This window comes from Haliotis rubra, unplaced genomic scaffold (assembly GCF_003918875.1).
Source record: "Haliotis rubra isolate DU_JTF1 unplaced genomic scaffold, ASM391887v1 Scf1454, whole genome shotgun sequence".
NCBI lineage: Eukaryota > Metazoa > Mollusca > Gastropoda > Lepetellida > Haliotidae > Haliotis > Haliotis rubra.
Genome location: NW_025765397.1, coordinates 1 through 53,459, shown reverse-complemented (window position 1 = coordinate 53,459; position 53,459 = coordinate 1). Strand labels below are relative to the sequence as shown.

At 40.1% G+C, this 53,459-nt stretch overlaps 1 protein-coding gene across 1 annotated transcript; it reads left to right on the top strand.

Moving 5' to 3' along the window:
- Positions 1–1,026: 1,026 nt before the first annotated feature.
- On the top strand, positions 1,027–21,905 carry LOC124269546. The gene is made up of 19 exons (XM_046704577.1): positions 1,027–1,153; positions 1,459–1,661; positions 2,607–2,819; positions 4,586–4,755; positions 5,315–5,606; positions 6,278–6,439; positions 6,896–7,057; positions 7,604–7,811; positions 8,636–8,799; positions 9,710–9,886; positions 10,577–10,807; positions 11,307–11,477; positions 11,960–12,163; positions 13,058–13,318; positions 13,820–13,999; positions 16,237–16,392; positions 18,909–18,929; positions 19,759–19,846; positions 20,616–21,905. Exons 1-19 carry the CDS (start codon positions 1,128–1,130, stop codon positions 21,151–21,153), a joined length of 3,627 nt encoding a protein of 1,208 aa, XP_046560533.1. The 5' UTR covers positions 1,027–1,127; the 3' UTR covers positions 21,154–21,905.
- Positions 21,906–53,459: the final 31,554 nt, after the last annotated feature.

Below are 53,459 nucleotides of genomic sequence, written 5' to 3'. Positions count from 1 at the left end.
AGTCAGTCAACCCGAAGTGTGAACCAAATATTTTGCTACCCTTGTACCCATATTTCAGCTGTCACGTGTCCACCGCAATCCATTGCACCTGACGCCACGTTTATGTGCACTGATAGCACTAACTTCAAGAGCGCATGTTCCTACACGTGCAAAACCGGATATGACGTAAAACCTGGAAAGTCACGTGTCAGAGTCTGCGCATACGATGGTCAATGGCGAGGTGCCGTTCCGGAATGTGTAGGTGAGTGGGTACGATGACATTCGGTCCGGCAGTTCACCGTTGCTTCTTCCATCGGCTGTGATGTCCTATTGTAACCCATTCTCTTCCCACAGAGGCAACTTGTCATATCTTCCTACGAACCTCTGTTCTAATACGGCCCTTTCATGGTGCGAGTGTTCAGGGTTCGTCATTAGTTGCAATCATATTTAGTTATGCAATCAGCGACGTTGTTTCAAAAGTGATCATTCGCAAGGCCTTGTTAATTTCGGGAAAACTAGAACCTCTTCCCCTGCAAACGTTTCTTCAAGACAGAACTCAGTCATGTAATGGCGGATCAATGGCATCTCCATCGCCCTCGTTGACAACGGACCAGCTAGCCATTAAATGTCTTGTGGGTCACATCAACACTATTCCCTGCTGATGGGGGACATTTGTGGCCCCACATTTGTTTGTATTAGTCAAGCTGGATCTAAGTCGACGTAACACCTGTTCTGATTGGATAAAAAGAAGGGAGATAATTCGTGTTGCGACTTTTTGCCGCTAGGGGATTTTACGAGAGCCGGGAAATATGGCCCTATTAGAACAGAGGTTCGTAGGAAGATATGACAAGTAACCTCTGTGGGAAGAGAATGATTGTAACCACGAGTCACCACAAGGGAATTTGTGCGCATGCTTCAGATTCAGAACCTCCAAAGTTCACCAGCTGCCCTAGCGTTGAGACTTATTACACAGAAAGGAGCTCATCTCTGGCTTTAGTTGACTGGGATGTTCCAACCGCCACAGACAACAGTCAGGAGTCCATCACGCCTATACAGACCTCTGGTATATCTAACACAGACTACCATCCGGTGGGGGTGTATGAAATCATTTACACAGCAAAGGACAGCGCCAGAAACGAGGCCAGGGAATGCAAGTTCAAGGTCGTGGTCAAAGGTAGAGCCAGAACGAGGGCCATGATCAGTTTAAAGGTCTATCTAGAACTTGGAAACTTATGTGACTGGGATATGGGGTGCATGTATTTATGCCATGAGCTTTTGTCATGGATAAGAGCTTAAGTTCATCAATAAAACCAGTTTTGATATTTACTGAAAGAGTTTCTGTCCTTGCTGACGAGATTGTAACTCTGAAAACAGACCTTGTGACCATTAATGTTTGTAAGCAAATCGTTGTTTGTCAGTAATTTTTGTAGTTATTTCATTACACACGTACAAAATTCAAAAGAATGTCCGTATTTTCAGAACTGAAATGTTTCGCCCAGTACCCGCTCCCTACATGAGGGTGGACTGTCCCGACGGCTACCGGCACGGGTCTACCTGCAACTTCAGCTGCACCAGTAACTACATCTTAGAAGGTGCAAAGGAGACTACGTGTGAAGTAGCCAACTCTGTCAGTGGAGTATCCTACCCGTACTGGGACATGTCCTCACAACCCTCATGCAGTGGTAAGTAAACGTCTGTATTTTGGAGATAGCCATCGAACGTATTGAGAGATTTATCATCCCCAAACTGGCATGCGTTATATTGTTATTAACATTGCTGGACTTTCTATACAAGTATGTACTTGTGTTTTGGTTTTCCATTATGACAAAAATGAGGTCACATGTTCCTTAAAGTCGTCCAGCTTTGGGTTGTCGTTTGATGGCTACCTTTAGCATCAGGTTTATGGATGATGTCATCATCATTTGATATATAATGCCTATACATTTTGCAGAAATGTTTTATATTTTACAAACGCTCTGGCAATATTTTATGATTGCTACTGATTTACCAGCATCAAATAAAACGTGGAAATGTACTGTAATGTGGATTATGGCCTCATATATGGAAATAAAACTGTCTGTGTGAATTTCTGCCACGGGCATTGTATTCTTTTCCACGGGAATCGTTACAATTCTAAATTTGAATCATGTCTTTAACTACAGGGCTACCTCACCGCCCCTACACGTCGTTGACTACCCTGTACACAACAATATCGTAATATCAAACAGCAGATGTTGTTTGGTACAGGGTATTCATTGTCGCGAGACCCGTGAAGATCCGGGTTAGAATTGGCCTTCAGTAACCTATGCTTGTCGTAAGAGGCGACTAACGGGATCGCGTGGTTAGGCTTGCTGACTTGGTTGACACATGTCATTGGTTCCCAACTGCGCAGATCGATGCTCATGCTGTTGATCACTGGATTGTCTGGTCCAGACTCGATTATTTGCAGGCCGCCACCATATAGCTGGAATATTGCTGAGCGCGGCGTAAAACTAAACTCACTGACTCACTCAAATTGTCGCGAACATTATTGATATTAATGAACTGTTCCTGATATTGAGTTATTTTGCTATTCATCATTGTCACTTTGTGACAAACGAGATGTTGGAATAATAAATTGTTTGCAGTGTTTAACACGTGTCGAGACTTAACGCCACCTCACAACGGAGCTTTGGCATGTGACCTATGGGAAGATGGCCATTTCTGTCAGATGCAGTGCTCGCGTGGAACCGACCTGACAAGGTCAACAGCATTCTACGGGAACCTAATGGTATGTGCGAAGTCGGGGGACTGGAAGATTAATAAGCGTACTATTGATGACCCACTACCAGCTTGTACAAGTAAGTTTGCCATCAATATTTCATTTATGTAATACATATGTCTCCATTGCAGCATACATATATCTTCATAATATACTCTCCAAAAAATGAAACGCATATAGGAATTTCAACTGCATTTATATGTTTATTTTGAAACATCTTGTAGGCTTTATGAGTCAATTAAAAATATAGCGAAATTGCACACTGGGAATGCAGACTTATCCGTCTTTGGCACCAACTCGAGGAAAGTCAGTTTGAGTATCACATGGAGACGTGTGGTGGCGCTGAAGTCAATACCTCGTGTGACCAACGTGAGCATCTAGAACTGCACGGCATTGCCTCGGCATCGAACGAATAAATCTCAGTCTCGTGTTATCCAATCGCAGCCCACTCTGCCTGTAGTGCCTGTGCGAGTTGCTGAAGTGTCTGGGGCTGAGGGTAACGGCGTCGAACCCGTCTGTCCAGGGCATCCCACAGACGTTCGATCGGGTTTAAGTCCGGTGATCTTGAGGGCCAGGGGAGCACATTGATGTTGTAGTTCTGGAGGAAGTGTCTAGTGTGACGTTCTGTGTGGGGCCTGGCATTGTCCTGTTGAAACAACTTCTTCTGGCGATGAATGATTGGAAAGAGGTGTGGGCGTTCGATTTCGTCACAGTACCGTTGAGCTGTCAGGTTGCCCTGGGTCATCACCAAATCACTTCTCCTACGGCCGGTGATCGCTCCCCACATCATAACACTTCCCCGGCGGAATCTGTCCACCTGGGGAATGCGAAACGTTCACGTCGACGTCTGTACATCCGCATTCTTCCATCGCGGGTGATACATCATTGAACCAGATTCTACGCTAATTCGGTAGGTTCCAAGCCTGAACGTTGGTGCACCATTGAACTCGATGTCGACGATGTTGTTGTCGAAGCACAGGGCCAAAATAAGGTCTTCTGGCACGTAAACCAGCCTCTCTCAACCTGTTCCTGATGGTCTGTGCAGAAAGCCTCCTCAATCCGGGTATTTGTCCAGCGGAACTGGTCGCCGTAGCTGTTCGATGACGCAGGTGATGTACCCGGATGTAGCGATCCTGCGCCGCAGTGGTCGCTCGAGGTGGGCATCTGCTACCGCATTCTGCCGGCGATATCTCTCCCAGAGCCGTGAAATGGTGCTTTGGTGAACATTCATGCGTCGGGCAACTGCACGTTGAGACTGGCCAGCTTCAAGCAAACCAATGGCGATATGACGGTTGGCTTCACTTAGACGTGGCATTTTGCATATTCCAAATACAGTGAATAATCGACAGACCGCGATCAACCTTTTATACCCACCTTTGAGACTATCTGATCGTCAACTTTCACGTGCATTACATGTGAATTGTGTATTCTATGACACTACACGCCGAAATTGAAAATCATGCTGTTAAAAACGGGTATTTTTACGGATGGTGCGTTTTGTCGTGATGTTGCAAAACATAAACACCATAGGACTCATAAACAGAGCAAAACTTTTTGTAAAATGAATCACGTTTTACTTCTTTGCTACATGAAATTGCTATTTTTATGATGCGATTCCTTTTTAGGAGAGAATATTTTGATACAAACAGTTTTATTTGCAAATGGATATTTTAATTGTTTCAGAAAAAATAACATTTTAGGAAATAAAATAGCTAAAAGAACTTTTCAAATAGACAAACGTTTATTATTGGAGTTATCCGTGATTCGATAAAATATAAACTGACCAAATTTCGCGTGAAATTGCAAGACTAAATTGTTGATGTCTTCGTGAACATCTGCTCACAGAATCTAGAAGACCAACGGACGCAATAATGCCAGTACATTTCTATTACGATGGTCAATGCACGAAGGAAGATGCCCAGGAGCAAATAAAAACAAACTTCCAGAAGGCTTTCAATCTGAGTCCTTTCCTAAAAACTATCGGACAGACAGGGAGGACGACTGCCAATGTCAAGGTAAGCAACGTCTCAATTTCGTACAGTAATCTCATATATATGAATATATACATTAAGAAATCCCCCAAATCTCTGAAGGTAAAGTTGAAACGCGCGGAAATTCGAGTTGTGTCAATATTTTATAGATTTATTTACATATGTACAACTGTATAGTGCTGAACGTCACCCTTTTATACATGTATTACAGTCAGTCAATTATAACATTGTGTCACTTTAACTCATTGAGCTCATGAAGATGGCTAACGCCTTCTACAATCTGTCATGCCGTGATATGACTGAAATATGGATAAAAGGGGGGTCACGCCAGTTCGTCTCCGAATTCCCGACCCACACTTAGGCTCCGGGTAAGAAAGCGCCGGGTTTGTTTTCAGGAATGTTACATTGCAACCAGTGGTTGTGGTATTAGGCGACTTCGTGGATCAGGTGGTCAGGTTCGGAGACTTGTTCGATAGCGTGTCATCGTCTCAGATATCCTGATATCTCATTTGTTTCTTGTTTTTGTTTGATATTTTAATTTCTTATATTACGTTCACGGTTGACCTTTTGACCTCAATGAAAGGTGTCCTGCGGCTCTTCTGATCATGGGAAGCGAAAGCGAGAAACTCGTGTGACAGTGCAAGTTGACATCCTTCTGGCCCTCAATGGCGACGCGTCCAGAGAGACCTTTAAGGAGGCAGAGACGACTCTTCTGAATCTGTACAGTCACATTACTGATGACATAAAGGGCGACAACTCTAAACTGTTTCCTCAGCTCAGTCAGGAAGTCCGAGCTGTGATGGCTATAGGAAGGCCAACGGTTGACCTGGAGTGCCCTCCTCAAACCTTCCCATCGTATAATACATATAGCTGCGGTAGGTACATGATAATACATAACATATCTTTAACTTAAAGGTAGCAAACTTGGAATGATCGGGTCTTCAGGAATAACCCATCAACAAGGGTTTATTGTTTATTTTATTGATACAAAAACATTTACCTATGTTTTTTGACTCGTAACCCTGGCGAGACATTGAACATCGAGTATGGCCACTATTTGATCGTGAGTCATGCTAATGATATAGTTGGCATTTACAGTAAACATATATTGGACAAAATAAGTAAAGGATATTGGTATTTTTATGATTGATATTTTATCAGTGTGTCAACGAATAAATAGATCATTATTCATAATTTCAAACTTTACATATATCCCTAACTATTTTTGTCCAGTATATTACAGAGGATTACGTATGGCTTTTTCTTTCCTAGACTCGCTGTGCGAAACCCCACGGCCTTTCCGGTAACTGTATATGCCCAAAAATGCGAACTTGGCAATAAATCATTCTAAAAAGGACCCTGATCCCAATGCATCATCTCATGTATACCGTATGATTGAGGTCTTGGTATACTCAATGGTGTCTCCCAATTTACATGTACCTATTCTTTAGTACGTGTCAGTTACAGAGCTTGATGTCTGACACCGATGAATGCGACATTAACGCATCTGTATATCATATCATATGTTTCTCTCGTCTTATTGCAGTTGGCTGCGGTGAGGGTCTATACTACTCCGAGGACGACAACGGCTGTGAGGAATGTCCTACTGGAACCTACCAACCCGAGGCTGAAGGTCGTGGGTGTGTCCAGTGTCCAGACGGAATGACAACCTTACAAAATAAGACTACAACCGTTGATCGATGTCTTCGTAAGCCTCTCTAGACTTCCGAATATAAAATTAAAGCCGTTAAAGAGTATATAAGTATTGTTTCATGATACTTTAAACAAAATTCCCGACATATGGGAGGCCAAGATTGGCTCACACATGGCATCAAGGACGAAAAACCCAAAGAGATGTGGGTCTTATACTTGACAACTTTGGTCAACTCCAGATACATAGGGTCGAACCAGGGTTCTAAGCCATGATTATGCATAGGTTTCTGACCTGTCCAAGGGAATGCATGTCTGCACAGCTAACTGTCATGGCTGGGATGACTGAATCATCTATCGAATGTTCTGGCACTCACAAAGGAGACAACTGTTCTCTCGTTTTACTTTGTACAAAATGTTTTACCTGACATACAATGACGCTTAACATACAATGAACTTTATAGAAGTATCAATAAAAAGTAGAAGGATGTTAATTATTGCTTTTGTGTTTCAGCAATGTGTGGACTTGGTCATTTCTCAGCAAATGGTGTTGAGCCTTGCTCACCGTGTGGTCCAGGCCAGTACACTGACCGCCTTGGTTCTACAGAATGCACAGCCTGCTCGGGTAGCATGACCACGGTATCCCAAGGCTCAGAAAGTGTCACCTCCTGTCGACGTAGGTTGTGCACATCGCTATATGTTAAAACTCGAGGCACACAATTTGGTTTTAGTGTAACTGGCAATGATATATATGTTTACGTTTATCCTGACCGGCAAGAGGACTGGGCAGGATGAGCGTTTAGAGCAACGGTATATGGTGTTGAGTCCGTTGACAAACATTGACACATGATGACCGCAAACTGTATTACGAACCCACAATCAGAAGTTCTGGCTGTACAGAACTGCGAATCAAATGACGAATTATACATGACCGGGCTAGCCGTCCACACCCCACACCCCCACCCCCTCAAATCTGTGAAGTCTTGAGAAACCTGCCTTGCAAGCAGAAGTTTGGAATATTTATATCAAAAAGAGAGGGGTCAGAAGGAATCAGGCATATATTTCATAAAAGCTGTGTCCATTAGGTGAAGCCGAATATCTTATCGCTTCACATAACCATTTGCCTAAATTGCAGTCGGACCCCTTTCACAGAAAATATATAAGGTGTTTTAAAGCCGTGTGTAAAATTCCTTTTGGTAACTTGACATCCTTATGTTAACAGCGTTTGACGTGGTTATGTCTCCTTCTCAAACCGCCAATGCTCAGCTCAGAGTCGACACAGAAGATTTTGAAATTCAAAACGGATTTGAACTTCGCTTTTGGCTGACGTATCAGTCAGCAGGGGACGTCATCTCTCTGACACATGGAGATAAGGGTATCTTGTCTGTCTCCATCAGCACTACATACGGAATGCAACTAGAGGTTAACGGGTAAGTTTCTCAATAAGTGGTTACGACAAAACAAAATTGGCAGGAAAGAATGTTGTATTTGAGGATTGGGGGACACAAAAAGTGGAGCTCTTATGTTGAGAAATCTGGGAAACTGAACCGAGGATTTAGGCGTGCTAACATTTAACCTACGGGCTACCCCGACGTCTCGAAAAGTAAATGAACTTCGTCCTGTTTTCAAATGCAAATGTTTAATTGTGTTGAGCGATTGAATTCTTCCAGAGACCCCACCTAACCTGATCACTCTCGGGACTTGTGTCTCTGTATACTTGTACATGTAATTAAACGGTCATAATTACATTCTCTTGATTGGTTAATTCGGAAACTTATTATCAGGGCGATTTTACATTATATCAAATTATATGTACTGACTGACTGAGTTTGGTTTTACGCCGCTTTTAGCAATATTCCAGCAACATCACGGCGGGGGACACCAGAAATGGGTTTCACACATTGTACCAATGTGGGGATTCGAACCCGGGTCTTCGGCGTGACGAGCCAACGCTTTAACCATTAGGCTACCCCACCGCCCCAAAATTATATGGAAGAAATATTTAATTTTGTGTTTTAAATATATATTATTTTAAATCTACACACCGTAAAGGGACATGATTAAAAAAAGAAGAAGAATGTTGGGTATCTATCCCAATTTACTTTCAAAATAGCGAAAGTTACTGTTTCTAAAACAGCGCAGGTGACACGTAATCTATATGTGCAAGTTATGTGAATCACGCAGAAGGATCGCCGTTATTTTCGGGGTATCGTTGCCTAATATGGATGAAGTATGAACCTTATTTGTTGAACAGGACAGTGCTGCATGTGCCAGGCCTTGACGCCAGCCAGTGGTATCAGACAGATGTTAGCTACATCAACCATCAACTCTCCGTCAGTGTGGATGGGGTTCACAGTCTCTCACATTCTGTATCTTTTGACGCTAACGATGCTCAAAACATTTTAGTTTCCATGGGTGGTAAGTCTTTTTTTCGTCATTTGTTCCTAATGTTTTACATTAAAAGATAAAAGATATTCATATATAAAGAAAGAAAATAACCAACATCTGAAATGTCTGGAATCAGTCGGCCATGATGTTGACGCATACTTTCTGTGAGACGCTTAACTCAGGATGCAAACAGAGATAGATAGATTACCATATATATGTTAGTTAATCACTAGCATAGTTGTGTCAGTTGATTGTACCACAGATATGTAAGCTGATCACTATCATAGTTATGTCAGTTGATTGTACCACATATATGTAAGCTGATATCTATCATAGATATGTAAGTTGATCACTATCATAGATATGTAAGTTGATCACTATCATAGATATGTAAGTTGATCACTATCACAGATATACGTTGATCACTTTCATAGATATGTGAGTTGATCACTATCATAGATATCTAAATTGATCACTATCATAGATATGTAAGTTGATCATTATCATAGATATGTAAGTTGATAACTATCACAGATATACGTTGATCACTTTCATAGATATGTAAGTTGATCACTTTCATAGATATGTAAGTTGATCACTATCATAGATATCTAAATTGATCACAATCATAGATATTTAAGTTGATCACTATCATAGATATGTAAGTTGATCACTCTCATAGATATGTAAGTTGATTACTTTCATAGATATGTGAGTTGATCACTATCATAGATATCTAAATTGATCACTATCATAGATATGTGAGTTGATTACTGTCACAGATATACGTTGATCACTTTCATAGATATGTGAGTTGATCACTATCATAGATATACCTTGATCACTATCATAGATATGTGAGTTGATTACTGTCATAGATATGCCAGTTGATCACTATCACACTTAATGGTGACTCCTGAGATCGTGGTCTTGTCAACAGGTGCTGGTTTTGAAGGGGGTGTCTCCCAGCTGAACATGTGGCGGTCCCCCCAGAGTGTCGTTTCACCACCGTCACACACGTGCTTCCTGGGAGACGTCGGAGACGTCATCAACTGGGACGTCTTCACATCCGCAAACCAGTCTGAATCGTTTATACAGATCCCCAGTGAATGTGACGGTATGGGTTTCAGATTAATGCTTTGCAGAGAAAATGAACATACCTCTGAAATGAGTTATCTTCGTTTTAGAACTGTGAGATAATCAGAGTTGTCGAACACTGGCATCAGGAGTCAATGTTGTAACCACTATGGTAACAATCCTTACTACAGGTTAACACAGGTAGGCTTGGCACGGGGCGACGGTGAGCTCATGAGCTGCAATTCGTTGTGTAGAGTTGTGTCCTGGTTTCTCATGTAATGGATTCCAATCAGAGGTTCACTCCATTGTGACCCTTGTCTGCACGCTGCACTTCCAACCACATTAACGTCAAAAAGCATTTCATATACTTTTTCAAAAGCGTCTTTAAACGTAAACGGCATTTGGTGTTTTCCAACAGCAGTGTTAAACTCGCTCACCATCTCACTGGCAGCGTATGATCCCGCATGAGAACATAAAAACGACGAGACCTACCACATTCAGGTAGTAGGCTACTAAAGACGATGTGCAGCATAGGGAGTTGTCTATCGGTTATAGGATTGTATTTTTCAATGGAAATAGTGTAATATTGATTGGAATGGCTATTTTTCGCTTACGTAGCTATTTTGGCGAATGTGTCCATGATATTTCTTATAAAACAATGGAGATATAGAACACTAAATAATATGGAGTCAGATTGACCTTAAAGTGAACTAACGGTTCTGTATTTCAGACACAGATGAATGCCTATCCTCACCTTGTATCCATGGAGATTGTAACGATGAGCTGAATAGCTACACGTGTACCTGTCATACTGGTTACCAAGGCGACAACTGTGACGTCAATATAGATGACTGTGTGGAGAACGAGTGCACTAATGGGGGCACGTGTGTCGACGGTGTGGTGGAATACACGTGCAGGTGTACGCCTGAGTACACAGGGCAGTACTGCGATGCTAATTTAGGTAATTCTGTGGGGCGTTACATGAAGGTGGGAATTAGCATTCCACCTTCGCAACTAATGTTTGCGGTAAGACTGAATGTCACCGCATTCCTAATACATGTACTTGGAATGGTGACTCCAATGACAGGTTGACTTGGTCCAAACTATATAGATAACATATTGTCTCTTTACTGAATATTGCTAAGTGCAATGCCAACCTGCAAACGAACTAGCAAATATACTGGAAAGACAACTTTAGAGATGAGTTATTTTCTCAAGCGTGCCCCACTCATTTTATTCCGGGACATGCCGATATTCCTTGAGGTTATGGAAAGGGACGAGTGGGGACGAATGGCTATTTTCTATATTACAATTTATCCAAAGAGTTATCTCCCTTGCTCAACCAAACCAACACAAATGCACAACCTGAGCTTCTTCTGATAATAATCATGTTAGCATGGTTATCATAACTTGTTGCGTACCTTTGTGTTGAAACATATACCCAAAACAATACTTTGTAGTTCACGGACAATGGACCGGATGGGGAAACTGGACAGAGTGTACCACGTCATGTGGACCAGGGGAGAGAACTCGCGCCAGACGTTGTGATAACCCACAACCACAAAATGGCGGAGACGACTGCGAGGGTTCAGAAACAGAGGTCGGGCTCTGCAATACAGGAGAATGTCCAGGTACCATAATCATCCACTTCATATCCTTGCCTCGATTATTTACAGTCGGCTCTCATAGAACTGATGGCTTGCTTTTCGGCAATTTATCCTCCTCAAAGATCTGAAAATTGTCAGCAATAAAATAAAATGGTGCGTAAAGATAAAATCACCACAAAATGCTTTCAAATTTCTAAGGAATCAGTGTCCATATTATTATCGTATTCCAAAGCTAATATGTGATTATTTCACTGAGTCATCTGCTGATTCTGAAAGACGTCCCTAACCAGTTTATCGTTATCCCTCGTTTTGTTTTGTCATCGCGGGGCGGTGGGGTAGCCTAGTGGTTAAAGCGTTCGCTCGTCACGCCGAAGGCCCGGGTTCGATTGCCCACATTGGTACAATTTGTGAAGCCCATTGATGGTGTACCCGCCGTGATATTGCTAGAATATTGCTGAAAATAGCGTAAAACCATACTCAGTCTGTCAGTGTTTTGTCATCTACAGTCTGTGCAGAAGTAAGTGCCCCTGATCACGGTGATCTGGAATGCAGGGATGTCAACAGTACAAGACTGTGTGAGCTGAAATGTGACGACGGCTATGACTTCGACCGACCTCCGTTGTCTGTCTATAAGTGTGGGCAGGAGACGGGATACGAATGGAGTTATGTTACTGAGGACAACCCAGATGGACGATTCCCCAACTGTGTCGGTAGGTTTGGTGGCTGACATGAGTGAGTGTTTGTTTATTTTTCCTTATCCTGACTCATACGTTGTAACTTATCTCCCTTTTCTTTCCGAATCCAAGTGGAAACCTCTGTCCTATTGTTCCTTAATGAACAGTAAAAAATAGCTCAGCCCAGTCGGGCCTCTCCCAGGCTGAGCGCCAACTACCCACGTGACCGCTAGCTGCTTGTCACTCTGCTTTTTCGCCCTCCCAACATCGATCTTCGCAATTGTGATGCGATGACATGTGTCAACCAAGTCAGCCAGCCTGACATCCCGATCCCGTTGGTCGCCTAACAAGCCTGGGTTTTTGAAGACCAATTCTAACCCGGATCTTCACGGGTTTTTGAGTTTGATGGGTTTGCGCAGCCTTTAAAAAATGTGCAACAGTGGCACACATCTTGTTTTCTTTTTCGTTATTACTGTAAGCGGAGATGTTTGGATATCTGAAGAATATCATCTTTTTTTAATCAGAACGTATGAGCCATTGTCTTCACCCCTACACAAGTTCAGAACATCCGGCATACCCAGGGAACGTCGGGTGTAAAACGGAATGTTATTCCAAACAGTAGAAAATACTCTGTATTGTCATGAAGCTGGTATATTTCTGAATAGTTCCTACCCAACCAACATGCGAAAACACAGCTATGACAAGGAGAATGTGGACTATTTTAATGGATATACAACTTCTTTATTCTATATAGGCTTTCGACATAGATTCTAATGTCGAAAACGGCATTAGAATCTATGTCGAAACGTCGCCTATATAGAATTATAAAGAAGTTGTATATCCATAAAAATAGTCCTCATTCTTCATCTACCCAACTTCTAGAATGCCAATCAAAGAAGACATCTATGACAGTTTAGTGTTCTTTTTCAGCAATAGAGAATGCTGATGAATTAGAGGTAGAATTCCAGGAGGAGTATGAAGACCTGGAGTGCGTAGATGGCAACGAGGCTGACCGGAAGTCTAAGGTTTTACTGCGCGCCAGAGAAGAAACCAACTTGTTGCCTTGCATCAACGATAACACGTGTTATATCAAAGACATACGTGTACCTGATTGTGATGCCCAACGACGGCGGAAGAGGGAGATCACTTTCATGGGATTCATCATAACCCTTGGTGCTCATCCGTCTGAAAGTAAGTGCGTAATTTGATTAAATGTTACGTCACCCAAGAGAGTGATTTGGGTGTAGGACTGCTTTGGGCAGAGTTTCAGTTATAGCGTGGCGTGTCACACTGGTGGGTTAGGAACGCCCGAAATGACGAATATTTGAGACGTTAACCACTTCATTGATAACGACAAGTCTGGTGCTGACAAACATAGTGAAGTAACCACGTTGAATCTGGGCATGTCTGTGAATTGTGGCACCCCAGAAGACTGTTCAATATCCATCGGACGATGGATAATGAACAGTCTTCTGGGGCGCCACATGCAGAGTAAAACAATGTACATGTATATATATAGTACAGTAGACTACGGTTATAACGAACTCAAAGGGACCTCTAATTTTTAGTTCGTTTTCGCATTTTAACTACAGTGTTCAGTAAGTGGTCGGAACACAGAAAATCTGTTCCATATAAGCGTGTTCGCTATAACCATAGCTGACTGTAACATGTCGAGATCTCTGTACACAACAGAAGGCCTACAAACGTCTGTCGAGGGACTTCACAGGGCCGTGAATCAACTGACCTTCTCCGCGTCAGCCGGGAACTTTACAGTGAAGCTGGATGGCATGAACTATTTTCTGACAGGATCCCCGACTATTGTCGGCAGCGCCACCTGCCGTGCTGGATGGACCAGAGTTGAATTCTACTGCAGTAAGTGCAATTTGGTTGTGTTTGCATCGCGTCTTTGCTGTTCCAACCTGAAAGGTCAGCTAAGTATTTCTTTGTTCACTGTTTGCGTCCATGAACACAACATTTTCTTCTCCGATTTGGCTAGATAACTCCTGCTAAAATCCTTTCTTGCGTCTTAAGATTGCCTTTTCAGTATGTCCGCCAGGTCCCTATCTTTGATCTACTGTGGAATAAATGAGAACACAATGAAAATGCAATATTCTGAAAATGCATCTATATGCTGCAAGCAATATTTATGTACCTCTTACTGTGGGTATTTTAGACTATTGGCCGCTTATTCAGATAACCTAATTTGATTAATTCAGTAATATTTTAAATGGAAATGTGATTAATAAAATGTGATATTTAAAACTATTGGCCGCTTATTCAGATAACCGAATTTGATTTATTCAGAAATCTTTTAAATGGAAATGTGCTTAATAAAATGTGATATTTAAAACTATTGGCCGTTTACTCAGATAACCGAATTTGATTTATTCAGAAATCTTTTAAATGGAAATGTGCTTAATAAAATGTGATATTTAAAACTATTGGCCGCTTATTCAGATAACCGAATTTAATTTATTCAGAAATCTTTTAAATGGAAATGTGATATTAAAAACTATTGGCCGCTTACTCAGATAACCGAATTTGATTTATTCAGAAATATTTTAAATGGAAATTTGCTTAATAAAATGTGATATTTAAAACTATTGGCCGCTTATTCAGATAACCGAATTTGATTTATTCAGAAATATTTTAAATGGAAATGTGATTTATAAAATGTGATATTTAAAACTATTGGCCGCTTATTCAGATAACCGAATTTGATTTATTCAGAAATCTTTTAAATGGAAATGTGATTAATAAAATGTGATATTAAAAACTATTGGCCGCTTACTCAGATAACCGAATTTGATTTATTCAGAAATATTTTAAATGGAAATGTGCTTAATAAAATGTGATATTTAAAACTATTGGGCGCTTATTCAGATAACCGAATTTGATTTATTCAGAAATATTTTAAATGCAAATGTGCTTAATAAAATGTGATATTTAAAACTATTGGCCGTTTACTCAGATAACCGAATTTGATTTATTCAGAAATCTTTTAAATGGAAATGTGCTTAATAAAATGTGATATTTAAAACTATTGGCCGCTTATTCAGATAACCGAATTTAATTTATTCAGAAATCTTTTAAATGGAAATGTGATTAATAAAATGTGATATTAAAAACTATTGGCCGCTTATTCAGATAACCGAATTTGATTTATTCAGAAATATTTTAAATGGAAATGTGATTAATAAAATGTGATATTTAAAACTATTAGCCGCTTATTCAGATAACCGAATTTGATTTATTCAGAAATATTTTTAATGGAAATGTGATTAATAAAATGTGATATTTAAAACTATTGGCCGCTAATTCAGATAACCGAATTTGATTTATTCAGAAATCTTTTAAATGGAAATGTGATTAATAAAATGTGATACTAAAAACTATTGGCCGCGTACTCAGATAACCGAATTGGATTTATTCAGAAATATTTTAAATGGAAATGTGATTAATAAAATGTGATATTTAAAACTATTGGCCGCTTATTCAGATAACCGAATTTGATTTATTCAGTAATATCTTAAATGGAAATGTGATTAATAAAATGTGATATTTAAAACTATTGGTCGCTTATTCAGATGACCAAATTTGATTTATTCAGAAATATCTTAAATGGAAATGTGCTTAATAAAATGTGATATTTAAAACTATTGGCCGTTTACTCAGGGAACCGAATTTGATATATTCAGAAATCTTTTAAATGGAAATGTGCTTAATAAAATGTGATATTTAAAACTATTGGCCGCTTATTCAGATAACCGAATTTGATTTATTCAGAAATCTTTTAAATGGAAATGTGATTAATAAAATGTGATATTTAAAACTATTGGCCGCTTACTCAGGTAACCGAATTTGATTTATTCAGAAATATTTTAAATGGAAATGTGATTAATAAAATGTGATATTTTAAACTATTGGCCGCTTACTCAGGTAACCGAATTATTTGAAACGGAAATCTGATTAATGAAATGTAAAGGGTTTTTTTTAATCCGTATTGACAGTATTTACATATATCCTGTCACGTTCATGAAATGTTTAAGAACTGAGTATATAATAAATTCGAAGGGATCTCAAGACACAATTCAACGTTTGTTATTTAGTTCCTTGTGGTCCTGGAACCTTCTATATCGATGGCTACTGTGAACGATGTGACATTGGCCGCTACAGCAACATCACGGCGGCGACATCTTGTCATGCATGTCCCAAGGGCAAGTCCACACCCGGGAGGTCTTCCTTGAGTATAGAGGAATGTACAGGTACGATGCAATACACTCAGTGGTTCATTGTGTTTACCACGTAAATCAGTCACCCGTGAATACATTGGGCTTGTGAAATATGAAGCGTATCTACGATTTGCGTGCATGCCTCAAGGAAGTAAATAAAAAAAATATAAGTAAATCGCATGAAATGTGCGATCCCTACGATTGCCTAAAAGGGAAGCAATAAGTAGGCTGTGGCACAAGAAATGGACAATGCAGGATTTGTCAGGAAAATGTGATTATCACAGCACGTAGAGTAAGAGAGGAAGAATACCTGTTATCACAAAATGCAGATGGTATAGCGTTTATATTAGGAGATTCTCGAGAATCTTTTGAAGCTACAGTTGACACAATAGACATGTCTGCTGACATGGCAGGCTTAAAATCAATAATGACAAATCTCAAGTCATATTGAAAGGTTCCAGGAAGAATAATAGAGCAAGGTTGACAAATATTGAGTGGAATCCAGAATGGTTACTAGGAGTTGTTTTTTCAACAGATATAATTTTTTAAAATTCATTTAATAATAAAAGATGAATGAAAAGAATCACTACTCTCCTCGGTAGAATTGCTGTTATCAAGGCTTTATTCCTTTCAAAATTAAACTTACTATTACTAGCACTACCTAACCCTCCTGGTTATTTCCTGAAGGAGTTGAATAAAATGTTAATTACATTTCATTGGAGTGGGAAACCAGATACGTGTAAACATATGAAAGAGAATGGTCTTGGTATGGTTCAAGTCTTGTCCTATGTTAGTTAATTGAAGCTATCTTGTATGAGAAAACTGAATCAAAATGGAAAGGCAGTACTTTTCGAGCTAAAGCATTATAAAATCAATAATGTTTTTGGGTTGGATACTGTCTTTGCGTTTGATAAGTTCTCAAAGAATATACCGCCTGGGTCATTTGATGACTTTACAACAAAGATATCACCATTGGTAAAGAGATTATCTTTTATTCTAAATGGTTTGATAGAGGTATCAGCCAAGTACGAGATAAATCCTGAAGGAAACTAACTAACTCTTGAACAAATCCAATGCACTTTTCAACTTAATACCAACTTCCTTCTTTATCGAGGGTTAACCCAGGCTATAAAGAAAATACCAGGATGAGTTGAACATATGTCAACCCACATCTTTTGTCCAACTGGATGATAATCCTGTTGTCAGGAAACTGCTATCAGTTAGGAAAGGTGTTGGAGTTAAGAAGTGTTAATATTTTATCTTGAATGCATGTGATACTCTTCTAAAATGTAATCTGAAGTGTGAGGAATGTGTTCTCTCTGCTGAAAGTGGGAAAATATATTTTTATATAAGACTACTTTAGATGCCGAGTTGAGATGGTTTCAGTAACTATCAACTAACTCATGTTTATATAAAATCAACTTAACTGAGTGTAATTCTTGGGTTTTGTTTCAATGTAAAGTTGAATCAATAACACTGATTACAATCAGTACCTTTACTTTATGATAAGCGCCCACAAATCCATAATTTGAAATTTGACCTTCAGCTTATTCTGTTTGATCTGATATATATATATACTGAAATATATATACTGATGTGTTTGACCTACTTTAGTTTGACCTTTGCTTTCAGATAAATTCATTATCTATAAATGTATAAAAGTTGTGAAAACAACTTTAGATATGAAACACTTTAAACATTATATCCCAACAGGCATATCAATGAAAGAAATATTGCTTATAGCAAAGGCCAACAAGCGAAGTTATGTACTTAGTGGATTGTACCATGAACTAGCTGATGTACATATGTCGATATCTACTGCCAGGTGGTCTTGATTTAATGAGTGCAATTCTAGATTGCTTAAATGTATGTTCTGATGTGGCTTTGGTACAACTTGTTATAGTTTAGTGCTGAATGTGAGTGAAGCTGAGTGTGAATGAGTGTCTGTGTCAGCGTTAAATTTCAAACATATCTTAGCCCATAATGTCATACCTTTAATCTGAACCTCACTAACAGATAAATATAGATAGATAGATAACAATATTTTTGCTTTATACTCCTATATAATCTTGCTTGTATCTTCTAATGTTGCCCATGTTTCATATCTGATATGAACCAAGCACTGCCCTGGGTATCTGGTTTTGTATGTAACAGGGACTCAGAAATAAAATATTAATTACAAAAATGAAAAGAAAAAGAAAGAAAGAAATGCACAATAGTGCAGAGTTACGTATGCCCTATTTGGTCCTAGCACCCGTCGGTTTCGCTCTGGCTGAAACCAGGCTGTGACTTTATTGGTTGGTTAAAAATAGCGGCTACTCAACCAAGCGACGGTAACTATAGCAACATTGTCTTGAAAGACCGTGGAGTATAGACCATGACATGTTGAGGGACATATTTCACGACTAGTATTCCTTTGCCCGAGTTATCGACTCCCTTTTATCAACTTCACTTAACATAGGTTTTGTTCCATTAAAATCGTTTATATATGCATTATGTGTACTTTCTATGATGTTGATCTCATCTTTTTGTGGCACTTATATTTTCAGTTGATGTGCATGTTCCTCAAGGTAACGTGAAGACTATACATTCCTTCTAATATTACAAAATATGTCATTTGTTTGAAACTCTTGGATTTAATATTTTTTGAGGACAGTAGTCATTTCAAAGTAAATTTATGTCACAAGAATTAAAGTCGTCTAACACCAAATAAAACAAAAGCAACATACCGACAAACACTGGGAACATTAGTTGCTGGTCGTTGGATGGGGTTCGGTGACTAGGCTGATGGCTTGTCGACGTACTGGCGTTGTTGTTCATAGTATCCACCACTAGTTTGTCTGATCAGGATTTGAATATTACCAGGCTGACGTTATATTGAGTGCAGTGTGAAAACAACACACACACAGGCAATGCCACATGCAATTACTATGTAACAGTTGCTGAAATACTTTTGATCATTCCAAAAATATTCCTCTTACTAGTTAATTCATACCTGTGAAAATCCGGATTAGAAATGGTCTTCAGCAAACCATGCTTGTCGTAAGTGGCTATTTACGGTATCGGGTGGTCTGGTTCGCTGTCAGGGTTCACACATGTCATCGTATCCCAACTGCATAGATCAATGATCATGATGTCAATCACTGGATTGTCTGGTCCAGGCTCCATTGTTACAGACCACCATGTTAGTGCTGGAATATTACTAGCGAGGCGCTAAACAACAAACAATCAAATAAAAAAAGACAAACACAAAATAACAAAACCAAACCAAAAATAAAACGAAAACAAAACGTCATTGTACTGTTTGGAGTTCGATGTAAGATTGGTTTTAAGATAAAACTCTGATTATACAACTGATTACTATTCAAACCATATCTGTCTTACACATTTGTTATTCAGATTTCCCATTGGCTGTAGTTGCGGGTGTTGTGGCCTCTGTCGTAGCAGTCGTAGCAGTGGTTGTTGCTGCGTACTTCTACAGGAAATGGTGAGTGCGGTTCTGAAGTGATAAAGAATGGTCCACGTGTGCATCGCAGATAAACATATATAGAACGTCATACTAGTACATTTGGATGTTTTGTATTGAACGGGAAGATGTCATGGGAGCAAAGAAACGAGTTCGAAGAGCTCCTTCGAACTCGTTGTTTCTCTGCTCCCCTGACATCTTCTCGTTCAATACGAAACATCCAAATGCACCAGTATGGCGTTCTATATTATATACCTTCTTATCTTGCATTAATCTGTTACTTAATAAAACAGAACTGGCAGGGGTTTAACACGGAATCTGAGGTGCAATACGGAATTTTCATCCGTATTGCACCCCTGTATTACTGTCCTAAGTTTACATGAGTATATAATAAAGCAATTTAGCTAAATCGTTCTTATTTTAATTTCAAAATATTAGGGTGAAGCATGTGTAAACATTCGTTACTTACAAGAGTAACTTCAGAATACTATGATATCATAACTCAAGCAGTCAGTAATGTTTCATCCGTGAAGATCCGGGTTAGAATTGATCTTCAGTAACCCATGCTTGTCGTAAGAAGCGACTAATAGGATCGGATGGTCAGGCTCGCAGACTTGGTTGACACATGTCATCGTATCCCAATTGTGTAGATCGATGCTCATGCTGTTGATCACTGGATTCTCTGATCCAGACTCGATTGTTTACACACCGCCGCCATATAGCTGGAATATTGCTGAGTGCGCGTAAAACTAAACACACTCACTCACTCAGTAATATTTCTTTGTTAAAGGAAGCATCAGAAGGCGAAGGTCAGCGCATCTAACACCAATGTCCAGGAAACCTCAACAGAAGGACAACACACAGCAAATATCAGGTTCAAAGCCGGTCCTCCATATTCAGCTGGAGAGGCATGGACCCATAACACCAACCCATCTGACTTTAGTAAGGGCGGTTCAGTTTGGTGTGCCACACCAATGCCTCCCCAAGCTACAGAACCTCCACCTCCATACAGTCGGTTATCTGTCCCTGGGACTACTAACCCCTTCAATACGTCCACGGGTCATTACGGAGCTGGTGGTGACATGACACGCTACGGACAGGGCAGTACGGATGTTGGAACACGTGGTGGGCTAGGAAAAGAGTCCGGGACAGACACAGAAAGGTCAGATCGAGATACGGTGTCAAGGTCATCTGGAGGACAACCGCCACGAGGAAGTTCACAGGATTCTGGAAATGGTAGACGTACCTCTGAACTGAGTATTCACTTCGCTGACATGAACGTTGATAGAAGGAATTCCATATCCATGTTTAACATGGACCTAATATAAAATGCTAATTTTGTGCGGACAGAAAATTGTTCAGAGAACTGGACTGGAAATAATGCATCTGTAACTTTTGTACAGTCAGAGCGAATACAAACTGTACATAACCCAAACATTAGAAATTAGTTGTTCAAAATATTAACCAAACATGTGGACGAAGGAACGACATTCATTGCCGATTAACGGGACCAGTAGGTAGGGCCCGGTGGTCTCGCATCGAGTGCGGATATGTGATGGTGTCAGAAACCTGATGGTCTGGTCGAGAGTCCAGTATAACAGACCGCCATAATAGAACTGGAGTGCGGCCTTAAACAACAACCAACCAACCAATCAAAACGTTCATGTTCATGTCAGTGAATTCATTTTAATGATAATTGATTGTGATTCATATGTCCCGTGATGTAAATTGTCAACAATGGTTGATGCTCTGTTTGATTGGCAGTTTAGTACTTGGTGAATAATAAGAAAGGCATGATACCTTATGGATGACAACTTTATATACCATGATGCGACGTTTCCGTATAGATTCTTATACCTTTTGAAGCAAGAGTGAATGCTTGATGCGTACAACTGATGCCATGATTTAGAGACGCATCGATTCCCGAGAAACATATCCCTGTTTCAGCCTTTGGTATCACATAAAATTTCAACATTTTGTATTCTTGATCCGCTTGATACTGAATATGTATCTATTTACGTGTAATGTGCCTGTTGACAATGTAAATATACCCATTATACATTTTGTGATGCAAACAAGATGAAATATATTCTGTTTTTGTTTAATAGTGATTTGACACATCTATGCACTCTGGCACTTTCATTACTGAATCAGGTGCCCAGGCGACTGATCGGGCCTGTATCTCGGTTTCAAGGGAGGTAATCCCTCCCTCTCACCTTCAGAAGTAGACTCATCATGGCGCCATACTGAAAGGAGCCATATGGTGACGTGTTCAAATTCTCTATATTGTTTTCTTTAATGTGCAAGGCGCCCTCCTCCTTTTCCCTCAAAAGGCAAGTCATTTGTATATTACACGTCTAAATATCAAGTAGTATTTCATACAGAACCAGGGGCGGTGGGGTAGCCTGATGGTTAAAGCGTTGGCTCGTCTGGCCGAAGACCCGGGTTCGAATCCCCACATGGGTACAATGTGTGAAGCCCATTTCTGGTGTTCCCCCGCCGTGATGTTGCTGGAATATTGCTAAAAGCGGCGTAAAACCAAACTCACTCAGTCAGTCATACAGAACCTGAAACAAATGTTGGTACAAATAAAGCCCTTGAAAGTCTATGATAGTTCGCAAGTCTGGCTAACTGAAGTTTCAGATGAACCGATTTAGGTACCATTATTTCAAGAAGCCATAACTCCTTCTTTAAGTTTACACTCATCCCTGCGTCATAACTAAACTTCTAAATCGCATTCTTATCAGAATAGCTGAAACATAACCTTCAGAAGAGAGTGACTTTTCTGACCATTTTGACCTATTTCTTGTTCAAAACATTTGTGTTCACTGTAGGTTAAAATTTCATACCATTTAATATTGAATTCCTTGCAATACTCAAAAACATACTGGCGTAAAGAACGACAAACAATTTGATACTAGTCCATATGTGTTAATAAAATATGAACAATATTCTGGAATGTTTAAACAGGGAATGACAAATACTCATGGGAAAGTTCACAGTTTGCACAATTGTACTTAAATATACGATCGGTGAAACAGAATGGGAGGTTTGCTTGTTTCAGTTACTATATAGAACGTTGAGAAGTGTGATAACTTATTTTGTATGATGGAAAACTAGCAGGGCCTCGTTTCACAAAGCTCTCGTAAGCCTAATATCTCGTAACTTTTCTCGTAGCATTCGAATCTCCTATACTGTAACATAGGAGGTACGAATGCTACGAGAAAAGTTTCGAGATCTTAGGCTTACGAGAGCTTTGAGAAACGGGGCCCAGGATCATTGTCCCGCACCGTCAACACCCCCATCCCGCTAAACCTATGGAATTTAGATTTTTTTTATCTCATATCAAAGTTTTGAAAAGGGTCCTAACGGTTACCAATATTGCAGTAGAAGATACTGAAAGACCTTTCCACCCCGAGATCAAAGCTCATGATGCCAGTCACTGGATATTGTCTGTCGATTATCTACAGATCGGATATAGCTGGAATCATGCTGAGTGCGGATTAGAACAGTAACAAAGAAAATGATACGGTTTGGTAAATCTCAATACACTGAAATAATCAAATCTGTCAAGAATATCTACCTGCACACGAGGGTACGACAACGCTTGATGTGAAGTGGCAGTAAAATATTCCAATCTACCCTTGGTGTTCCTCACTGATCAATGTTATTCAATACAATTACATGTACTGTCAAAACGCCGCTTCAGCTGATATACCCTCCTGAACGAGAAATGTATGGAGGCCGAGAAGGGCCATCGCTTTGTCGCAGCCGTTCTCTTACCTTCTCTGTCACCATAGAAATGCAAGAGGCCAGAGAAACGACTTCTGTCTTTTCGTATTTCGAGCTATGCTTAAAGACAAAAACTAGACGGATGTGGAGGAGCGAGATTCCAGCAGCTCCCTCCCTTGATCGATCGAGCAGTCGAGCAGGAACGTTCTCGGAGATTTCAGAGAACGTTAACCATACGTCTCTTGCTCTAAAGGGGCGGTGGGGTAGCCTAATGGTTAAAGCGTTGGCTCGTCACGCCGATGCCCCAGGTTCGAATCCCCACATGGGCACAATGTGTGAAGCCCATTTCTGGTGTCCCCCGCCGTGATGTTGCTGGAATATTGCTAAAAGCGGCGTAAAAACCAAACTCAGTCAGTCCGTCTTGCACTAAAGTTCAACATCCATGTCCTCAAAAATGATTTATGGTGGACGTTGAACTCACACGAGGTCATACATTGAATCTCAACCCCATTAATAATATCTAAGAATATGTTAAAACCGGACATTATCAATCATAACACGTGCATGACTCAGCTTTAAGTTCAGATTTCCTATGTAATGGAAATTGTTTGCTTCTATTCTTTTTTTACTCTTTAACTTTCTGTCCAAACAGGAGTTTTAATAGTACCGGACACATTGACATATCTTTCTCTATCAACCTTTTCTGTGTATTTTCTTGCTATAACCCACTAGTCGGGACCGCTGTCTAAAACGTATTTAAGTTTCGATCACACCGTGCCATGTAAGGAAATGAATGTGCACATACACTAGAGGCCTAAAGAAACGTTACCCTCCTACCTTTATGAATTTATGCAAATCACGAAAAAGAATCTCAAATGCATTCATATTTTGGTGAAATGCATCTAAATGAGTTAAATTGTCCTATATTCTGCAATGCCGAAATAAACCAATAATAGTGATTTTCAGGTACAAAAGAAAGTTTGAAATAAAATTCTGCTTTGGGACAATGATAAACCATTTAAAGTCACCATTTTTCACCTATTAAAACAAGAAACAACTGTTGTAGAGTGTGTAGAATTGTAAACTAATCGTTGCTGTGATTACAGTCTTTTAAAACATTTTCTGCTGATTTGCATGAGTGAAAACAAGTAAAACGTGTCTTTGAAATTGTGAAAAATGTTTAGGAACATCTAAAATTATCTTTGTTAACACTTTTGCTTGCAAAGTAACATTTTTCCATTTTCTGTTTACACATAGCAATATCAGTCGCCAAAACGCAGCAATATTCAAGCAGTATTTACATCCATTTCACATGTAGAATGATTCTGTAGAGTATAAAGAGAGCCTAGAAGACATGATCTGATACACAAGTACGAGAAATATGCCACGATTAACAGCTGAAGGGAGAGAAAGAGCCATTGGGATGGTGCAGATGGGGTCGACGTACAATGCTGTTGCCAACGCCCTTGGATGCCACCGTATCACGGTTATAAGACTTATTCAGGGCTTCAGACTGGGATCACCCAGACCAAGAAGTGGACGTCCACGCATCACTACGCGAGCTGAAGATAAGTACATCCGTCATTAAGGAAGGAGGGTAACGTTTCTTTTGGCGTTAAGTATATATAATATTTTTTTGTACCTGATGCACGTTCCATCTGCGAAGCGTGGATAAAATACCGTATGTTACCTCCCTTCGTGCGACCACAGAGAACCCGTCATGAATGTGATGGTGAGTGTCAGAGCTGGGTATCACGTGATGAGGCGAAGACTTTAATCACAAGTGTACCCATCAGCCTCTTGCATGTCAACGTGTTAAATTCACTCCTATTGACTTTATGAGTGAGTCAGTGAGTGAGTGTGTTTGTTTTACGCCGCACTATTCCAGCTGTACGGCGGCGGTCTGTAAATAGTCGAGGCTGGAGCAGACAATCTTGTGATCAACAGCATTAGCATCGATCTACACAACTGGGGTACGATGACATGAGTCAACCAAGTCAGCGAGCCTGACCAACCGATCCCGTTAGCCGGAGTGAATTGCAGCGGGGTTGAGTGAGTTAATAAGTGATTTGATGAGTGAGTGAGTGAGTTGAAGCGATAGTGAATGAGTGAGAGAGTAAGTGCTTGAGGTGAGGTGAAATTGGGTTTAACGTCGTGCTTGAGAATATTTCGCTCATATGACGACGGGCATGCGTGTGTATGTGTATGTGCGGCTGCTTGTGCTAGCCCAGACTAAAGCTGGTTTTATAGTGCTAGCCCACTGAGATACCATGCCGCAGTGAAGCATGAATACCCCACTCAGACACATTATACTGACTCCGAGCCGACCAGTCCTTCCTTGTTTTGCCCATTAATGCCGAGCGCCAGGCAGGGACCAAAGTACCATAGTTTAACGTCTTTTGGTATGACACGGTCGGAGATCGAACCCGCGACCTTCCACTCTCTCGGGCGGACGCTCTAACCACTACACCACGGAGGCGGTCAGTAAGTGGGGAATCAAACATGGGTCGTTAACAACAGGGCTATCTCACAGCCCTGTACATCATGACCGTATCTCAGTCACTGGTCAATACATTGGCTGACCAGTGTCAAAGGCATTAGGACATCTACAAAGGTAGCTTTCAGTTCAGGCTCAAGGCAAGCAAGGTGAAAGAGAAAATTTGTTCCTATTCTGATTTGTGAACTCCGATGAACGTCGGTCAAGGTCATTTGCAGGGTGATTTTCTACTTCAGGCCACGTGCGTTTGGAAGTAGACTAAGGCTTAGTCTCTGAATATATATAATTTTGATAGTAACAAACAAGTCCATTTATATTGAAAAGGAGCCTTAGAGAGACCAGAGTTTCAGAACCTGAAACTGAGGAAATCTAGACTTGCTTTATTTAGGGCTTTAGCACTGCAGAGAGGGCTTGGCAGTAGGGAAATTAATGTGGGACATTGAGACAGACTCGTTTGGAAGATACATTACGCTAGTGTCACATGACCTGCGAGCTACAACCTTCAGATCTAAATTGATATGGTTTACAGACGTATAATGCTGTCAAAAGTAAAACATTCTCACACAAAATAAATAAACATACGCCCATAAGTGCTAAAGAGAGTTTTATAAGTTCTTAATAACTATTTCTCCAGAAACAATATAAACACAACACATTTCTCACAATATTGAGAAAAATGAACGTTGAACGTCTAATTAATTCCAATGTCTCTACACTATGTGTCATATTAACACAGCAGATTTATAGTCGAAGACTTTGAACTATAACATATTTGCTTAGACATCATCACATGTACTGATGTGGAGATCTCGTCTCAGTAAAGACTGTGTTTATCCAGTTCGGAACAACAAATTTTGTCTTCCCCTCTACAGATATTTTTGTACAAATTTAAACTAAAATATTCATATAGATTTAACTTATGGTGCAATGCACCCGTGAATATCCGGGTTAGAATTGATCTTTAGTCGGGTCAGTCAGGATCGGGTGTTTAGGGTCGCTGACTTGGTTGACACACACCGTCGTATCCCAATTGCGTAGTTCGATGCTCGTGCTGTTAATCACTGGATTGTCTGGTCCAGACTAAACTATACTCACTCACTCACTTGGATGGTCTGTCATTCCCATCATTTTGATACAAGACATTCAAAACACGTTGTCACTATGCTGCATTGCATCACGAGCTACAAGAATTGTCTTAATGTTTAGACATCATTATTCCCAGACAGAAAACATGCATCGAGGTATTTATAGTCAGACACCAGTTGTGTCGAAGTTGGATGGACCCATGCGAATACTTCGAATAATCCGAGGCTCGACACTACCGTTAATGATGACTAAATAAGAAAAATGCCAAGGTCCTACTTCGAGATAGCCGTAGGGTCGACATCAAAATTCGACACAACGGTGTTAAACTGTATATGTAAATATCCTCCCCGTCATGTCGCGTAATCCGAGCTCTTTCCGAGTCAGGCTGATCGGGCGAGGAGTGACATGTCAGCATGTCTTCGCCCAGCTGAGTGAAATTCCCACGTAACACCATGTGCGGATAATGTCATCCTCACGCATTCAGCTCATTACAGATCGGCCCGTCTCAAATACACCGTTTTAATCAATCATACATCTCGTCTACAACCTTCACTGTCACTTGAAACACTGGGAACCAGCCACACGGCCCAGTACTCTCACGTAGATGTAATGTACTCGACTTAAACCAAGGTTACTGGTTTACATCACTCCCTTTGATATACAGTTCTTTAAGTGTTGCCGGTATGGAACAGGGTGTACACCGAGCTTTTTGATATACAATTCTTTCAGTGTTGGTGGTATGGTAAAGGGGTCACACAGAGCATCGGATTGTTTGCCTGTGAATATTGTAGTTTCATTTACTTCTGTATATTATTTATATTAATGGTACATATGTTTTATTGTTAAAGGGAATTTAGCGTGAAATGTTGCTAAAGGGTACACACTCAGTCATCTTACAGGACGTATGGACGTTGTTTAGATATGCAATTTTCTGAAGTAACAAAAATAATACAGGTGATATTTAGCTTCACTGGGTTAATATTTAAGAGAACAAGATCAATTTAGGTGTTCTCCTTACCAGACGTGCTCCCCTTGACGTACATACGTTTAGTAAATCTATAGTAAGCAATGTATACAGGTATATGGTCCTACAAAAGTGAAATTTCAGGACATCAAAGACAGTACAAATATTGCGTATTGGTTATTTCCTCCTGTGGAAAATGTAACAGTATTCTCACATTTTGCAATGCTAGCGTCAAATGGGTGATGGGTAGTCTGTCATACAGACCCTGAAGCAAATATATCCAATCATCCCACGCAAGTCTAGAAAATGTGGCATGTCTAGATATCCTCAGCTTCTGAAAATGAAGAAAGTCTCAGGGCTCATTTTCATTATATTTTATTTGTTTTACTATGAATTTTTTTCCAGTAAAATATGTTCACTTCAGAGACTAGTTGTTAGTCTAGGTGATGCGGTAGCCTAGTAGTGAACAGGTGTGATTTGAGTCGAACGTGGGACAAAGTTTAGCGTCAGATGGAAGAATATTCTACAGCACTGGGGCGATGTGAGAGAATGTTCTGTAGCCAAAGGATTTTAGTCTGTAGGAAGGAACAGTGAACATAAGTTGCTGTCACTGGAGCGAAGTTGTCGAGCTGGTACATATGGAGTAAGTAAGTCACTAAGGTAGTCAGGGCTGGTGTTGTTGAGGCATCTGAATGTAATGCAGAGCACCTTGAACTGTATTCTGGCTCTGATGGGCAGCCAGTGAAGCTCTCTAAGGATGGGTGATATATACGCATACTTCCTGGTTTGGGTAATGATCCTAGCCGCTGTGTTGTGGACCATTTGTAGTCGGGATAGATGTCTGTCACTAATGCCCTGCAACAAACAAATGATTTGGAATATATGTTGGGTGATGCACGTGGAGCAGCTTCAGCCGTAGTGTTACCAAGTCTTCCAACAACACAACAAATATACCCTGCCATTATATTGCTGGAATATTACTACAAGCGGCGTAAACCCCAACTCACTCACTCACACAAGATATGCTGTATTAGCTACAAGCCAGGTTATTTTACACTGATGCGAGCACCTGGTGTCTCTTCACTGATCATTTTTTCACAGCTATTTGTCTATTAAAACCAAACGGAATTTGTTTCTGAGGATAGTCCTGACTTGGTGTTCTTTAGCACTGCTGCTCTATATCTTAAATATTTTGTTCCTTACATTTAGGCTGTGTGCTATATCTCAGAGCTGTTATAATGGGTTTTCAATCGGCGGAGGAATGAAAGACCTATCTGGTAATCTTGTTCATAGTGTTCTTGATCCGATGATCGTAGCGTTGGCAAGAAAACAAAGTGAATTTTCGAAAAAACACCATGTTACCAGAGAATATTAATCTAGTGATTCACACATAATTCCAAGAAGAATATCGATTGGTAAACACGTATACGTACCATTAAAGGACAAACAAACTGATTTTCAGTCAATTAGGGCACACATTTTCTGAATAGCCTTTGCATAAGTCAAGTCAAAATGGTGCAAATATATTGATTTTGATTCAGAAATAGATTGACAGAACTCAGGATAATTGAATGAACAGCTAGTTGAGTACCACTTTAAACTGAAAATATTATATAAAACCTCTTCCACATAGTAAAACAATCGACCTCTTAATTCATTCTATTTTTAACATATGGAAAGATTGTGTTGTGGATTTTCCCATTGATATATAAAAAAACCACATAGGGTTACTTCGCCTTTTCTGGAAAAAATACTTAATTGCAGTTTTTCTGCCCAATGTCAGATTTTTTCTGCCAGTGTTGAATTGTAAAGGCAATAATCTGTAAAAACACACTAATGTATCGTCCAACAGAACGGATGTTACTGTCTATACCACCGATAATATGATATATATATGAACTCCCATCGTGTCGGGTTGCAGTGTGACGGTCTATAACTTTTTTCTGAACTTTTCCCGAGATACCTACGAAGACAAGTAGACAGCCAGATATGCCGATTTGGGTATTATTTTCATTTGTATACATTATGCAATACTTTATCAATTGTCTTGCTGACGTCGAAGAAGACTGTCCCTCGCAGTTATTTAATGCATATTTATTTAAAACAGTCTCCCAGAGATATGCGAGTTCATAAGCAGCAAAATCTCCAGATATTGCATCAGGTTGTTAATCATCACTAAAGAAATGATGTACGTCTTTAGACACACACATTTCGAAAACTGTGGCGAGGTAACCTGTAAGTATAAGTTTGACATTCATTTAGCCCTCGTATCTTTAAGATTTGCATCACCGAAGCTTTCAAGATATGAGGAAGGTTGCAGTTTGCTAGTGACATTTGCCCCTGGCAAACCTTTGCAGACCTCTCTTGTTGCCAGGCTGTGAGGCTTTGAGTGGAGCAGAATGCATTTGCGATGTATATACTGATCAATAATTAGTCACAGAGCTTGTTGGTTTTCTTATTATTATATATAATATATAATACGAACCAGGCCTATGTTGGTCTCGTAAGATGCGACTAACGGTTTGTAGACACATGTCATCGTTTCCCAACTGTGTAGATGGATGCGCATGTTGTTGATCACCGGATTGCCTGGTACAGACTCGATTATTTACAGACAGCCGCCATATAGCTGGCATAAAACTAAACTCACTCACTCCGTTGGTCTCTTTGGTTGAAGACGACTCTGTAAAAAGAACGCAGTGTATACAATCCCGCGTAGTTCTGATAATACGATTATGAGGTTGTGAGATTAGTATTGCATTCATCAATGTGACAAATATGGTGTCCAACATGAAACTCTTCTCCAGTTTTCTCGATTCAATCTCATGAAGACTTCAAACTGAGAACTGGAACGACTTTCTAAACGACTACTGAATAAATATTTGTAATATTTGACATCTTTATCACTCAACACGAGGGGCCTCGTGGTTAAAGCGTTCGCTCGTCATACCGAAGACCGGGTTCGATTCCCCACATGGGTACAATGTGTGAAGCCCATTTCTGGTGTCCCCATCGGTATATTGCTGGAATACTGCTAAAAGCGGCGTAAAACCAAACACACTCACTCACTTAAAATGACGTTTCTAGTCGTCTTAAGTCGACCTCGGTGAGCATAGGGTGGTCGTGTTATGCTCTTGCCGTATAATGGTAAATAATAGTACTTGATGTTGCCTTGCTGGTGATCGGCAGAAATGTGACAAAACAAGCCTCACGGTTCAGAGTTAGTATAGCCTCCGGCTGGTTATTCTTGAAGGGGTTAGTACAGGCCAGCAGAGTGAAGCCTCGTTTCATCCAACATCATCTTTTCCAGGCTACTGTGAATCATTCGAGAATGCAGCAATATGCTATTGGATATCGACGGAGGCAAAGTCGTTTGAGGATGCACGGCAGTCATGCTCTGGCATAGGAGGAATGTTAGTGCAGATGGACTCCGATGACTTATTTGAATTAGTGAGACGAAAGATGGTGGATAAAGGGACTTTTGGGTTGGACTGACTCGCAATGACCAAGGTGAGACGCACGGTTTATATATTTACATGCAATCAATATGTCTGCGAGACGAGGATCTGCCACCCATCCTTACATTGACTTGGTTCCTACACAATATGGCCATTAAAGCACACAGGGTTATTTGCCATTTAAAAAATCATAATATTGATTGAGTTCCTCTTTATTTATACTGGGGAAAATAAGAATGGATTTGTCTAATTGAGAGGGTCGATGGGGCCCCTGGGATACTGTGGGGAAAACTAGATTGTCCCTGAACATTCTTTGGAAAATATTTTTCTTCTTCCTTGGTGTATTGAAGGGAAATTGTTACCACAAAAGGAATAAGGCGTTTCTTTTAATATTTATGAATTCAATTATGTTACATGACCGTTCCCAAAGGGGTGTCTTTATAAGACACATGCAAACGAAACGACCTCACCTTACTGAACACGAAGTATGAAAATGGTTTTGCGAGCGTTGCCAAGCGAAAAGATTTCTAATTTGATCGACAGTTTTGGGAAAACAAAACTGCAGCTAATGTTCAGAAACCATTAAATCCAACCATTGTGACACATTGATGAGAAATAACAAAGAATATTTTTTATGATAACAATTCTTAAGTAATTCACAATTTAGTCCACATAATAAAACATACAAATTGAGTTTGTGGCTACAGATTTTCTATGGAACAATACCAAGGAACCATCACGAGAGCAATGGATGCCAGGAGAACCTAATTACACGGGGTCTTGCACAAGGATCATTCAAGTTTATGGAGGCAGGGATTACGGGAAGCATTACTTGGCTGATTATTACTGTACTGAGAAATTCAAGAACATCTGCCAAAAACAGTATACTTTCGGTAAGAAGTGCGTTTAAATGAGTGAAAATGAATTTACGTCCCTATTGGAAATACTGCAGCAATATCACCAAATGTACACCTAACCTAGGTCGTGAAGGTCGTGGGTCTTCAGCAACCCATGCTTGTCGTACAAGATTGATGCTCACGCTGTTGATCACTGGATTATCTGGTCCAGACTTGATTATTTACAGACCTCCGCCATATAGCTGGAATATTGTTGAGTGCGGCGTTAAATTACAACCAACCAACCTAAACTAGGCTTTACAATGGGGTGATTATATTTTGTGCTTGATACGTGGGGCTGTTGTCATGTACATTCTCATATATGTTCGGATGAACAACTGACTTGCCTTTGCACGTGTTTGTGATGTTTACGCTCACTGTTTTTGCAAACACCTGGTATCATCACTGCTTGTCATTGATTCATATATAAAGTCAGAACTGTACAACTTATTTTTCATAGACATGAAAGTGGGCAACTTTTTGCATCGTTGTTAATGTCACACATGCATGGAATTGAACATGTTTACCATTGAATGGTATAGGCCATGTCGCAATCCCTCTATACCACTGAATTGTATAGTGAGTGAGTTAATATTTAGCGTCACATCGGCAATATTGCAGCCATATCGTGACAAGAACAATTCAATTTATGTCAATATCAAAATCAAAAGAAATTTATAACGCAAAACCTGTCATCGAAGGACAGTAAAAATAATAGATTATCACAGCTCTTAATTTAAAACTAGTACGCTATCATAAATCACTCGATACAACAGTACAATATAAAGACTGGCTATAGATCATCAGCAACTGAAGGTTGATAACTATATTTGCAACCTGCATGGACCCTAGCTGGATTCATATAAACTTTTCAGCAGCTGGCGATTGTAGTCAAATTTAGCCAAAATTAAAATGACCAAAATACTACATTTGAAACATCTGGTAAATTTAACTTTCCTTTGAATGTTTGAATGGTATAAGTAATGTCGCAGTCCCTATATACTATTGAATGATATAGGACATGTCGCAGTCCTATATACTATTGAATGATATAGGACATGTCGCAGTCCTATATCCTATTGAATGATATAGGACATGTCGCAGTCCTATATACTACTGAATGATATAGGACATGTCGCAGTCTCTACATACTATTGAATGATATAGGACATGTCGCAGTCCTATATACTATTGAATGATATAGGACATGTCGCAGTCCTATATACTATTGAATGATATAGGACATGTCACAGTCCTATATACTATTGAATGATATAGGACATGTAGCAATCTCTATTTTGTTCAAATAGCAATGAATGAATAACTGGTGGAGGTGATATCACTAGATCCTTACATTGTAATTCGAAACATCTGACTGTAGAATAGTAACTGTGGACGAACATAAGTTGTATATTTTGACACAGGTTATAAAAATGACTTTTTCTTCTCACAGATGAATACAACATTGGAAAAGGCGCATCCGAGAATGCTCTCACCTTTGGGCACTGTCCAGTGACATCACATGAAGATGTTGGAAGCCTATCATGCGCACGAGTGTGTACCGTCACGCCAGCGTGCGTTGGTTTCCTACAACGGGACGTTGTCAAGATGTACATTGTTTCAGATGTCGTTCAACTGTAACGTTGATGTGTATCTAATACAGTTGTCATTATAAACTCTACATACATCTGCATGTACATTACATGTGCATGTACTATACATTGTCCGTTCAATAAATTCTCTACACTGATAAGGGTAGACATTGAGTACGCGCGAGTATTATAGCGCTTTAGAGTCCTACTAATGTGCCTTCAAAACACATCAATACACTTTCCGATGCATAGAAGCTGCTGTTCATTTGATTGTCTTGAAACATGTTAGGTTATTGCCTTCAGAAAAAACTTAAAGATATATAACAAGGTGACAAGAACTAGGTACTTCGTGTGCCAAAACAAATGTCAAAAACGATACCACGTGTTTGAAAGGGCATTAAAGAAAAAACAAACGATACAGAAATTGTAGATTGGTATATTTCATTTCAGAATTTTTTGTCAATAACACTTGTACAAAAACTCATTTCACTGAATCCTTTACAATCATTAGGACAGGCCTTTAAAGACGTAAGGGGGTCCAAAATGAATGCTTCATTCAAACACACATGACGAGGCAAGGGTTAAAAATGTCACACGAGATGGTCCCATAAGTGTTCGATAAGATTCATACCCGGTGAATATGCCGCCCATGGTGAAACCTGAATTTTGGCGTTGGGAGGAAGTTCTGAGTCAACCTTGCCGTATGTGCTGGAAAATGATTCCACGAGACTGTTTTCGGATTACCTGGTTGTAAAATTTCATCTCGATAACGCTGTGCATTCAGGTTTCCTCGAATAGCAACGAGCCTCGTTTTGGCGTCACCGCAGATACCACCCCAAATCAGTAAACCTCCGCCTCCGGATTTGATGAATGCAATTCTGTGCCAAACCGTCACCAGTTTTTCGGTACACACGCTTCCGACCATCGTACCTGAAGATGCAAAATCTGCTCTTGTCGGAAAACATTATCCAGGCCTAGTCTCGCCGTTGCCAAAGTTGAAGTTGCCTGGCCCACACAGTCTGTTGGCTCGCTGTGGGTAAGGAATTCTCTGCAGTAGGGGCGAAGTTTTCGGATGCCATGTGCCTGCAATCTCCTGTACACGGTTTGTCGACTTATCACGTGTCCAATTACCGTCCTTGCCGTTAACGTCGTCGTGATGAAGTACCGGGATGCGACTTTCTTCAATAGTCGTGGTCACTCGTGGTCTCCTGCTTCTCGGCCTAACCATCTCATCCTAACCTTCTGGCGACGTCGGTTTGCGTTGCTCCCAATTGGACCATTCCAACGTCTCTCTCTCTCTCTCTCTCTCTCTCTCTCTCTCTCTCTCTCTCTCTCTCTCTCTCTCTCTCTCTCTCTCTCTCTCTCTCTCTCTCTCTCTCTCTCTCTCTCTCTCTCTCTCTCTCTCTCTCTCTCTCTCTCTCTCTCTCTCTCTCTCTGTCTCTCTCTCTCTCTCTCTCACTCTAATCTCAAACGTATCGTATCGTGTAATTATTCCGGAAATGTCTTCCAGTTGTTATATATGTACTATTGTACACTCTGTAATCTCACCACTTTATATAATCACTGATGTTACTAAAGGACAAACCACCATTGGGAAACAGGAAAGTGAAGTTTAAAACAGGTGTATGGGCATGCATGTTGCCATACCCTGTTATTAAATTCACTTTCCTTTTTCTAATGGTGGTTTCATCTACTAATAATTTAGACTTGGGATCGTATCTTTTGCCCATTAGTGACATTGAATTGGAAATTAACCAGTCTTTATTATCCACCGAATCAGAAGCTAGTGGCTTAACATTGCAAAAATATAAAGAGACTTCTGCATACTGACACCAGGTGTCCGAAAGGCGTGAACATGCCCTGCCCTACCGGTAGCACCCAGGGGCGGGCTTGTAGAAAACTAGAGTCAACTGATCGACGGACAAGAAAAAGCGATGTGCATACATATCGTGCAGTGTAAACATATACTTTGGTGTAAAGATGTGATACATGCTATAATGTTGACCATTAACACTCAATCTACTCATATATGCATCCTTTTAATGAACATACCCAGGCGTTACAATAATACACATGAAATGTTCCAAATGGTTTTCTGAAAGATCATTATTGCGTCTGTTATTCAGAAACATGTGTAAATAAAAATCTCCACAATAAAGTGCCTGAATATATTTGATCGAACTACTCTGCTTAATCATTTTTCAAAGGATCGATTCGAGGATCTTCTGTGAAAACAGTCTACCAGGATTAAAGGAAGTACCTTTTGTTTGTACCACACATATGCCATACATCACTGTACGCCTCTCTTCATTCTGAGAAACCTGTACAGCATGTTCCAACAACATTATAATTATGTTCCAATATTCATTGCGTGTTGATTATCTACTTGAAACTAAATGATCAACCGGGAATCAATCCGTAAAGAACGAAGAGAAAAGGCAAACAACAAAGAAATGTGATGTAATTAACAACTGTTTTCTAAAATACAAAGAATCAATATGACGAGTATGGAAAAGTATGTCAGTACAATGACAAAGGAAATGTGATACAGGAGGAGGTGCCTTACTCATTCTACGGGTACAGTGTTGAAACATCTGTGCACAACGTATAACTCTACCTCACAACATTGTTGTTCCTGTAGTTGATTCTGAGCGTCGAATTTTCAAAGAAACATGCCAAATATGCTGACCCTGCTTACAATATGGGCCGACATTTAGGTGAGGTGAGGGTGAGGTGAAATTGGGTTTACGTCGTGCTTGAGGCATACTTTGCTCATATGACGACGCATGCGTGTGTGTATGTGTATGTGCGGCTGCTTGTACTAGCCCAGACCTAAGCTGGTTTTATAGTGGTAGCCCACTGAGATACCATGCCGCAGTGAAGCATGAATACCCCACTCAGACACATTATACTGCCTCCGAGCCGACCAGTCCTTGTTGTACCCATTAATGCCGAGCGCCAGGCAGGTACCAACAAGTACCATATTTTAACGTCTTTTGGTATGACGCGGTCGGAATCGAACCCGCGACCTTCCGCTCTCGGGCGGACGCTCTAACCACTACAGCACGGAGGCGGTCCAGACATTTGGGGAGAGTACCGGGTTTGTACACATGTGAGTATTTCCACCACAACCGCTATAAGGCGCTGGTCACATTGTTCTCTCGTTCCATTTGGTAGCCCTGCTGATTGAACTGAGAGCTATTCTGAACAAGCTCGCCAAAGGCATCTTTGCATTTTACGTGTGCATCGAGGACCAAAAACTCCAAGGAGTCAAGTGAACATAACGTACTTGTTTATGAAGTGTTACTGGTCTGTATTGTGTACTTGGTTTTCAGTAACCCATGCTTGTCGTAAGAGGTGACTAACAGGATCGGGTTGTCGGACTTGCTGACTTAGTTGACACACGTCATCGTATTGTAATTTGAGCAGATCGATGCTCATGATGCTGACCGCTCTGGGTCGTCTAGTCCAAGCTCGACTGCTTACATATAGCTAGAATATTGCTGAGAGCGGGGTTAAACAACCAAGAAACAACCCACCCGTGGTCTTTCCCTCCATGGGATTTTAATCAGAATAAGTGAAAACACACCCCTCTCGCCTTTGGTGTTAATACTTTCTTTACTTAACACTGGAACTATAAAAATACGTTTTACTGTATGGATCAAGAGGATGTTAGCTCTGAAATGAAATGATTACTTTCGTTACATGTTAAAATATGAATGGATAATTCATATTGAGGTCCGTGTTCTTGATATGAAATGTTTATTAAGATGTAAACCCGTGAGCTATCCATAAATCGTCTCCACATGACATTTGTAGTACAAAATGTCTGCTTTACCTGTCGAAATAATTCAAGTGTTCGTTCAGGTTCTTTTATCGAAGAGATGTCACAATTTCTTCTACAAAAGTTACAAAGATGCATCAGAATGTACGATGTGCGTTTGCGTGCGTGGTGTGTAAGATGTGAGTGAACTTGGATGAGAAATCGAGGTAGAAGAAACATATACTATTCAACAAATGAAACGGATAACCCCAAAAATGTTGCGAAAATGTTCTATTTTTCAAACATTAGTAACTCGTCCACAAATAGACTTTGAATACATAAATATACATGAATGTTTACATCAGTTTAGAAGAAGGAACGGACACGTTGAGCGCGATGGTGACGACGTAGCACAGTCCCCGACGTCAGGGCTCCTGGCTCTCAGTCAATCTTTCTCAACCTGTTCAGTACAGTTTAACCTGATTTCCCCGAAGCCCAGGCACCCTTGAAACTCCTTTAAAACGAATGCCGATTTCCGAAAGTAATCTAGATTTTTATAGCCAGACAGTGCATGCTCTTTGCTGCACAATTTCAACTGAAAGTGTGATTTTATTGCGGTGTAGCGATGCCTTTTAATTCTTGTAAGAAATTTCATGAAAAATCAACGTAAAGGAAAAGTCGATTTTCACTTGTGCAAATGTGTAAAATCATATTATCAACACCTTTGTTTGCATATTTTTGACGATTGTCTGGACACAATAGGTAATTAATAGATTTTTTAAAATACAAAACGCATATATGCGTTTCTTTTTTGGATAGTATATTAACTGTGATTCTCTTCATGATGTCATCATTGTCGCGAATGTTTTGACGATAGTCTCGTGCGGGTACGTGGGGCCTCATCATCAACATAGATACCCACAGAGGGATTAAATGAGGATCGCACATGTCCACAATGTGGCCTGAGAGATCATGTGTATCTTCAGTAGGCACAGGTCTATGACTGACCGTGATTTATTCAGTTACTTGTTTTGAGAACTGAATGCTTATCAGGGTATGTAATTGATGAACACGTTATATATTTTTAATTGTTCTCTTGGAATAAAATGTTTCTTATTGTGATTTTTTTTGTTTCTTATTAAATCGGTTAAAATACTACAGCTTGCTTGTCACGCGACGAACAAATATTGTGCATTGGCTGATGTGTTTATTTCGATTCCTTGAAATCTTGTCGAATTATAACAAGTGACATATGGGACATGCAGTATTTATAGAGGCGGTCATGTAGCGGCTTTACGGTAACAACAAAGTCTGCATGTGCCAAATCCCAAGAATGTACCCTGACAGACCATAAGTAGTAAGGTGAGCTGTTTAGCCCAAAATCGTACATCATATAAAATAACAAGGTTTTTTTCGCACACTCATAATGTAAATCACGTTATACCACAGAAACACAGCATAAAAGAGCAAACAACTTAACATTTAATCACTACGTGTTTGGTTTATATTTGTTTATGTTACAATGATTCAGCGACGAAAGCTCTGAACATCCTTCCCTCATCATCGTCTTCATCTTCATCATGTAAATGGAGGTCCATTAGGGTTATTGTGAATCGTGATATTATAATCTATATGTATGATGATTACTACGTCACAAAAATCAGGTTACTTGCTGTTTTGTAACTATAATAAAAATATAATATTTGTTAAACTGCACGAGCTTATCTTTTACTGAAATGTGTTGCTCGGTCAATATCAAACATACCTGTTAAACAAATAGGAGCTTTTAAAGGACCAAAACAAGAAATATTTGGTGGTGCGTAACAGCACAGATGTTGTCAGCCAAAAACCAATGTTGGAAACGCCCAATGTGGAAATAGAACCCATGCTATAGAATAAACAATCCTCGATTTTCGTGTGGGCATTCAGTGATTATGTAATATAAGTTCATTATATTGCAAACATTAGCTTGTTAGTTAATGCATTGGGAGTAAAAAGAGTAACATCATATGAGTGTTGAGATCAATTTTACCACACCTCCACTGAAAGATCATTTGTACTCTTATTATCAGTGAATTGACTCATTGCATTGTTTTCCTGAAGATCCGGTTAAAATTTGTCTTCAGCAATCCATGATTGTCGTAAGAGAAGCGACTAACGGGATCGGGTGAAGGTCAGGCTCATTGACTTGGTTGACACATGTCATCGTATCCTAATCGTAAGTTCACCATGATGTCGTCGTATCCGTGATGTTGTTCGCAGAATTGCCTGGTCCAAACTCGATTAGTTAGAGACCGCTGATATATAGCTCGAAATATTGCTGAATTCAGCTTTATTAACAAACAAACATAACAACGAAGCATTGCCTTGGTGCTATCAGGTTTGAAGGCAACAATGAAGGCTGAAAGAAAAATACAAAAAGAGTACAGTATGGGAGGTAGCTAAGGACAAAGAACTGTTAAACGTGTCGGATACTTGCCAACTAGACGTTGGCTGTGCATGTGTGTGTAATGTGTTATTATTAGTAATATTGTCATTGCATATACCAATGCAGGATGTATTGATCATTTCATATGAAATCTAATGACCATACGGTTGCGTTATAGAGAACCGATTTGCTTGTTTAAAGTTGATGATTCACATAAGTATGTGCTGGAAATCAAGATAAACATATCTCCCTCTCGAGCGCTGCCCCAGAATGTTTAATGTGATCAATTCATAGAAATGGGAGTTCAGCGTTATCAATATAAGTTTCTAGGTAATGGTAATTGTGTATTGTTAGTATTACTTTGTAATACCCTGAAAATGCTGAAAACCATACTTGCATAATGATACCCGAGTGATATATTCTATATATTCTTCGATGAATGAAATTTCCAAAAGTTGATTTTGCCGGCACCGCATCTCACCACGAATTAGATATTTGATGTTTAGTCAATCCATTTCTCCAGCTAGATCACATTAACTGGGATGCAGATTCACCAACTCTGACTATGACTCTTGCTGACACCGACATATTCCTGTATTTATGCTTCTCAGGTTTCCAAGTTCATGGCATCATATATTGACGGGCATTGTTACATTGTTTTCTTCCCTACAGAGCATGTTAAAAAATGTTTTCCCTTTTCGTTTCTAAATTCATTTCCGCATGCAGATAGGCATTGTTTCCGCTACTTGCTTTACGCAAAATGTTTTTCTCTTATCTTTATAGCATGCATAGCTGGAAGTTGTAGCAACGATGAATCTTTTCGAAAGTAATCGAAATGTCCTCTGAAGATGTTAGCTGATACTGAAACAATATACACTAATCTTCTAGGTCATGCACTTCAAAGGAGGTAAAGGTGAAAAAATGAATGTTTACTTACTACCACAGTCATCGAGGCCAGGGCGACAGGAAGTGTATCGCTTAGTATTTCAAAATTGTAGAGATAAAATTATTTGATATTGAAGCCAAGATCAAGAGCTAGTGCCGAAGTAATCTAATATAATTTGTAACTTCGCTTTATAAACTGCGTTCAATCCTCGTCGTAAAGCGTAGACGCGTTATGATTCTAAAATGTTTGAATCGTACACTTTCGTATATTATTACATTAATATACTAGGCGCATAAAGAAACTGTACATACAAATTTTAAAATCTAAATTTATCAAACCTGTATAGACACATAAGGATTTAAAGCTCAAGAGATAAGTGACATGTATCCAACATGCATGCACGTGCACGTTCCGTGACGTCCAGTGGGCTCGTCAGCCAGGACGTGCAATACGTTGTTGCATGCGATGCCTCGGAAGAGAAACAGAGCAAATAAGAATCCACACAATACTGCACCATCACTTTGGAAAGCTCAGCCTGCCACTTGCGATCGTTCATAAAATTAAACGGCTATTGACGCATAGCAGCCAAGGGCGCTCCACGTCAACACAACGTCATGAGGCCATTAGGATGGTCCGTTGGTGAATATCTCTCAACGACAAGTGGCTGCATTTTCCACTGCCACCGGGACACCATTTCTGCACTGGTGAGGACGCTACCAGAACACAAATGAAGCGTCATCGATCGGCCACGTTCTGGACGTCCACGTGTAACAACGCCAAGACAGGACAGATGGATAAGGGTATTTTGCATCTTCGCCCACAGGTTTCCAGACTGCAGTGATGACTGCCCAGACCATCCAGGACTTCGCCGTATCCACCCCAACACAGTTCGACAACGTTTACGTCATCGCAGGATCAGACCACGACGTCCCGCCATACGGCCTATCCTGACACAGCAATCATCGACAAGCTCGCCGAATGTGGTGCCGGAAATCATGTCCGCAGACCGCTTGTTTTGGTGGAGAAATGTTGTTTTACAAGATGAGTCCAGGTTTAACATTTCCCATAAGTGATGGACGTCAGCGTGCCTATAGACCTGGGCGTGATTTTCAGAACGTGTCTTATGCACAGGCCTGTGTGTTGAAGGAATCGGTTTACAGTGGTGATTCCATCACTTGATTTCGGGGTCAAGGAATCACAGGCGCCAAAAAGAAGAAATCTCGCTTTGGTGATTGTTCAGGGCAACAGCGCCAGGGAACTGGGTTGTAGAGTTGGGCAGGGATCAGATTATTCGACCTTGGCAGTTCCTTTCTGCAACGTCATGGCCCCTGGGTTAACATTTCAACGCAGAGAATGGATTTCCTGCAACACCACAACGTTTACTTACGCCTTGGCCGCCGCAAATTCACCCGGATCTCTCCCCATTAGAGCATAATCTAGGGACAGCAGGATGGATCGACGTCTACGCCAGATAACGTCCTTGACCTGTAACTTAGCAGACTTAGGAATCTGGCGTGACATCCCACAAGAAGCCTTTATTGCACGTTTTGATAAGGCTCTATGCGTCGTCGATACGCACTGCTGTATTTCTCAAACGCCGATGGTGGACATACTACATTAGCTTGGAAGCGAGCATGGTCGTTTGACCCCTGTCCCGCTTATTGTGGACTCGGCTGACGATCATTGTAGACTGACTTTTCGGCTGGGAATTCTCCCGGAAACTTGCAAAGGTCCTCATAATCCACTTCCATTAAAGAGGATTTTATATGTACCTTGGACATTGTTATCGTAATTTATCAAGCGCGGATGAAATCGCGCAACCTACGTACTAGTTTCTTTAATAATGGCTAGTATATTTTAAAAACTTAAGACTGTCAAAACAAAATGATTATATGATATCCAGATAATCAATACAGTTTATTGCATTTAATGGCTTAACGTATTTGGTTTTGAACGATAATACCAAAGATTAATACGTGATTGGCCCACAACGATCTTCCTTTCGCCCTTCTATCAAGCTATCGATGATAAAATGATCCAAATCCAGTGGCACACGCATTTCAACTTCTTCAACGCACACTACTTAAGCACACACACACACACACACACACACACACACACACACACACACACACACACACACACACACACACACACACACAAACACACACGCACACACAGAGACACACACACAAAATCAGCTAAGTCTGGTGTCATACATCCATTGTAATATCAAGCCTGATAGAAGCGCGCCAAGAACAGCAGCTCCAGCAACCGTGACCTAGAGAACATAAGGCTTCCTCACCTGCAGTATGCCTGTAATGCTCAAGAGCATTCAGTGATGGTTTGACTATGGTACTTTTCAGCTGAGCATGGCTTGCATTATGGGAACTGCCATCAGTCAAACATCGCTTTCAATGGCGGTGAGGGGAGATTCTGAAATTCGCTGAAGGGTTGGCTCCGCAACATCGAAGACCCAGGGTTCGATTCCCCACATGGAGTTACAATGGAGTGGAAGGCCATTTCTGATGTCCCCAGGCGTGATATTGCTGGAATATTGCTAAGTGGCGAAGTATTGTCATTGCATTTGGAACATTCCTTTGTGCATCTCTGTAACTGGTCAGTCAGCAATGGTGTAAAGGCTGTAAAGAGATTTTCGTAATGTGAAGTTCAGGTGACATACGAAACCTACGAGGACAGGAGGTCAGTCCTAAAGCGAGGGAAACACTCACGGATAAGTGGTATAATACATAGGTGTACATGTATTGGGAGAGAAAAACTCACAGGTAACTGAAGGTATAATGCTACTAGGTGTACATGTGTTGGAAGAGGAAACACTCACAGGGCTAGCTGAGTATAATGCATGGCTGTGCACGTGTTGGAAGAAGGATACACTCACGAATAACTGGTATAATACATAGGTGTACATGTGTTGGAAGATGAAACATGCTCACGGAGAACTGGTATAATGCATGGCGCTGCGCACGTGTTGTAGGAGGAAACACTCACATAACTGGTATAGTACATAGAGTGTACATGTGTTGGAAGGAAGAGGAGAAACACTCACGGAATAGCGGAATTATAATACATGGAGTGTACATGTGTTGGAAGAGGAAACACTCACGAATAGCTGGTATAGTACATAGGTGTACACGTGTTTGAAGAGGAAACACTCACGGATAACTGGTATAGTCCCTTAAGGTGTACATGTGATGGAAGAGGAAACACTCACGGATGGTATGGTACAATTTAGAAAGGTGTACACGTGTTGGAAGAGGCATATCACAGATAGCTGAATATAATGCATAGGTGTACGTGTTGGAAGTTCAACACTCTGGATAACTGGTATAATACATTTGAATTGTACATGTGTTGGAAGTACCGACACTCACGGGATAACTGGTATAATACGTTAATGGTGTACACGTGTTGGAAGAGGAAACACTCACAGATAACTGGTAATACATACGCCGATTGTGCTCATTGTTGGAAGAGGAAACACTCACGGATACGCAATTTTATAATACATGGAGTGTGCACGATGTTGGAAGGAAACACTTACGGATACCTGGCATGAGTACATGGAGTGTACACGTGTTCGAAGGGAAACACTCACAGATACCTGGTAAAATACATAGGTGTAAAATGTGTTGGAGTGAGGTAAATTGAGTTTAGTTTTACACGCCGCACTCCAGCAATATTCCAGCTATATGGCGGCGGTCTGTAAATAATCCAGAGTCTGGACCAAGACAATCCAGTGATCAACAGCATAGGAGGCATCCGATCTGCGCAGTTAAGGGGAACCGATGACGGGTTATAAACCAAGTCAGCAGAACTGACCACCCGATCCCGTTAGTCGCCTCTTATACCGACAAGATAGTCGCTTTTATGGCAAGCACATGTGGATTGCTGAAGACCTGTTCTACCCCGGATCTTCACAGAGTCCAGATGTGTTGGAAGAGGGCACACCTTACGGATACCTGGTGTATATAATACATAGGTGTACACATGTTCTAAGAGGAAACTTACTTAAAGGGATACCTGGCATAATGCATAGGTGTAAGTGTGTGTCTAAGAGGAAACACTCACCAGATGCACCTGATATAATTACATAGATTAATACACGATATTTGGAAGAGGAAACCCTTACGGATGCAATTGTAGTACATGGGTGTGCACGTGTTCGAAGAGAGAAACACTTTACGTTTACCTGGTATGAGTACGCGCCAGATGTATACATAGCGTATTTTTGTCTCATTTTATGGACACCAAACCAAGAATGGTTTCTATAAAGAGGTTGCGGAAGAATGTAGTTCTACATGATACGCTTTTGCATGACGATCCACTGTAATGACGTCACTGCACCTTGCTTATCGTCTGCCCTCTTGTGAAACCGACACGTCACGATGGATGTCAGTTATCATCGCTTCATTACCAGCTATCCTACGATTAAACTTCTCCGTAGCACTCCGTCTCATAGTTTGCAGTTGCTTCACTCGGCTATCCCCTGCTAGTGGAAACTTTGCGTTTATGTTTTCGACGCATATAATTTTACCTCAGTTCGAGTCACAAATTAAACAGCGTCACAATGCGCTGCAGTTTAAGATGGATACGAATTTCACGTGTTTGTTATGAATGAAAAATGAATTCGGAAATCACAACGTGACCCTAATTGAGGAAGGTCATCGGTTATCGAAATCAAATCGTTAGAATCTCAGGTCAAGAGTCGTTACGGTACGGAGTCAACGCGACACGACACTCGTGGCAGCGCGAGATTAGTATGCAACTACCATACACGTTTGTTACTGACCACGTGGGTAACAAATGGAGTAATACACGTGTTGGAAGAGGCTTACTTACGGATTACCTGGTATAATACACTTAGATTGTACGCGTTCGAAGGAAACACTCACAGATGCTGGTATAGGTACATAGGTGTACACGCATTCGAAGGAAACACTAACAGATACACAGTATAGTACATAGGTGTACACGTTCAGAAGAAGGAAACCTTACGGATACCTGGTATAGTACATTTGAATTACGTTCGAAGAGGAAGCCACTTACGGATACCTGGTATGAAAGGTACATTGGAGTAATACACGTGCTCGAAGAGGAAACACTCCACGGATACTTGGTATAATACATGGAGTGTGCACGTGTTCGAAGAAACCACTACGGATACCTGAGTATAGTACATGGAATTGTACGTGTTCGAAGAGGAAATACTTATGGATACCTGGTATAGTATAGATGTATACATGTTCAGAAGGGGACACGCTCCCACAAATACCTGGTATGGAAGCTGAGAGTGGTTCATAAACTGCGCTCAGATAATCTTTTATTGACTGTTATGATCGAGGATTCCTTTTGACTTTTTTGAAGGTGTTTTAGGCCTTTGCTTACAATATTAATTCGTTTGAGGTCATCCGATGGCATCTCAAAGACGTACTCGTTATTGCTCCAATATACAACAAGCGTAACCAGCAGTATTTGAATATTACTTATGGAATCAGGCTTTAGACAGGTGTCACGCTTTCAGTGATATGAAAACAAGGAAAAATAGAGTCGTTGATGCAATGAAATTTATTTCTTTGCATCCAAACAGATCATGCACATAGCAAAGGAGGCATTCAGTATTTTTTAGTTACATCAATATCAGAAACTGGGATGATGCTCATACACTTGATTTCTTTCCCGTTAAGGATCCGTTGAGCAGGCATTTTATGGTATGTAGTACCGAAGAGATAATTCGAGGGGTTTGCCATATAGTGCACGATCTCATCTTGCGATGGGACACTCTGTTGGCTTCTATGGCTTTTGGGGAGTTCTAAGTGTTCTAAAATATAGAAATATGTCTGCTAAAGAAGCACTGCAGATAGCCTTCACAACTAAAGCAACAGCTAGACACATATATATATATATTCTTGGGGCATCCTTAAACAGAACCCTAAACCTGCAAATACTGTTGGCCTTTTTCTCTTGGAGTTGCCATGCGCTAATGACATGTAACCGTCGACGTTCAGCTGGGACCTAAAGTACATCCTTTGATATATACGCATAACTATGACTAAATATTGAATAAACGTAGACCAACCTCATGTCATCGAGACAAGTCTATATTTCGACGCAACGGTAATTGATCGTACAGGACTTTTTGAGGCAGGAAAACATCTCTATGAACATATCTATCGCATACCTCACTAACGTGAAACAAAGATTCGTGGACGTTTACATTGGTAAACGACAGTTTGTACTATGCGAACTCCACAAGGATATTTACAGTGAATGTACATTTGGCGTAGGTGTTCATTTCCTCATCTATTATGCCTCCAAAGGTCACCCACAGTAACTCCTCTGTGAAATACACTCCCTGATGGGGGCTTCCAAGACATGACGTTGGACTCGCCGCTAATGGACGGACTTTCCCAAGAGACTTCCCAGCCGCCTCTTGCCCATTCTTGGGCAACGTATACTATGTCATCAGGGCATTCGATTGTGAATTTTTGGTGCAGCTGGTTCCTACAATATAGACATGAATCATATTTTGGGGCAACATACTGAAATACCCTACCCTTATTTTGGAAGCATCTTTGGCAAAGGTCATTATATTTCATAGTAGTTTGTTAAATCGGGCTACCTTATAATTATGACAGTAGTAGCTTAAATCTTTGTTTATATTCAAATGTCATTTTTGAAATTTCGATATCTGTCTCTGTTTCTTTACAAACCAGAAACTTAAACCAATTCAATCAATAACCTACTTTTCAGCCGATCGGAATTTTCTCGTGTGAAGTGAAAGAGACCACTACAAGCAACTATGGTTACACTAAATTCCAATTTCTCGTTACATAAGAAAGGTATTACATAGAAGTAATTTACAAATTAATGTTGATTTTAAAAGTTTAAAAAGGCAACCGTATTTCTATATTTTATGTCGAGTTTTAGAGCGTATTTGTTAACAAAGACGTCACAGACTGCCCCTGTTTGAAGGTCGTTACAATGATTCACAATTCATCTGGCTCATTAGTTTATACCTGTATTGTGTTTTTGCGCTTATATATAAGTGTATTTTGTGCCAATGCTGTACAATGTGATTGATGTCATATCAAGTCCAAGTACCAGATCCGCCAAACTTTTCTAGCTGCCATACCATGCCTGGGTGAGAGATTCCCGATTTCCAGAAGCGCGCTGTACAAACCATGAGCACGCTCCACCACGTGTTGCACAAGTTAGAAGGAGCGTAGTGTTACAATATACACGTGGTGCCGTCTAATGCACTGATTAATACTTCTCTCCAGTTCTGGACTGATTATTGCATTAGACTGCAAGAATGCGGAACTGAGTCAGCAGGGAAATGGAGCTGCTGTGTAATCAATAATTTTGGCTTAGAAACACGACCGTAATTTTGTTGATCTCTCTCTCTCTATAACTTTCGATACGGATATTAAGTAAAGGCTCACACGAAGGTGCAGCTATATATAAAACAGAACACATTGATGGTTTTATTATCTACTAGATAGTAATTAAGAATATGCTACGGTCTACGAACATTTTCTCCATAGCATTGTTATAAATGTTATTGAACATGAAACGTTATCTTGAGTCGATTAAAATAAAATCAGTAAACTCTTTCCACCACAGCACATATCCAAACCTACTCTTGATCAAAACCCTACGACAAACGTGGAGTTCGGCGAGTTCCTGGCCTGCACTCTGTTCCCTCGAGTGCTAAGTAAACCGGATCACCTTCAAGTAAAGGACGAATCGGCATTCCCTGGCACCGCTTATCCGCTTCGGACGTGTCAACCACCAGTATCCTGACAGCCTTTGGTACACGCTGAAATATGGACAAGAAGGGGCTGTACAAACCCGGCTTCTGTCCATTATATGGTAGACGAGCGGAGGACATTTTGTGACAAATTTGATACATCCAGTTACAGAAGTCGCGTCCCTATGCAGTTCCCAATATCTGTTGCTTTTCATGTTCTCATGTTTTTAATGGGAACAATTGCAATTGCCAGTTATATACGATACCAGTTATATACGATACCAGTTATATACGATACAACAGACGAAATACCACCCATAGATAATATCAGAAGCAATAACATAAAACAAGGGACAAATCTGAACTCACTATATAAAACTTTGGATACATGACTGATATTATATATAATGTTTACATATATCACATCTTACAAATTACATCAAGAGTTCATAGTTTCCTTCCATCTAATATTACATTGTAATGGTAATGCATTAATGAATCTTAACAGAAACATTATATAATCTTAAGTCTCTTACATTAAGTCTTAAAAATGTGATTATCAAGAGGCAATGATGATATAATACTTGCGTAAAATGTACAAGACTGGATGAAATCATAATATTGCTACTAATAATTTGTTTTGAACAATTAATTAACCTCTGCTTAATAATGATACAAATGATGCCACGTTTTAAATGTCTTGGGAAAGCCAAACATAACCAAATCCATACTCATTTAACAGCTTAGTCATACGTATTTTTGAAACCCAAGTAATCCTACCAACAGAAGTCTATAATTATAACTTTGTTAAGGATAACGATCATTAGACATTCTTAATAGTTTACACAAAATGTAAATATAGTTTTAGATGATAATCTGCGTTCATACTCAATCTTCCACATTCAGCTAAAGCTGCATTACTTGATATGTGTTTTCCAACCCTAAAACAAATTTACAAAAATTCTAATGAAATTTATCAACAACACTACTTTCGTGAACTCGCCACACCTTTGCCCCTGCAGCAATAGTGGTCTTATTTTACAATAAAAGTTTAAATAACACATGAACAGGAATATTTGTAAGATTATGATGTAATTGTTTTATAACTAATAAAGCTTTTGCCACACGCGTCTTAGTACAATCACTCCAAGACCACCAAGTAGAAAACATGATACCAAGATAATCATAATATGTTGCTGTTTAGTTGTGTATGCCATCGAAAACAACATTTTCCATGATTACGAAGGTAACTCCCATTTCGAAATGCTAAAATCTATGTCCTATCCATATTAACTTGTATCCCTCAAGACTTACAAAACTTACACAACATGTCGATTGTTCTTTGCAGCCCAACCACACTATCATAAACAATACATAAATCATCAGCATACAATAATAATAACAACTCAAAATATTCTTCACTGATAAATATACCTTTAAATCAGAATCATCTATCATAGATTGAAATTCTGAGATAAACATTGAAAATATAAATGGACTGAGGACACATCATTGTCTTACTCCACTAAAGCAATCAAATACGCTGTTATCAAAGTGCCAGATATTCTAACAGAAGCGTTTATTTCAGAATACATATTTTGTAAAACCAACACCGATTTTCCATGAACGCCTTTTTTCATAACTGGAAACCATATCAAATTTGTATTAACCGAATCAAGAAAGCCCTTTTTAAATGCTCATAAACCAGAAAAAATCATTCCCCACTTTTAGACAAATATTTTTGCTTTACCCAACTGTGTAATGTCAGAATTTAGCACGATATTGACATCGTCATCAGTACAACTATCACAAAGATCCTCGTTATGATTTTTGAAGAAAACCAACCTTCTACAAGCTCAATTGTATCACTGTTTACATAAATCGGTGAAATCGAAGACCTTCTGTAAATAATCGAACCAATTTCTATTACTCATCTTTGCAACCGAACACTCAACATTCATCTTATTAGTTATATTACGAATGTTTCTCCATATTGCTTACTATCCCTAGTACTATCAACCAGCTTGTGAAAACAAGACTCATCATACGCTTCTCGCTTCCTCTGACATAACGATCTATAACTATTTCTCAGTTTACAATACTCCGGTAGAACAGCCTTATTCCCAGTCAATCTGAACTTACCCAGTACACTAAACTTATTAACCTTCACTCTGTACACTCCTGTTCAAACTTCTTATCCACTGATCCACCACTAGACCTACTATCAAGAGACAATAGACCACACGAGACAGAACCACCCTCCATTCCAGTGAGCACTTCCACAGCAGAGTCAACACTTTTCTACAATATACAGTTCTACTGGTTCTAGATGATTTTGAAAGGGTGTGACTAATCAATGAAAAGAGTTAGCTGGTAGACATGATAATTCCTCTGTCTACAGTATACAGAACTTTGAAGAATATTCAGTCAGGAGTTGGGATTGAGCACAACACAGGGAGGCCAATGAAGTTCAGTACTACGTATCGCTGGCGACTTCGTCAGGTTGAGATGATTACAGAGGAAGTCCTCAGGGTATGTAATAAAACCCTTAGACAAAATTACAAAGACTCACCTGGGTAAAAAGTGCGGTTTACCCTCACCATTGATGAATATGCACAATAGAAAAACAGATTAAACTGGTGTAGGGCTCCACGAAAATCAAGATTGGATAATGTTTTCTTTATGATGAAAGTTCTGTCTGTTTTTTCCGAACTGTGTGAACATTTGGACAAAGATACCGTGAAACCTATCTACCAAAACCCGAAACATGGCTTGAAATTTCACATGTAGGGTGGGATATCATCACGCGTGGATTAAAGGGCCGTTGTTGTATTTTCAATCGAAATTTGACGAAGGGAACAATATGTTGACATCTTAATTAATCATAATAATAATAATTAATTATAATGTTGTCCAGTGGATGCCTTCTTTGGCACAAACAGCATATCTGGAACGACATGATGGCATGGGTCGCTGCTTCTACTACCGTCTCCGCCAAGCCTGTGGCTTTTGACTCTGAGTTCCATCCATGGTACAACCCTGAACATGTCCAGGGCATCATGGAAAATGCTGCTTTCAAACTTTTGTGGAATAGGCCCATATACAGCCTTAGAAGAACTCCTGCCAACATACTTGATCTTGTCCTTTTTGATAAAGCCAATGAATTAATTTATATCATTGAATTTTCTGTCCTTTTAACAGAAAAAAGCATGCTAATTATGCGGACCTCGCCTTTGAAATGTCTCTCGCTTGCACCCCAAGTACACTGTCGTCAGGCTCCCCATTGTTCTCAGTGCTCTTGGTTTGAGTGACTACTGATCTCTTGGCGCAGTTCAGGAGAGTGCCCGGTTTTTCACCGGGAGCACAGCCCTTCTGACACTCTGGGTAGCGCAAAGGCTGAAGTGTTGTGAGTCTACATATTCTCCAGAAAGTTCTTGGTGGGTTCGACAAGTCAGTGTTTCCTGGGAGAAGTCCATTCGCTGTCTGGGCTGCAAGTAGAGGGCAAGGGCCCAAAGAGCTGATGATGAGCCTTACCAGCCTGGCTGCCAGTATCACGAACCCTCTCTGATGCATTTTTCACCTAATCTGTAAAACATAATAGTATTGATTTGTTTCCAACAGCCCGAACAATGTATGAAGATAATTCAACTTTCCAGCATGATAACCACACAAAACACACTGGGGGCTACACAAAACAGCGGTTTGTCGGACAAAATGTTCAAGTGTTACACTGGCCCAGCTACACCCAGATCTTAACCCTATTGAAAATGTGTGGGGATTCAATGAAGGACAGAATAAACCAAAATGGACTTAGAAATATTGAGGATATGAAGAAAGAAGAAGCGGTCCAATATTGGGATACGCTGTCACATTATTTCCTACTGAAACTTTGATCGGTAGTGTACTAGGCGCATTCAGCCGTGTATTGCGGGGCAAGTAAGTCTCACAATGTACTGAAACGACATTTAGACTGCAAGAGAATCATATCTCAACATAATCATTTAAGTAAAACTTCTATAGTTTATATACATCCATTAGATAGATGCCGAAACAACTTTCTAATTTCTGGGGATACTATACAAGTTAACTTATCAACATCAAGGGGTGTAAGAGACTGAGCAACATTACCCATATAATCGTCACTTATTTCCTTTCTTCAGACAAACCTAGGAATATCATAATGATACCTTTCCACGACTAACATTAATTGTAGTTATGATAGGAAAATGGTCTGATTCAGATCGGGTATCGACTTTAAAGTTTGTAATACGATGGAAAACGTTAATGTAACACAGCTTCAAAGTCAACAAGGCTTGCGCCTTTTTCCATAAAACATGTATATGCTCCAAGTTCGTCACCTGTGAATCGTCCAATACTGCAAATGTACAACACAAATCATTTTAGTCTCTCCCATAGTCATTTACTCACGTCATCTCTGGGACTGGGAGTAGTGCTAACTGAATTTTCGTCATCGTCCATATCCTCAGAGCTTGATACCTGAATTACATCCGATTTAGATGGGGCACTTGCTGCGATTCCCAAAATTGGAATGTGGACTATT

Bases quoted from the DNA above. Each gene is read 5' to 3' on its own strand.
- LOC124269546 (XM_046704577.1), top strand. From the start codon at position 1,128: ATGCAAGTTCAAGGTCGTGGTCAAAG. The intron at 11,478-11,959 runs GTACCATAATCA...TGTCATCTACAG, and splicing joins CAATACAGGAGAATGTCCAG to TCTGTGCAGAAGTAAGTGCC. The intron at 18,930-19,758 runs GTAACGTGAAGA...TTTGTTATTCAG, and splicing joins TGATGTGCATGTTCCTCAAG to ATTTCCCATTGGCTGTAGTT.